General features: G+C 44.4%; 3 protein-coding genes across 3 annotated transcripts in view; 1 reads left to right on the top strand and 2 right to left on the bottom strand.

Moving 5' to 3' along the window:
* LOC109744680 (UDP-galactose/UDP-glucose transporter 7) overlaps positions 1-1,263 on the top strand; it is a 3,174-nt gene extending 1,911 nt beyond the window's left edge. Inside the window, exons 5-7 of the mRNA XM_020303834.4 lie at positions 44-202; positions 509-652; positions 740-1,263. Coding sequence (XP_020159423.1) covers positions 44-202; positions 509-652; positions 740-907 — 471 coding nt within the window. The 3' untranslated portion in view covers positions 908-1,263. The remainder of the gene's footprint in view (positions 1-43; positions 203-508; positions 653-739) is intronic.
* Positions 1,264-1,774: 511 nt separating this feature from the next.
* Positions 1,775-7,157, bottom strand: LOC109744678 (cyclic nucleotide-gated ion channel 17). The gene is made up of 7 exons (XM_020303831.4): positions 6,777-7,157; positions 5,725-6,223; positions 4,655-4,867; positions 4,226-4,512; positions 3,888-3,999; positions 2,997-3,233; positions 1,775-2,840 (listed from the first exon to the last, which is right to left on the bottom strand). The coding sequence occupies exons 1-7, from the start codon at positions 6,845-6,847 to the stop codon at positions 2,169-2,171; spliced, it is 2,091 nt and encodes a 696-aa protein (XP_020159420.1). The 5' UTR covers positions 6,848-7,157; the 3' UTR covers positions 1,775-2,168.
* A 39,450-nt stretch (positions 7,158-46,607) lies between these two features.
* On the bottom strand, positions 46,608-50,002 carry LOC109744679 (serine/arginine-rich splicing factor RSZ21A). Its single transcript, XM_020303832.4, has 6 exons — positions 49,749-50,002; positions 49,432-49,538; positions 48,447-48,535; positions 47,895-48,135; positions 46,984-47,091; positions 46,608-46,890 (listed from the first exon to the last, which is right to left on the bottom strand). Exons 2-6 carry the CDS (start codon positions 49,518-49,520, stop codon positions 46,869-46,871), a joined length of 549 nt encoding a protein of 182 aa, XP_020159421.1. The 5' UTR covers positions 49,521-49,538; positions 49,749-50,002; the 3' UTR covers positions 46,608-46,868.
* Positions 50,003-72,089: the final 22,087 nt, after the last annotated feature.

Below are 72,089 nucleotides of genomic sequence, written 5' to 3'. Positions count from 1 at the left end.
ACAAGAATTGGCTATAGTTCCAACTGACATAGTGTGTATGCAGACGATGTATTTGATTCTGGTGGAGAAATCAGGCGCAGATGATGGTCTTTCCTCAATGGAGTTGATGTTCTATAACAGCATATTGTCGATTCCATTTCTGTTTTTCATCATTGTTGCAACAGGAGAATTTCCCCATTCTCTTTCAGTTCTGTCAGAAAAGGTTAGTAAGTAGTATGGGTATAGGTTTATCAAACTTAATTAGCAGATATAAGATGGCAATCTGTTTGTTCTTTGTTCAGACCCCCTTTAGCTCATGACTACATAATAGTTCATACTAGGATTCTAGATCAGATGGACTGGCACTTAAATATTACTCCCTCTGTAAACAATAAGATGTTTTAGATCACTAAGTAGGGAGGTAGTAGTAAACATAATATGCCTTAGATCCTGATCGTTTGTTTCTGCATCAGATGCTTTCTAGTTTGCGCTGTTCCAAGATACTTATCCGTTATCTCTTGAAATGCAGACAGCTTCTGCATCATTCAGTGTTATTCTTCTAATTTCACTGGTGATGGGTATTGTTCTCAATTACACCATGTTCTGGTGCACAATCGTAAACTCTGCCCTGACAACCACGATAGTAGGAGTTCTCAAGGGTGTCGGGTCCACGGTACGTCTATCAGTATATGATGTGCTTTAGCTCTGACCTTGTAGAACTTAAGCATCTCATACCATGTTTGTACCGTTGACCTTTCAGACCCTGGGTTTCGTGGTGCTTGGAGGCGTCAAGGTGCACGCTCTCAACGTCACCGGGCTGGTGATCAACACGTTCGGTGGCGTGTGGTATTCGTACGCAAAGTACACGCAGAAGAAGAAGCTGCCACGAAGGGTCGCACCCGACGAAGAGTCGCATCCACACAAGTAGCAGCAGCGCCCGGGGTCAGCGCTCGATATAACTTATGTAGGCAAACCGCATTCTTAAAAGGAGACAATAAATCTTTTTTTTTCTGGACGCCATCCATCAGCGGCGCTATTTGGCGTGGAGGAAGGTACAAAGTTGTTCCTCTTTTTCTTTTCTTTTTTTAACTTTTACAAATAGCACCGTGTGTTTATCAGCAGCATCATAGTCCATAGGGGAGTGAACTCGGGGAAATCACGTAACTGTAATTTTGGGATGAATCATTACCACACTGTACTGTACTTTTTCCCTATCAGTTGTACTAGCAAGATTTTATCAGTGGGTTTTACCCCGAAAGGTTCACTCATTTGAAGAGAAACAAACCTGTACCTTTTACCCTTTCTTGATAAATCTGCATGCATACATATGAGCTCTGTGGAGTGGATGGGATGAATGATGCTGTCAAAAGGCCAACCGTCCTGCCTGGGCTAAGATAGCAAAGCATATCTTCTCTTTTTACCACACTGATTGCGAGGATATGTTCTCATCATTTATGTCAGCTTCTGGCTTGTGCTTTGTGGTTGTCTCCGATGAGATCGGCGAAACCTTACACTTGATAGCTCACCACGGACGTTGTATCCTGGCCACAAATCAGATTTGTCATGTATCCTGGCCACAAATCAGATTTGTCATGTTCGCGACAACATAATTTGTCATGCTTAAAAATTTGATGTCAGATTTTTAACATTCCTGAAAAGCAAAATTGTTGTGGCTGTTGTGCAAGGAGATTTTAAGATGAAGTTATACGGCGCGCCTGAATAGCAGCTAACCCACCTGATCTCGCTGTTAAACCAACCCCAGCAGTTCAGGGGAAAAAATACATGACCAAGCCAATGAAAAACCAGGCTATAGAAATAATAGAACAAACCAATGCACACACACACACACTCCACTCACAATCTGATCGCCCAGTCAATACAAGCAGCAGTGTGCCCCTTTGAGGTCACAAGAATAACTCAAACATAATTACATCTGGATGTACAATATGAGCATCCTAAAGCTAACCCTACAGCAACTGCTGTCCTACCGAGCCCAAACCCAACCCCAGAAGCAAACCAGTCTACCCTGCCCCAAATCTAGCTTGAGCATTTCCCTGAGATGAGCAGTCAGTCACCAGTGAGCTTGAGCCCCAAACTCAGCTTCATATTTACAGATCATCGCAAAGGACGCCTCAGTCTGCGACCAGCGACCGCCGTCGTGGCAAACAATGATATGGCAACCCTTTCTCCTAGTCGTCGTGCTCCACCGAGAAGTCCGGCTCAGAGGGCTTTCTGAACTTAGGCAGCTCCCTGTGGCTGTCAGACCCTTTCCTGGCCGCGGCCATGATCTTCACCGACCGACCGTGCTCGGCGAAGGAGCCACCGCCATCGCCATCCTCATACGACCTCATGGAGGAGAAGGACTCCCTCATCATGAGGTCCCTGGCCAGCCTCCGCCGCTTGTGGCGGCGCCAGGTGGCTTGGATGAAACAGGCCGCCCAGGTCCTCCAGTGGTGGGAGTAGTACCGGAAGGTGTGCTGTAGCTTCCGGCTGTGGAGCCGCCTGAACTGGCTGGCGACGAACCGGAGATCCTCGGCCTGGAGCGCGAACGCCTCCACCTCGACGAGCGCCTTCACCGTCCTGGTGGAAGATGGCAGGTTGACGGTCGGCCTGGGGACCAGGGCCCATCCGAGCAGCTCTTCGCCGCAGAAGTCGCCGGACTTGAGGATGATGGAGTTGAAGAAGCCCGTACGGCCGCCGTCGGTGGTGGAGCTCTCCAGCTTCCCGCGAATGATGAAGAGCATCTCGGTCACCGGGTCGCCCTCGCGGACCGTGTACGTGCCCTTGGTGCTCAGGGACGAGACGAGGCGCCCACAGATGGCGTCGAGGAGTTGGTCGTCCATCTGTGAGAAGAATGGCACCTGAAACGTAGCGATATGAAAAGTAGTAGTGAGACTCAAGCATCGAGTGATTTGTAATGCCATGAACTCAACCATCAGATGGATGTGAAGTTTACTAAGTCTGTGCAATTGTTCAAACAACAAAAAGAAGTACAGTAGTAGGAAAGTTAATTTTACCCGGCGAACAAGATCCAAGCAAAGGTGACGGTTGATGTCACGGCGAAGATCTGCAGGCAGGGCCTTCAATATAGATGCTTCGTCCACGCCTCGAGTTGCAAGCCACTTGTAGTGAATAAATCTTCTCACCCTTTCCCGCAGTACAGGAGGAAGTTGGCGATGTTTCATCCACTCTTCGGTATCTCTTTGCTTTACTCTCCACTCCTCAACCCTTGCAGTGATAGATTGTAGGTACGTCTGGCAGATAAAATATTGTAATAAGCCCACTGTTTCTTGCAAATAATTGTGTTGACAAGTCTGAAGTTGAAACAAGCACACCTTTTTGGGGTATTACCAGTATGGTGGTTTGTTAATTACTAGAGCAGAGGTAACACGGAAAATACCCAGGCAGAAAGCTGTTTTAATAAGGTTAAGGGCTAAATACTCAACCTAGTGATACTTGTTAGTTTGAAGAACATATTGAAATCCTCAATGCATGTTAACCAAGCATATCACCAGGCACAAGGACTCTAACCTCATGCCTCTGTTCTTAAAGCTATGGACTACTGCCAAAGATTGCACATTTGAGAAGTTGTAAAGTGCAATGAACACCTCATTATTTGCAGACTTCAGCAAATATTGATTGATTGACCAATAATCTTAATGCCTAGTTTCCGAGCTAAGCAAATAACTAAGGATATGAAATGCCCCTAGAATTTTGAGCAAAAATAACCATGACGGCATCATACAAAGATAGACACCGAGGGCTAGACAAGTAGTAAGCCTCAGCATCAGAAAACGGTTGACAAAAGAAGTACATTAGAAAAGGGGGTAATTGCATGTAAGTTATATAATCAAATTAGTTTCATGAGTCACCCATGAAAGTAAGTGTAAATTATATTGTAGAAATACCTGAACATTCCCAATCAGATGGGCAAACAAAACGAGACCAAGCACCGCCAAGAATATGGCATACAATGTCTCACCAATATAGGTACTTACAGTCAAAGTCTGGCCATAGCAACTGTTTCAACAAATAATATAGCACGTTAGCAACCAATAGAATCTTTACACCAGCTATAATTATGGTAACATATCTAAGACTTATCAGGCCAGGAATGTAGCACTACAGAGTTATAGTTTCATATGTAAGAATAAGGTCTCTGGAACTTGCTTTAACAGAGAGTGTAATTCTTAATTATCAGATCACCATTGTTACAAGAAGATGTGTTGTTCAGCTATTGTCATACCTTAGATTTTGTAAGCCCCACCAAAGACAATACAGGTACTTCTTCAGGAACCTATGGCTTGGAGCTTTGTTCGATAACAAAGGCTCAAACATACCATAGTCGAAATTTGGGTTTTTGCTACTAGCAACACAGGTCCTAAAGATAGCAGTACTCTTTGCCCAATCTGGATCTGGCTTTACCTTACAAGACAGGTATTTATTATGGCAATTAGTTTCAGTAGCGCAGTATTTTTGCCAGCATGCAGTCTGGCGATCAACAGACAGCAGGTACCACAATGCTCCTAAAACCTGGAGAGTAGAAATGCATCACGGATGTCAAGCAGTCCCACCACATGCTAGTAAAACAAAATATATGCAACAACAACAGGAAAGGAAATATACTAGAGAAAGACTGGATACAAAAACTCATATAACTAAATAAGTAACATACATGGCTAGCAGTCATATATAATAGCAGATTGGACACAGCACCCTGCCAGGCAGTCTTCGAAAAAGCTCCAGTAACTTTAAGAATTTTGCTATTCAAGGAAGATATGAGATATAATCTCAGAATGTACTGAAAAAGAGCAGCCAGGAACAGTATGTCATTATTATGCCCAGACCAAGTATACTTAATAGCTGGTATCACGGACCAAGTAATAATCTGCAACAACAGAAAGGAAAAACTGTTAGATAACAGAAAGGTGTATATTGTAGTTTCCTTAACCTCACGGAAACTCATGTATATAAACTCACGATTATAGACATAAAGTTTTAGGAAGTTGAGATCCACCACTTTCATGTTCGATAAAGGAATAATCATGCCATCAAAGGAAGCATGTCAAGAGCCACAGAAAATTGACAAATATTGACCAATATATTAGGACGAATTATGTTTTGGTATCCAGTTCAACAGATAGCAAAAGCGCATAGTACAAATGCAGCATATCATTAATTTACAGCAGCGTTCAGAAGTTTACAAGTTTCTGCTTATGTAATAAATAAAACGGAGCACACCTTTTTTAATGTTAAAAAAACAAGTTTGTTATTTATTTGCACCTACATTAGTACCTGACCGCTACTTGCATGAAGAATTCAACTAAACAATATTTTAGAAATGGTCAAGTTGGTTGGTTCAATAGGTGGAGGGCCTCCAAGAAAGGGGAAATAAATAAAATTCACAAACAATTCAAAAGAGGACCTATAAATTTCATTTTTGATAATCATGAACTATGGGGGCTAATGTTTTATTTATAATTCATTTCAGATAAGAGTAGTATTTTCTTTGTTATGGTGTGGCCTGTGAAGAGATCGAAATACACACTGTCCTTATGCCACATAAAATAGATTATTTCATCTGGAAGAGAAACAGCCCCTCAACTCGACCTTACCACCTTCAACAATTTTAGCAGTTCACGGACATCTAGGTAAGTATGAACGAATCAGTGTGCAAACATCAGTGCAAGCAAATGTTTCCCAACCCGTAATGACAAGTAATGGATCAGAAAGGATTAAAAATACCTGTGGTACAGGAATTGAAGCCACTAGATCAACCGCAAAGTCAGATCTGAGATACTTCTTTGCGATTTCATTAGGGTCTGTAACCAGCTCTCCTCTGCCGAAAACCCCGGACTTGGAGCTCGGATTAATATAAGCAGTCATGAACTTTATCACAATTTGGATGACGTAAAAGAGATCTGCAACCGATCGGAAGACGGTAATGGTGATAGCCAGGTGTCTATCTTTCCCGACGCATGAAGTGTCTGTGCCATATTGGATTTTAGGCACGTAGAAGTAGAGAGGGTCCATGAACAGAGCGACGAAGCAAGAGACTCGGAACACGTAGTTCCATAGCAAGATGAAATCGCTCGTTGGGTCGATGATCCTCTTGTGGGGAACGTCTTGTCCTGCTACGAAGATCCTGTTCTTCCCCCAGTTCCCCACGCCGAGCTTGCGAGCAGCTGGACCAGCCTGCTTCTGGTGAATGGGCATCGTTGCCTTTGCCCTCTCGTCGCGGAATCTGGCAATGAAAAACAGAATTGGCACTCCATTTGAATATGCTAAAACAATTCTGAAGTTAGACACGGTCATTTCAGCTCATAAGCAGTCAGATTATTATTTTTCCTACTTCATCCTCATTTATGAATCTAATCTTACACTGCTCATGGAGGTTGAAGCAGCCCATCTCTATCACAGATGCACAGCTATCAAACAACTTGTAGAGGACTCGCTACCAGATTACTGTTGTGCTACGGAACCAAAGTGAAGCATTTAAGCCAGACAAGAACCATATGTGGAGCAGTCAGCCTAAGAACACAGCAACAGCCATCTTCTAACAGCAACCACCATTCCACCAACCCAGGCCAATCCGAACCGAATATTCCTCCTGTGCTCCTCCTCGAATCCCCGTCGGAGCAGGAAAATCGGCAGCAAAGCCGCGCCCATCTCATCCACGCCCCCGATTAACCTCCCCAAGCCAAGCTAGCTAGAGACGGCAGCCAATCTCCATGCTCCCGAGCAAAGAGGCCAGCAAGCAAGCAAGAGCAAAGCGGGAGTAGCAGGCCGTTGCTCACCTGACGGTCCGCTGGCGCCTGAACCCCGTGTCGTCGTCGACCCGCCTGGACCCGAACATGGCGTACTCCATCCGGCCGCAAGGACCATGAACCCCTCCACGGCTTGCTCACCGCCGCCGCCCGCCAGACAATCGGGTGCTGGAAGGCGGAGGCCGCCGCCGAGCTAGCTAGGCTCCCTCCGCTCGCCCGGCGGGCGGGGCGCGCCGGAGGAGGCGGGAGGGGAGCCGCGGCGGCCGGGTCGGGATCGTGGCGCGCGGAGCTGGAGGGAGGAGGGGGGAGCGGAATGAAACTACCTGGATGGAGGGAAGGGGAGGGAGGGAGGAGCGGATGAGTGTTTTTTGCTCGGGGCTGGTTGATAATGATCGGTGTCAAATCGATTTCGACGGGGTTTTTTTTTGGGTGGGTCAGAAAAAACATTCGGTTTCGTGCTGACTTTGGATGGGGATCCAAAGTGGTAGTTATATTTTTTTATTTCCTTTGCTTTTGGTGCGCTTGTTTTGTTAGGACAAGGACGAAATGTCAAATGGATGGAGTAGCAGCAGCAGCAGCATGTGGGTAGGTGGCCCGGCGAGGAGACTCGGTCAGTGTGGCCGATCATGCGTCCGTCCTTGTGTTGTTCAAGAAAAAGACTCGCTGGCCGGATCTGATGATGCATTTGGAGAAATTGCTCAAATGCCACCGAATTCTACTCTACAAACTGGGCATGATCACTAGGGCTGTAAACAAGTCGAGTCCGAGCGAGTTGGACTAGGCTCAGCTCAGATTATACTACAATTTAAGCAAACTCAAACTTAAGGTCGAGCCGTAGAAAGCGGCTCGTGCTCATCTTGTATTGATTTCGAGTCGATCTCGAGCTACTTTCGAGCTAAATAAGATGATTTTATTAATAATCTAAGACAATTTTTCAAACATGATAGGCCACAACACAACATAGGATACCATTATAAAATCTGACTTATTCTCTCTCAACTGAGGACTAACCCTTAATAACTAGGGATCGTGGATGAATTAGAAAGATAGAAAAATAAAGGTGCGTCTGCTCTTAAACTTTGACTGAGAATAGTAGGATATTTAACACACGGCTGATCATGTACCATATTGAGGCTAAATTTTCTCTGTGCTTAATTAGGCTTCCATGTTTGCTATTAGGTAAAACTGAGAAAAACCGTACACAACATATATATGGCAATAAAATTATCCTATTTTATTTTAATATATATCAAGATCTTTTAATATAATCATATGACATCGAGCTATCGAGTTAAAATCGAGTGAGCCAGTGTTGGCTCAAGATTAGCTCATTTCTCTATCGAGCTACATAAAGTGTTCACACTCAGCTTATTTCTTTTCGAGTCGATCTCGAGTCGAGCCAATCTCAAGCTAATGAGCCGCGAGCTTTTCTTGCAGCCCTAATGATCACCCATTTGTTTAAAATCCAAAACTTGGCGAACAGCCTCACTTTCATCCTTCACAATCATGTTGTGTGTGATCATACAAGCTGTTATGACCTCCCGTAAAGTCTTTGGATCCCATTGTTTAACAGGTCCGCGAACAATTGCAAAATCAGACTTGAGGCACTTCAAATGCCCTCTTTGCATCCTTTCTAGCACCTTTTGCATCCTTTCTAGCACCTTTTGTCTTGCCGCAAAAATGGATTTTTTGTTACTTGATGGATCGGAGATGGTTTTGACAAAGGTCACCCACAAAAGATCGATGTCATCGCAAGGATTGAGTGTATGCCCATTGATTATATAGTTGCATGCAGTAGCTTTGTCTGTACATAACCTTGCAAACAATTGGGAGTGATGTAGCACGTTGATGTCATTGTGATGCAACTGCTTCAAGAATGATGGTGCACTTTTGACGACGGCTCAGGTACTGCCTTTGTTGAGCGTATAGGCAGTTCTTTCATTTCCAGTGAATGCAATCCAAGGATCCAAGCATACCTGGGAAGCCTACTGATTCTCCAAGTGCCATGAGTATTGTTGTGTCTTTGGCATTCGGTCCTGTCAAGTACTCTGGTCCAAACACTTTGACCACTGCAGCAGCTAATTGACCATGGATACGAGGCATGTGCTCTCAGATATCCAAAGGTAGTCATGCCACTCGTTTGCGAAACAGTGCCATACGCAAGCACCCTCATAGCAGTGTGCACTTATGGAGACCAGAGAACCCAATGTGGCCAACAACATCCATTTGCAGTTTGAAGTAATCATCACAGGCCCTGGCACCTTCCATGATGCTCAAGTACAATAGTCGTTGCATCTGATATCGACATCGTAAGTAGCGGCCGAATAGCACACTAGGGCAAAGTAGTCCTTGTAGAGATCAACATGCTCTCATGCTCAACGCCGATTCAACACTCGATGTCCCTTTGGTGAACCCTTGAAGTTGAGAACATGCTCCTCTGCATGCTCTGTTTCTTCAAGAATTGTCATCATCTTCGTCGTTTCATCCTCAACTTGTCAACTTGTTCATCGTCTGATGAAGATAAATCCATGAACTTGGCATAGAAGTACTCCTCATCTAAATCGATAGTGTTTGCTTCATAGTGAACAACGAGAACGTCAAAAATTGTGATATGACATTCACCGAACACTACCCAAGCATGGTGTATGCCATGCACGACGTCGGCAGGGCGGAGGGTACTTGTGCAGTGTCAGGGGGGGCGGGGAGTACGGCGGTGCCGTAGGCCTAGGCGGGGAGGCGGGTGGGTGGATCGGCGAAGGTCCAACAAGACCTGGGTGACATTCGGGGGGTAGGCGGCGTCGGTCTCCCAAAGCGTAGATATAGTTCGGAAGAGGAGGGCCGTATTTGCGAAAACGTGCTCCGAATGGAGTTTTGGGTGAGACGGGGGTGTCGAAATCCAACGTGGCGGAATCCCAAACTTCCCCATAGCTCTTTCTGGTTTGGGTCCGGACTAGGGAATTCGGACATCAGCACCAGTCTACCCCAAAATAGTTGTCCACGTTGGAGGTTCAGACCGTCTGTTCTTGGCATACAAAGAAGATTTGGTGAGCCGTGTTGGAGATGCCCGGATTGACTGATAGATGGCACGTCCGGCATTTCATTTCGGTCACCTTTTTTATGTTTCTGAACTGGATTTCATCCAGCTGACGGTAAGCTAAAAGCTCCACCACATGTTCCCTTGTGTGTCCCCCGTTTAAATACTGCCAGTCACGGGTAGTACGGAGGGGAAAGAACTGCATCTGCTGTGTCCAGTCTTCCTGTTGGAGATGGTAACGACGAGTCGGAGAGCCTGGTCACACGTGAAGGCGGTCCTAGGTTAGCACTAGTAGACAGCAGTTGACAGTGGACAGAGAGAGGGTGGATGGCGATCACGTGATCAAGCTCTTTACGATGGTTGTGAGATGGCAACAGCACCATGGCCATCCACCATTCAAAGAGAAAAATGAGTGGGAGAGAAAGAGGGATGGTGAACGAGACATGGAATCTCCACGTGAACCTCTCGTTAGAGCGTCTACATCCGGACTTGACAAACTCGAGCACCTAAATGTATGCGAATGCGTCATGACGCGATCCAAGACTACATTGAACGACCCCACATATGTCTTGCCGGACAGCCACACTCCTAGCATCAAAACCCTTAAATTCACACAAATCCATGTACATCGATCATACTGTTCGCACACGAACACGTCACCGTGTATCCTCGACGCCGGGGGTGATGCACCGCAGCTCACGTCTAAGGAGACCCGGCCGGTAGCGCGGTACGCAAGCAATCCGGCGGGTGCTTTTTAGGACCCGAAACCCAACACGCCCGGGAGGGACCCCGTCAGGGCGTGCGGCGGCTATGGGTTGCCCTAGGTCGACCTGATCGCCCCTAGGGCCTCATGGATCGCCGCCCTGCAACTAGAAAAACGAGGAAGAAGAAGAACAAGGGAGAGAGATCAAGGTAACGGTAAAAGGTGATATATTGATAGATCGATTGTGTGTTGTTCAATCGGCCGTCACTCCTTAGGTATATAAGAGGCAGCTGGACTTCCCGTGCAAGGAAAAGGCTCGGATTCACGTCCAAAACCCTAGTCAAATTCGGATTGGTTTTGTTCGAACTTTCCAAAACTGTTCGGTTTAAACTGGCTGGACCTTGCGGGTAATTTTTGAGGTGGTAAACGACATCGGATGGAAACAAGCCTAAAAGCAATCTTGACCGCTTCGACGAGAGGAACAACTTTCATGTTGAACGTTTTTTGATCAGAGGTCGTCTTGAGGGTCAAATCGCTCTCGCAAAACGGGCTATTATTCGCGCTACCCATTAGGCAGGGTGTGGTGAGGCGCGCCACTTTTGGCCCGTGATAGGGCTGTATTCGGATGACTCTAATTTTTGCATACGAACTCGGATTAGGATGACTTTTATATCAAAATCGACCTTTTCGACGCGACGAAGACAATTCATGTAGAAACTTTTCTTATATGAGGCCGTCTTGGGGTTGTAATCAGCCGAATAGTGTTCTGGATACAAAATCACAGTACTTCGAACACAATTTCGGCCTTAGAGATGAGACCGGATGGCTATGGCCCAAATATCAAAGTTTCTCCTTTTGAGGATACGGAACTTCCTCACTTTAAGCACTTTTTTATTTGAGGCCTTCTTAATTATGTTTTCGACCATGCCAAAATCTGATGTCAACACATGCCCCCCTGTTTTCGGCAAAACTTGTGTGCTGAAAAATAGCTTGCACAAAGTTTGTTTTAAGCGCGATATCAACACTCCATCGGCCATTTATATGCTTAGGGCAATAATTATATATCGGCCATTATCATTTTTGAATGCTTGATACAAACTTGGGCAAAACCTTCTCAGCTTCATTAACAATCTGATGATAAAGTTTCGTGGATATGTATCTCAAGGTCATCCTCCGAACCATATTGTTCACCCTTTTGCTAGGATTTTTTAGATAATCAACAATAATTTTCTCCAATCCTTACTTCCGCCTGCATAAAAATTTCATTAGTGGCCGAAGCTGTGGACTTCGGTTCGGCCTTACCTATGTTGACAAGATGAAGCATCGGCTATTGAGAGAAATGCAATACACCATGATTAACATAGTAGCCGGATGCTTGCTGTGCCAACTCTTTCAAATTGTCATGTCTAAATATATGAACAATTTAAAAGCAACTCAAGGTAAATTTTGCATCTAGACATACCCCAATATAAACTACAAGTGATTCGTCAAAACATTGATAACCCTTGGATATTTGTTGCACTACTCATAACGAATCACCGAAAGCCTCAAAATATATAGCACCTATAGCAAGTAAAAGATCCAATCCGAATAACGATGCATATTCGTCTTGGATTAATCATGCATAAAAATATTCTAAGAGGCATGAGGCTTCACAAATAGTACCATAAGGAGATATATAAACAACACCAACACTTTGGCCATTGCTACGAATTGAACCATCAAAACATAATCTCTGTAGTACTATAAAGACAAGGCTAATATCAACATTATGCATGTCATTAATCGAATGTTCAGTAATAAAATCAGCTATGATTTGGCCTCTTATAGATCTCAAAGATGCATAAGCCAAATCATATCCAAACAAAGTATAAGCCCACTAGCCAATTCTGCAACTATGAATTGGCCTATGCAGCATATATTCAATGACATCGGTCATGATGTCTCAACTCCATTCAATCATAATATAGGCATACATATAAATTTCCATGAGCACGTACCTTATCTCGCTCTCCAATCGAACTAAGGACGATGTTAGAGTACTACGCCGGCTATGCGTTGACATAATCTTAGGACGATAGATAAATATCGGCCATTACCATGTAAACTTCATTCAAAGCACATATAGCCGAAATAAACAAATGAAATGACAAATCAAGTATTTCGGCCCTTTGGATGAGCAACAAACTTGTAGCTAATCAAATGTATAGTGACTTGGTAATACCCTTTCAAGATGTAAGAAATTATATTGCATCCATGGATTAAAATAAGCCCATTGTGGGTTACCAATCATACCGGATGACGAATTCCATGGCATAGGCGTTAATGGCATAGTTGAAGAATATGGACAATGTGTAAACCGAAGATGCTGAAATCTTGGTCCTTCATAGTTTTCACTCTTTTCCTTCTTCACCTTTGCCGCACTTGTTGTAATGGAAGCTTGCACGTAATTCTTATTTTGAGCACTTCCTTTGGGAACCCATGCCATGTTCCTTTCTTCAAGTTCTTGTGCACTAAGTTTTTGTAATTCCCTCTTTTGCCAATACGATAAGCCGAGTGGGCATCTCGGCTGTGATTCTGTTTTGACCAATGGCAATTCCTTTTTGGCCTTGTGCACTCTCAACTTCTTTTCTTCAGATTTGGCACTTTGATTCTCAATAATTGGTCGCTTCATCTCATTGCCTTTAGTAGCCAATGTTAATACTTTAATTGGCTCTTTTTCATTTGAGATCAAATCTGAAGTTGCACTCTTACGACCATCTCTTTTAACACGGTAAACTTGCTTGACCACCTCTTCCTTCTTCCTTGAGTTCTGGACCGATTCCTTATGATTGAAACGGTCTTTAACATGTGATTGTTCAAATGTTGATCTTCTCGGAGCTGCATAATATTGGTGAGATGATCTAAAATAAGATGGAGAATGTGCCCTTGTATCATACCTGTCGTGGAATTGTCACGGCAGATGTCCTAGTGTGAGGACTTAGTTGTGAGGCCAACGCATCTATGTGGTAGCTTGAGAGGGGTTGATCGGGATGAGAGACGCGATGCGGATTAACACACAAGACAAGGGTTTAGACAGCTTCGGGCCCCGGGAAACATCATCCGGTAACAACCCTACATGTTGTTTGTGGATCGATCTCATTATCATCACGAGGGAGTCACCGTATATCCGGCTCTCCTAGTTGTGTCTAGCCTTAAAGATTATTCTCCCCCCTCTTGGGGTGCCCCGCCCCTCCTTATATAAGTTGAAGGGGCGGGTTACATGTAGAGTCCAACTAGGATTAGGACTTAACCTATTCTGACGTCTCACCATGGGCTTCTTAACGTCTTGGGCTTCTTAACTCCAGACGACTCATTTTCATGGCTAAGTACCTGCCGGCTCATAACTGTCTGCCGGCTTACAATCTGGCTTATAACTGTCTGTCGGCTTACAATCTAGCTTATAATCTGTCTTCCGGCTTACAATCTGGCATATAATCTGCCAGGTCACCAACAAGACACCAGGCTCGGGTGGTCCTCCAATGAAACACCAAGTCCTAGCCGAGTCATACTTCCGGCCGGGTCATACCGCGGGGTATATCCCCAACATTAGCCCCCAGTTTAATTTGGATTTATCCATGTTAAACTGATCCTGTAAACAAAACACAAGAACAAATTTGACAGATTGCGGGTTAAAAAATTCTTGTAAACCGGCACCTGAACATCCTTAAGTCCTTGTCATTTCCTTCTTCTAGAAAGTCAAGGTCAATAGGCCAGCCTAATAATCAATTTGCTGACGTTGGTCTCTCCCAGAAAAATATTGTGAAGAAATAATTCATTTGATTCAGCTCACAATGCTTAACAAAAATATTGGTCTTGAAATACTCATCTGATTTTCAGCCGGCTTAAAGATGTAGAACTTGTCGGTTTATCATTGCCAAAATATCCGGTTTGTAAATATTGATAGCACCGGGTCATAATTGTTGCTAACATCAAGCTTGAAAAATGTACCTCTCTTATATGCATATCACTTGTAGCCCCCAAGTCTTAAGAAGGGAGCGTAGTAACAGCTTAAGACTTGCTTCAATATAAATGCTTTAATTTGAAGAAATCCAGGTTGTTCATCTCAATCACTAGTCAAAACTGAATATTCCACATATGTAGCCCCCAAGTGTCGGGTTGTCATGCTTGCAACAACCTGGGACTTGTAACTGCCTTATACTCATGAAAACTTTCAACCAGTGTAGCCCCCAAGGGTCGGGTTATTATGCAATAATGAGCAGGGACTTTGTAGATATGATCATGTAGACTTGAGCAGCAACGTGTAGCCCCCAAGGGCCGGCTCAGTAAGGTAATATTGAGCTGGGACTTTATATATATACTTCATTGAAAATAACATCATATGATGTGACCCCCACCATGGGGCTCGGACCCACGTCCACAAGGTTAAGAGCTTTGTACTCTACCAACTGAGCAGTGGACCCTTCAATATAATGGATTAAAACTTGTGTACCTTGAATTTTTGACAGGAGCAATTGGTAGCCCCCAAGGGCCGGCTCATTACGATGTGATGAGTCGGGTTTTCAATAAGGCAAGTAAAAAATGACCTTGCATTAGCCCCCAAGTGTCATGGTGCATGCTTACAGCGACATGGGACTTCCATATTTGATATAATCATGATTTTAATAATGTAGCCCCCAAGTGCCGGGTCGTAAGCCTGCAGTGACTCGGGACTATTCCTTCCATTGTAGAATAAATTATATCCATTGATAAAGAAATAATAACCATTGCACTGAAGCGTCTTTTAAAACCTCAATCATAATACTGGTTATTGATAACCATAATAAAAATCCAGCCATGTTGGCTATTCAAGATTTGAATAATATAATCCGGTATGAAACCCTCAATCATTCAATATCATCATGAAAATCCAGCCAAGTTTGGCTATTAAAGATTTGAATACCTTATTGGTTGACAAGTAAATCCGGAGTTTAAATACTCAGTGACTCTTGGCCGATGGTGACTTAATGCGCATCCATTGTAATCCGGGATTTTTGTAACCCGGCGGCTTATAGCCTTTGTGAAAATCAATAATTGATAACCCTTTTGAAACACCAATTTCAATTTTTGATGATGGGCTTGAACTTAATCATTTATGTAAGTCATAGCTCTGCAAATCCTGCACAAAGTTTAAACAATATATACCCTGGCGACTTAACGTCAAAAGCCAGGGCGGGTAACAACCCAAACATAATATAGTCTTATGCAATTATGGAAAAAGACTAACATTAAGGCCATTCAAGCCTAAACATACTGGCAACTTAAAGTTAAAAGCCAGGGTGGGTTATCAAACCTTAGATAACAAAAATAAATATCATACCTGTGATACTTATGAACATTGCCGGCTTATCATGCCAGTAAGGGTAATAACCCTGAAGATATAGAGCACAACGCCCTGTTCACTTTAGTCATGCCGCCGGCTTATCACGCCATATGCAGCAAGGGGTAATATCCCAAAACTTGGAGCACAGCACTTCCAAGTATATAAGATCATCATACACTGGCGACTTATAGTCCAGAGCCAGACCCGGTTAATAAACACCGGGTAATTTCATATATGAACCATAAAGCATCATAGCCCTCATCGGTTTTCCACCATGTATTAATATGTCACAAGAGAGGAAACCTCAAAAAATGTTCAAATCAAATAACAAAAAATCAAGGCTTTCATAGGCGGCCAGGCCCAAAAATCAAGTACTTTCAAGGGCCGCACAGCCACTGAGTTAAACCTTCATGCAAACCTTATAAGCCGGACCTGACATGACCAATCGTCGTTTTAACTTTGACAAGTTCAAGGTCTGTATAAAATTGACTTGTCAAAAGTACGGTGGGTCATTCCAGGATTACCTGGGCGGAGTGGCAGACTTAAAAAGACAGGATAACCCGGGTTTTTAGGTGAATACACCTGGCTTCCAAGCCTGGCTTTTAAGCCTATTACAAGGGTCATAAAAACTCTTGTCCGTTGAACAAAAAGCCCCCAAGTAACATTTTATTCCAGGCATATAAGCCGGATCAACAAGGGTTGTCATAGCTATGCTCAACGAGCAGGAAGCCCCCAAGTGATATATTTCTCCGAGCTGTGCTTGCCGGGTACTTATGTTTGAGTTGTGCTATGCAACAAACTCTCTTTGGTCCCTGTAACTCGGCATCAAGCCTTTAAGTGATCATAATAAGATAAGCCATAAGGCAGGATACCCATGTTTGAACCGCGCATCATGGCAGCAAGTTCTCTTTGGCAACCTTTAATTTTTCTGAGAACTTGAACTTGCGAGAGATGAATTCTTTTTGAACCAGAATTTCAAACCGGATATTGAGAGCTTTAAAGCTTGTGAGAAACAGTTTTCCCTTGAGCCAGATTTTAAACCGGAATCCTCAATCTTAAGCCGGAAATTTTCTGACGGCCTTTAAATTGTCACCAATATGGCAGTAGCCTCCGGGGCCAGGTTATTTTTCCCTCCAATGACCCGGAGTTCTTGAATCTACTTTAAACTGGAAATCATTCACTAAATCATATCATCGTAGCCCCCGAGTCTTAAGACGACTCGAAGAGTTGGCTTGAGATTCTTCATATTTTGACCATAGCATAAGATATGTATTATTATCGTTGATAACGCGATGTGAATCCATAGAAAGTTGAGGTGACTGCAGCGGGTTATAAATGATCCCGTATGAGCTGTGTCAGCAACTCGGCCAATGGTTCATCCCAACTGGCTATTTTGAAGTTAACCACACTGTAGTGGCGGTGACTTGTGCGCCTGCTCATTGAGCCATCCAGTGCAGACGATGGCTGATAATATATGATAATTGGCCTTCAAATTGTTGGAAGAAAAACCGGGCTATCCGAGTAGTGACTTGCTTGCACTCAACAAGTGGCTTATACAGACGGGGTGCAGCTCCAATGTGTTGATATACACCGAACCGCAGAGGCGGATGATAAAAACAACCGCAGCATTAGAGGCAGTATAGCGAATCGCTACCGCTCTTGCAGTGAATAATTGTCCTGCATAAACAATATTACAAACCAGAGTAATTGTTCTTAAAAGAAAAAGTTAATATGTGCTATTTAAAATAGTCTAGACGGATATCACCTGATGTTTTTGTCGGGTATTTATATGACGGACGGTGCATGAACCAGTCAGCTAGGTGCAGCAGTCAACCTTGCACAACGCAACCGCGGGATTTTTTTTGCAAGAGTTGCCATCTTTAGCACTGAACAAGTCATCGAAAACGCAGCTCCTCAGCACACCTTTTTTAATCTCCGGGTTAATCTCTTCATCAAAATCCAAATTTGCTGCCAAGCAAAAACCATGAGTAGCACCTTCCCTTTCTTTTTAACTTTGACCTTGTTGTCCCTCAAACCGGCCCCTCACTTGTGTTTCCTGAAGCACCTGAAGTAGGGCCGGCTTAGAACAGTGGTCTGACAGCCAGCGGTTTGTCCCGCGGCGGTAGAGGAAGAGCCAAGCGAATAGAAGGCCGGCTCAAGGTGCGATGGGTTGACGAGGTGGAGGCACAGGCGGCTCTCAGAAACCGGCCATGGCGACGTCGGCAGTGACATTGGCGAGGGCAACTTTACGCATCTGGGCGTTCAGTACCGCGGAACAGGGGCCTGCCCTTGGCGAGCGGCGGCTCAAGGCCGCGGACGGGCAGCTCAGCGGGGTAGAGTAGGACAGTGACTCGCGGCCGAGGGCCGCGGCGGCTTGAAGCCACTCGAGTGAGGCGGTTTAGAGGCGCACCGGTGGCTGGCGGAGTGAAGCCGACTCATAGCAGAGGTGAATGGTGAGGCGGCGAATATTTGAAGAGGTGACCGAGGCGGAGCCATGGGGAATGCGGTGGGCACAGCAGAGGACCGATACAGGCGGATGACAGCTCACGGGCAAGAGAGCCATGGCAGAGGCAGATTCCAACGGCTCGTCATGCAGCAGCAGAAGCGGTAAGCCGACTTGTGTGCAAATCCGCGACGGTGAGAGCCCGTGATGCGAGAGTCGGCCGGCGCGCGATGGCGACTTGTCGTGAAGCGGGCGTGTGGCCGTGTGAGTCAGCAGGCGCTGGCGGCTCACAGACCTGATAGAGGTAAGGCGAGGTTGGACAGGCAGTGGCGGTTTGGCAACGGCCAAGGTGGAACGCGGCCGGCGGCTCGAGTTTGGCCAAGTCGCATGGCGGTTCGGTAGGAGCGGCGGTGTAGTCCGCAACAAATGAAGGCGGCGATTAGAGGCCGCGGAGATGAGGTCGCACGGGTGGAGTCACGCGGAGGCGGAGCCCGGCGACTCGAGGACGAGGTTGCGATGGATATGCATCTATATGAGCATAGGGAGGCATCCACGGCATTGGCATTGGCGGCACAAAATAAGGATATAAATATGTTGCATTAAAATTCTCACTTTGCCATTACCGATCCTCATATTTGCGCCTTGGGGGTGATCTTGGTTTCTTTGCATGATTGGGCCGATAAGCATTCTTCTCTTCACTCTTCTTTTGATATTTATCCAATAGTTCAGCGAAGGTGATTTTTGATCTCTTACACTTGCGCTTATTTCGGCCTTTGTTTTCTTTTGGTTTGCTTTCATCGATCATAGGATTTGCTTGCTGCCCCCCAGTCCTTGGCGTCTCCATTGTAGCTTCGATGGAGTTCTCGCCCTCAAGATTATGTTCATTATGCTCTTCAACAACTTCTTTATTGAAAGCTTAATCCCATCACCTGCTGTTTTTACCTTCTCTTTAAATGGATTGGCTTGAAGCAGCCGATGCAAAAACTTTCTGCCATCGGGACCAATCAGAATAGACTGGTCATCTTTTGGTGTCTCAACAAATTTCAATCGTCCTTTATCAATGGCCGATTTAACTATTTGACGAAACATATTGCAATCCTCAAAACTATGCTTGAACGAATCATGCAACTTACAATACACTCGTCCTTGAATTGATGGCTTGACATGGTGATCAAGAATTCTTATGTAATTATTTTTCAGCAACAAATCAAATATTTGATCACACATGCTTGAATTGAAGGTAAACTTTTTATTTTCTAGCCGATCTTGCTGTGAGAACGGCTTTGGAGTTCAGCAAACAAATGGTTCAGATTTTGTATCACCCCATTTGGCTATGAATTTTATTTTACATTCTCTTACCAATGTCATTGGATAAGATATTATACAAGCATCGGTTTTCTGAAAAGAATCTAACCTTGGCTTTAAGTTTCTGAAACAAAAATAGTTAGAACATGCATGCCTCAATTGAGACCAAGAGTAAGCCAAGTATGAAACAAGCAAATCTACCCATGTAGATACAAACTTTAAATAAAGCAACGGGGAAAGCTTTGGCTGCAACAATAAGTCATTATCGGTCTTTATAAATGGCGCAATGGGTTGACCGATATGTTCTATAACGATTTTATTGCTAACAAGTAAATTACCCTTCTTCATTGGTCTTTCAAAATTACTTAAGATGATTTTTCTAATAGGTGCATCAACAATAAAGTTTTGACCAAATCTAAAAATAGGTAAATTACTTGCTAAACATATCTCTTTAAATATATTGGGAGAGCATGATGGTGGTGTGACTTGAACAATATCGTGCTCTGCCTTTGGATGGCTCCCCAATGCCTCTTCATCATCCTTTTCTTGATTCTGTGCATCGTTACACTGAAGACCTTCGTCGGCCGAACTTTGTTCGGCTACTTGTTCTTGTCTTTGAAGCTTGTCAATTTCTACGGCAAGGAACTCATAGGGCAGGAAGTATGTTCCATTAACTTCAGAAAAATCAAGCACCGTTGTTTTCCTATGCTTACCATGCCCTTTCTCATTAATGCTTGCGTTGTTGAATTTGATGGATTCAGAATATATACTACTTGATTCGGCTTTTTCAACTGAAGCACTTTCATGTTCCGAATCATCCTTCTTTTCATTGATACTACCAATTGGCAATGCTTCTTTTATCTGAGACAATTCTTTTTCAATTTGTTTCTGGCGGCGAGCGGCAAAATTGGCTTTAAGCTTTTTCTCAACTTCAGCCACTCCAGATATGATTGGCCCTCAATGCTTTTAGATTCTTTCGGCAATGACACATGGGTGTTGCCGAAATTTTGCAATTGTGTAGGGGGTGCATAATATGATGTAGTACTAGGTGAAGGCATAAGCATTGTTGTAAAACCATATCTTTGCTCGCCAGTTTTATCAATTGGCAAAGATTCATCTTCCGGCAAAACTCTAGCTTTTATTGCGGCATAATCAGGAAATAGCCCATTTTCATGTTGTTCAAGGCAAAGAGCACTAATCCTCTTATTTTGGGCTAAATTCTTCAATGCAGCCACTACTACCTCATCTTCTACAATATTGGGCACAACCGCTCCTGTAAAATTTACATTTATTCGGCTTTGATCAGGAAGGTGTGAAGCCAAATTATGAACATCTACAGTTGTGTATGGTGCTGAAAAATTACTGGCATGAGGTGTAGCATATGACGGTTGAGAATAACTGGCCGAATAACTAGTAGTAGCATGGCCAATTCTCCCATTCATCGGCATGATTGGATTAGTATATTGCACATTACTTGCCGATGAATAGAAGGGTGAAACACTTTCTTGCATCGCATTGGAAATTCTAACATGAGGTGTTTCAAATTTATTAACCGAACTCACCATGTTGTTCATCGGCATAACGATTTATGGGGTTACCGATGCATGAGAGTTGTGATACATATGGTGCATGCTACTAGTATCATAAGAAGTTGAAGCATGTAAATTACATTGAATCGGCCTATGCACGTAATTAGATGCATGATTGAACAAACTAGGGTTGGCCGATAGAGCATACTCATTGGACGATCTAGTAACACCATATGAATTATTTGCATCTACAGTAGGGAATTGGGTATTCATATTACCTTTGTAGATTGCAAACCCTAGATGACGATCTCTTCGTAGCAAGAACAGGCTGGAGACCGTTCAAAGCTTCGTCCCCAGCGGAGTCGCCAAAAATTGTGTTCGCATACGAACACGTCACCATGTACCCTCGACGCCGGGGGTGATGCACTGCAGCTCACGTCGAAGGAGACCCGGCCGGTAGCGCGGTACGCAAGCAATCTGGCGGGTGCTTTTCAGGACCCGAAACCCAACACGCCCGGGAGGGACCCCGTCAGGGCGCGCGGCGGCTATGGGTTGCCCTAGATCGACCTGATCGCCCCTAGGGCCTCGTGGATCGCCGCCCTGCAACTAGAAGAATGAACGAAGAATGAGGAAGAAGAAGAACAAGGGAGAGAGATAAAGGTAAAGGTAAAAGGTGATATATTGATAGATCGATTGTGTGTTGTTCAATCGGCCGTCACCCCTTAAGTATATAAGAGGCGGCTGGACTTCCCGTGCAAGGAAAAGGCTTGGATTCACGTCCAAAACCCTAGTCAAATTCGGATTGGTTTTGTCCGAACTTTCCAAAACTGTTCGGTTTAAACTGGCTAGACCTTGCGGGTAATTTTTGAGGTGGTAAACGACCTCGAATGGAAACGAGCCTAAAAGCAATCTTGACCACTTCGACGAGACGAACAACTTTCATGTTGAATGTTTTTTAATCAGAGGTCATATTGAGGGTCAAATCGCTCTCGCAAAACAGGCTATTATTCGCGCTACCCATCAATCAGGGTGTGTGGTGAGGCGCGCCACTTTTGGCTCGTGATAGGGCTGTATTCGGATGACTCTAACTTTTGCATACAAACTCGGATTGGGACAACTTTTATATCAAAATCAACCGTTTCGACGAGACGAAGACAATTCGCGTAGAAACGTTTCTCATATGTGGCCATCTTGGGTGTGTAATCAGCCGAATAGTGTTCTGGATACAAAATCACAGTACTTCGAATATAATTTCGGTCTTAGAGATGAGACCGGATGGCTATGGCCCAAATATCAAAGTTTCTCCTTTTGACGATACGGAACTTCCTCACTTTGAGCACTTTTTCATTTGAGGCCTTCTTAATTATGTTTTCGACCATGTCAAAATCTGGTGTCAACACATACACATAAATATGACATGTAATTAATCTTTGTTTGTAGCATAGATAGATAGTTTAAACATAAAACTTATTTGTAGTGCACAATTCAAACATTAAACTCATTGGTTCTTATTATGGGTCCATGTATGCTCCACGAGATCATTGAGTGGTTGCACGTGATCTTGAAGATTCTGATGCATCTGCAGAAAATTCAGAATCTGATTTGTGTCTTGTTCCGAGATGTGGACTTGTTCTCCAGCCTTCTCGAGTTTGGGGTGCCCCTTCACCCTCGTCCTCGACAATCATATTGTGCAAAATGACACAACATGTCATCAGCTGCCACAAATTCTTTGATTCTCACATTATTGCAAGTTCCATGAACAATACCCCAACGAGTTCGGAGCACTCTGAATGCTCTCTCCACATCCTTCATAGCTGCATCTTGCATTATTGCAAAGTGGTTTTGTTTTTTGCCATAGGGATTGGATATGGTCTTCACAAACGACACCCACTGAGGATAGATACCATCAGCGAGGTAGTAGTCCCTGTTGTAGTCGTGCCCATTGACAGTGTAGTTGCACGTCCACGCTTCGCTATTACAAAGTCTCATGAGCAATGGTCTTCAAGCATGTGGTCTCTCCATCTGGACCATCTTGTTAGAAATAGGTTATTTTGTCCATAGCGCCATACGGACGCCCGTGTCCGTAGGGTCGCATCCCTTCCCCTTTACGAACGCCTGAGTCCAATACAGGCGCCTCTTCCTTCGTCGGTGCTCTCTCGGGGCACCCCTCTACTTGTATATATACCCAATTGATCAATGGAAAGAATAGACTCATTCATTCAATCAATCACTTATCGTTTTTACACTAACACGTTATCAGTACTTTGCTCTCCGAAGAGCGAGAAGGCCAAGCAACTCGCGGCGCTCTGCGCCTCCGCCCGCGGCCGCACCATGGCCTCCGCACCGCCGTCCGCCCGGCCGCTGCCTTGCGCTCAGCCGCGCCGCGCCCGTGGCATCTTCCGGAGCCCCGTCCTCCCAGTTGCCAAACTCTTCGCCGGTACGGGTCCTCACGACGTCCGACGCCACGAGTGCAGAGGAGACGTCGGCCCCGACGCTGCTCCTCTCGAGACGGCACTGCGCCCGTTCGGCCGGCCGCCCGCGGCCGCGCCTCGGCCCCTGCGCCGTCGGCCGTGCCCCTCGCCCGGCCTCAGCGCCGCACCCCCATCCTCAACCTCAACACCTCCATGAGCGTGCCGATCGAGGACGAGGCGTCGTCCTCCGAGTCACCGCGCCCCCCGGCCCCAACGCCACCGCGCCTCCCGGCCCCGCTTCGCCGCCGCCTCCGCCAACAGCAAGCCCGCTGCCTCCACCGCCTTCTGCTCAGGCGCCTAGGGCCCAGCCGGCCTCAACCTCCCCGGCTACACTGCGGAGGAGGACGGCCCCTCCTAGAGCTCGCCGGCGCCGGGCTCGGGCGGCCACTGTCGTCAGGATCAGGTGGGGAGTGGAGAGGCGGAGAGGCAGGGATGCGGTCAAACACGACCGCGCCCCCTCCACTCGCTCTCTTATCCATCCGCTAGATTAAGCGGCGGCCGGCCTGGGCCTGGGCCGAAAGACCAAGTGGGCTGCATCCCACTTCAGAAAAAACACGGGCATAGGCTAATTTGCAAAAAAAAATGCATTAGCCCAACTATCTATACTATTTAGTATTTATCAAGTTTTAGCCCTGTATATTTGTAATTTTATAATATAGATCCAACTACTGGTGCTGTAATAAGTACTTGTCATGTTTAGATTCTATATTTATGCTTTTGAAGTTGTACCCGATTGTATTGTATATTGATCTTTTAGACAATGATATATATGAATTATATGTTCAATGTGTTTGCACTTTGCAATCCCTACAACATATACACATGGTACAACATATTATTTTGCAATGGAGATCCTTATTAATTCATCTTAATTAAGTCTGAAATGCCTTTAAAAGGCACTAAATCAACTTGATTCGAGCAGAATTATCATGCAAAATAAAATATCAATTCACCGTCAATTAAGTCCAAAAAAGCTTGAAAATCACAAAATTTGACTTAATTCGTTGAATTGATATGCAAAAAGAACATTGCGAAGTTACCTTCTCAAATTTATATATGGGATCACAAGGTAATGTGGCATCTACTGCGCAATATGCAGATTATCCACAATTACTATAAGGTCTACATTTTGTCAAAATTGACATTATGACTACCTTCATAGTGCTCTTCCATATATTTTAATCATATAATAACATAAGGTACTAAGACCAAGACATCTACTGACTATAGTCAGATTATGTTTCTTAGTACTGCGAGATATACCTGATAATAGATGTAATTATCTCCAAAGTGTTATCATAGATGATTTGAGATCTACATTCAAGTCTTCATTTGAACTCACAACTTTGCAAAATTTAATTACAACATTACCATGATGACTTCTAATTTACTGAAAAGTAGATAAAATAAAAAGTCTATGGTTTGAACCCCATGTAAGCCAAGATGACCATAATTCGATGAGCGAACTCTCAACAGTCACAACATGGAATTATAGCGGCACGTCAACCACCCCATGGTGCATGCCCCGCTAGCAAATCAAAATTATGAGTCAACATGTGGCAAGTTATCAATAAGGTATGAACATCATGAGGCAATCATCTTGCCTAAAGCAAATCATGATTGAACACATCTTCGACTCCAAGGTTTAAATCCGTAGGAGAATACCATCATGAGGTTCATAAAATTTGCTTCAGCTTGCAATTTGCAAAAACAACCAACATTATGGTGAAAATAGAAGACGTTGTCTACTATCTTTCTCGTTAATAGGATCTTAACTATAGCAACAATATCGTGCAAAAGATGCCTAGTTTATCTCTGGTCTTCTGCATTTACTACTCTAGAAGGAGAAAAGTAATGAAATCCTTAGGAATCATCATTACAACCATGTCAGTGTTTCTCCTCAACATGTTGTATATGCACATTTTCGGGATATCAAGTTTGATGGCTCTCCTAGAAGTCAATCAACAAACCGCAAAGGGAAATGCAAATGCAACAAGAAGCACAAGCCACATGCATCGGATCGTGGGAAAGGCACTACAAAGACGAAGTTTCTTAAGAACTAATCTTTGTCAAAAATGTGTATGCTACCAGCATCCCGCAAAATGTCATACCCTATGAAATATGATCAATTTGTTCAAACAATCCATGACACAACCGATCCGCTGAAGGGTAAAGATATGAAGCACACTGCAATCTTCAATCTGACTGTATCAAGGAAGCTATTGTTCACATCATGTGACAACAAAGCACTCCAACAGTCATGAAATTCCATCAACAAGGTGAACATGGTCATCAAATATGCTTTGCATGACATGTTTTTGAGATTTCACTAGTCTCCCAACTCCTTATTATCATCCATTTATTGTTGTAATAAATACATTGTTGTCGTTGTCATTATATATTGTTCATCACAATATAATGTATCAGCACTTTGATACAAATTCATTTGTATGTATTCTATATATCTAATAAAGATTTTTGTATTGAGAATCTTAGAAACTATATATAGATTTCTACGGGAGTCAATCTGATGAAAGAGTATAAGTGCCTTGTGGACATATGCACCACGAACTTTATACTTAGGGCAGTAAAAAAACATTTACACTCTTTCTAAGAGAGAAAGAGATATTTTAACAATGGGTAAACGCGATGATGTAATTATTGGTTCCATTCGAATCATATTACTGTCCCTATGGATACTCAAGAACCATCAAGGATTTCTTTATTGAGTCCAGGTTCAACTCGTATCCCACTAAATTATACAGATATCTATCAAAATAGTTTCTATATAGAAACTCATGATGACAACAAAGAGAAATATATTCTCTTAAACATATGCAACAGATATAAAAGCACATTCTCTGTGTATCATCAGAATTGCACTATACATACTACAAAACCCGTAGCACATGTTGCATACAAGATAGTTTCCAGAATGTTATTTACATGACAAACTTGGCACACTCGCCTTGGTCATTCTGACATTGACTTGAAATGATAACTATCAGCAATTCCATTAATCATGCCTAAAATGATGCTAAGTTCTAGCAATATTTGGATTTTATGTGCACCACATGTGACAAGGAAAGCTAATTTTAAGGTCCAGGCACCTTAAAGTGTTTAACCACTCAGATTCCTTGAACGCATCAAGCCAAGGTAAGTGGTACTTCTCAACCATTGATTGGACTATTAAGTTTGTTCCATGGTTCTAAAAGGCACATCTACATGATGGTCTTCTGTGTGCATCTACCCACATGAACCATTGACTCATTATCCTGAAGATCAATTTCAATGAAATTCGAATGGACAATGTTGCAAATCTCTTTGCGTGCCATGAACATGGCCCTGTGATATAAATTAAGGACTTTGTCCCATATGTCCAGTTTCAAAATGGTTTGATAACATCCTATATCCAAATAATTAAGCTCGTTGCATGATCTTTACTTCGGAATTGTAGCTTACCAACTTGACGTTGGAGTCATGCGGTTTTACACACCGCTGACTTAATTCAACTGTAACATACTACATATCGTAGTACACCCCCTCTAAAACTAGTACGTGCAAACCAAAAGTATTTCCCATCTGCGATAATTCGGTTCCATACCGATATCACCACCATAGCATACATCAGTGGCCCTTCACAAAAAAATTGGGATCTATGTGAGGAATAACTGTATTTCCGTCAACTATAAATACCTTAAGCCCCTCTCATGGGGAGTTATTCATGGCTAGTATGCTCAGTGAGGTACATTTCCAGGCATTAGGGGGAGATTTTAAGTACCAAAAAGAATGTCGGGAAATCACTTGGAATGTTCAACACATTTCTACCTCAAATCCACGTACTCAAAGATCTAAACTCAATGTTTAGAATATTTGCAACACATTGCAAATAACCTGCCAATCCCATTTACCGAATATAATGGTGTCACACAATCCTATAATCCTACAAAAATGTGCCCAAGAGAGTGGAGGTACCAACAAAAACCACTCAACTCCCCATTCAAAACAAGAAGGGGAGAAGTACGGCCACAATACATCAGGATTCAGCTTTCCGCAAACAACAAAGGATATTGAGGCCTCTGACTCGGTAAATGCAAGTCAACTTCACGTTGATAGACACCTAATGGGTACTGTACACCCAATGAGAGGGAAACCTCCATAACCCAGCTCAACAGTGCACACAATGACTGGGACATCGGAAACCTAGACTCAACCGTATTGGGAAACACGAAGAGTCATCAAGGGTAACAAGATTTCACCAAAAATTTATACATTCTGGAGAATCATATAAATGAAAGCCTACAACTGTCGACATAAATTTCTCATGATTCCAAACAACCTTTATAATGGTCCGGATCCAAAGACCATGGTCATGGCAGAGTTTAAATAATACTCGCTCGGACTGGACTCAAACAAAGGATGCAATCCAAGAAGAAATAGCCTCGCTCAACAAAAGGAAGGTATTCACAAAAGTAATACATACACTAGTTTTCATCCTAAAGTGGAATAAGAACATAAATGTGGTGAATAGCAAGGCTTGTAGCATAAGGGTTCACACAGATACCCAAATCGATTCTCCATACACAAGTGAAATCAATTTCTGATAACTTATCTCAATGGCAGTACAAATCATCTATTTATACAGTTGATAGATGTAGTGACCACATATATTAATGTGTCACTTGATTCAGACATATAAGTTCCTCATGGGAATCCCAATTCTGAATCCAAAATAAAAGTGCAACATGTTTTGTGAAAACTCAATAAGTCACTACACGACTTATAATAGTCGAAATAAATTTGGTACAATCAACTTAGTGAGTTCATTATGCAAAAGGATACTCCAATAGTGATGATTTCCCATGCGTGTTCATCAACAAATCCTCATTAGGATTCCACTATCAGTGCATGGTAATGATTATAACATCATTGACAACACACAAGATATTGATGAAGAACGTAATCATCCATAGATGGAATTTGAGATGAAGGATGTAAGTAAAAACAAACTTTGCTTCAGCTACAATTCGAGCCCCTTCACTCATATATTATGATACATCATGTTGTCTATATCCAGAATATATTGGACATGAACAAGTCTTATCCATCTATAAATTTCATGGTTGTTCAATCTCTAAACGTAGAGAAAGATCCATTTTAAACCATGAGAAGATGGAAATAAGATATTGGGACCCAAGGTTCCATACTCTAGTGCCACTAGATCCACCAAACGCAATTGGTCTAGACTCGAGAATATCTTTCGATGTCTCCAAGGCATCGAACACCTTGTTCTAATTTTCCAGTTAAATATGGACACCAATATCATCGGATACATCGATCAGATCCCCACTATGTCAGATCGTAGACACACGCGTGTACTCACTTGATGTGATAGCCATCCTATGGAAGTCTTTAAAATAGACCTTAGTGGCTAGATCTACCAATCATTCTGAAAGACATGACCTCATATTAATATATGTTGCTTTACAGAATGATAAACCACATACAACATTCATGTGGAATTGGTTCTATCGAAACACCAACTATTATCTACAACGATAATAATACTTGTGTTGCTTAGATGCAAACGGGTTATATAATAAGCAATATCACTAAGCGTATTGCCCCAAATTGCATGGAACAGGGGGAGTCCCTTCCTGAAATATAACCTATCCAAACATTGTATTATACTCTTTTTCCCTTTATGAGTTTACTCTCAAGGTTCTCATCAAGGTTTTTAATGAGGTAATACCAACACAAGAATATATGTCATACCTCCTATTTTTTCCCCACCGGGGTTTTTAACGGATGTATACAAGGCATATTAATTGTCCTCTAAAATTACTAATTGAGTTTTGTCCTTTCAAGGTTTTCTCATATAAGTTATCAAAGAGACAATTACCATCATATGTCATATCATTTTCTCCTTATATTTTTCCCACTGGGTTTTAAAGGAGTTTTCAATGACATATCAGATCACACTCTTTTTCCTTATGAGCTTTCTCTCGAAGTCTCTCATAAAAGGTTTTAATGAGGTGATATATGCAATACTTTCAACATTCCCCAATAGTGATTTTAAATGAAAGTATATCAAGCATATATATATATTGTTCTCCAAACTCATCAACGAGTTTTTCTCCTTCTTCAAAGGTTTTTCTCATATGAGTTATCAAGGAGACAATAATCATTATATGTTGCAACATTTTCTCCTTATTTTTCCCACTGGGTTTAAAGGAGTTTTAGCAACATATCTGCACTATTCTCCTCATATTTTTCCCACAGGGTTTTCGGAGGAGTTATTAAACACTGGACTTTCCGAAGATTGATGATTACTAATACAAGACGGCGTTGTACAAGGGGGGGGGGGTGTTAGAAATAGGTTATTTTGTCCATAGCGCCGTACGGACGCCTGTGTCCGTAGGGTCGCATCCCTTCCCCTGTACGGACACTTGTGTCTGATACAGGCGCCTCTTCCTTCGTCGGTGCTCTCTCGAGGCACCCCTCTACTTGTATATATACCCAATTGATCAATGGAAAGAATAGACTGATTCATTCAATCAATCACTTCTCGTTTTTACACTAACACATCTCACCAACAACATCGGTGGCGGTACCTAATGCAAGCACCCCAAGAGCAATCGTGCATTTCTGCTTAGGAGAGAATGAGAGTTGTCCACAATAATCCCTGTTGAGCCTGAAGTACGGATTATGTGCCTCCACTACCTCCACCACGCGCAAAAACAAGGGTCTGCTCATACGGAAGCGTCGACAAAAAAAGTCTGTCGGAGCATGTTGCTCCGGGCTTAAAGTAGTCATTGTAGAGCAGTCGTCCTCCATGGACCCTATCTCGGTTGAAAACTCTTCTCCCTTTGATCAAACCCTTGAAATTCATTATGTGCTCCACCTGTCCATTTTCTCTTGGATGCTCATGATCATCATCATCTCGGCATCTTCGTTTGACTCCGATGAATCGACGAACTCCTTTTGCATTAATTCTTCAAGCTCCTTGTTTCCATACTCCACATCGGACGAACCCTCCAAATTCATTGTTTTTCCTACAAAGGAATGAGAAAAACCTCCTCGGACATTTTGTTGAATATATAGAGCAAGCTGCATTCCGAGAATAGCCGGACGTACCGCGGCCGCTTCCGGGGCGGCGAGGATTATGTGGCGGTGTTGACGGCGGTAAGTGGTCTGGACAGCGGAGCTAGGGAAGGGCCAACACGGACACGAAAGAGTAAGGAGAGAAGAAAGGTTGGTCCAAAAGATATGGGAGATTTGATGGAATTTATGATGGGTTATGTCTGTCTGGTCTGACGTGACGGACACGTCCGGACCTTCCCATATCCGCCCGAGCTATGAGCTAGATATGAAGGGGGAAGGGGGGTCTGTCAGTCCAAACATGTAGGCTTCTTTGAGAAGCCCGGCTTGGCGATGGTTTTATAACTGGTCACTGACGGTGCCGTCTAAGGCAGACGTACAAAGAGCGTTTGAGGAGTGTTAGGATTTAATTAATCCTATTAATTCCTACTTTTTTTAAAGGAGGCGGTTGCCTCGTGTCCCTTGGGAGACACCCCTTCGGGGACTATATATATATATGTGTACCCTGTTGTGATTAATCATCACAGTTCGAATCATTTGTTCCCTTGTCTCTCTCGATACAATTCTATTCATCACACGTTATCAGCACGCTCGAACCAGCGAGTTCGGCCAAGATCATGGAATGAGATCGGATGACAGGAGAATACGAAGGAAGGTAATGGAATCATGCCGATTCTCACCGGTGCCTTCCTCTCCAGAAGGCCGGCCGTCTCCACGTGCACGGCGCCTTTGGGCGCTCAGACTAGAGAGTCCCCGGCGATGGAGCGCTTGGCAACCCTTGGCCCGCTGATGGCCCCGACGAGGCCCCTCGCACGCGCGGCGCTCGCGCCCGTTGGCTGACAGCGGCCAACAACCATGGCCACCTACAGCGTGGCGCGGTGCCCGACCCGCGGTGACTCCTTGTGCGTGGCGCGGCTCCACGCGACCACCCATGGCGGAAGCAGCCCTGGTCGGGGCCTCCCTCTGGAGTGCGCGATGCGGCTCTCGCTGGAAGAGGCGCGCGTGGCGATCAGCACACCCATGGACACGGCCACTGCGACGCAGGATGCGCCTCCCGTGGTGCTCACCACGCCCTTGGGGACGGCTTTGCCGCCGCTGGATGTGCACAGCCGGTGAGCATGGGGTTCGACCCCTGGCTTGTGGCCAGCCCCTGGGCTCCGCCTCCATCCCTCAGGCGTCGTCCGTCTTGGGGCAGAGATGGAGATTGCTGACTCCACTGGTCCGTCGCGGCCGGTGATGGCTGCGGGATCGAGCAGCCGCTCAGGTTTGCGCTTCGGCCGCCCCTTGGTCGCGCCATCGCCGCCCCGGCCGCCGCCCTGGAGCGCTGGCTCCGGCAAGCCTCGGCCCTCATCTGCCTCCACCAGAGTGTAGGCTCCATTGTCGTCGTCTCCTCTTCTGACGAGGAGGGTTCGTCGGGGAACGCCGGTGATCGCCGGAGACGCGTGGGGGTGCCGCAGCCAAGACCACTGCCGGCGGCGCCGATGCAAGATGTGGATCGGGTTTGGTTGGGATCGATCGATCCCCAACCCTAACCGCCTCCTTTTACTCGGTGCGGCGGCTGTTGGGCCGCCAAAGGCTGTGGAGGCCCAGGCGCCTGGGGCAACCTCCGACTGCCCCTTCCCCTCCACTCGGCTGTGGGCCGGATGGCCATGGGCCGTTCTTTTTTTCTTCTTCTCTGTTTATATTAATTTAGTACTATTTATTAGTATTCGCATGTTTTAGACTCTGTTATTTCTAGTATTTGTCTTAAATACTGATTTCTGTAGAGTACCTTGTATTCCAGAACGTGATGTAATATATTTCCATGTTTCTTACATGTTGAGATTCATTACATCTATTATTTGCAATTGAGATTTGTTTTTATCTCTTGCAAAGATAAATTTAGTACCTCTAGAGTACTGGTTTGCGATTGAGAATTTTCTTCTTCGCAAAACAATCTCATTACGATTGAGATTAATTTTCTTTCGCAAAATATTAATTCACTTTGCTGAATTATCTTGCATCTTGATACAACATCATCTCATTTATTTTGAGGTCTATACAATTCAAGTTCTCACTTGAACATCAAGTTTACAACATCATTACTATTCATTACAATAGTAGTGTATTTCCGTTGAGTATGATGTATTCCGGAATATATGTATCTTCATGTTCGCTACATGTCGAGATTAATACGTCTATTTGCAATTGAGATTTTTAATTTCTTGCAAATACATATGCAAAATTCAAGGTGTCATCCTTAGCAATTTGAGATTCACACTAATGATTTCGAGCCACCTTCTTGAAATCTATTAATTTTGCAACATTAAGATGTATTTATATTACGCAATCTGTAATATAAATAAATTACCGGTTTTTCACCGGGATGATATGTTATATGTGTTTAAAACATTGACATTCTTCATGAACATGTCACAGCGGTCGAGATTGATTTCTCCCGCACAACAAACCTGTAAATTTTTGACAATAACATCTCCCTCATTATATTAGGAAAACACAAGGTAATGAGTTGGATTTACTGCCCATGTGCAGACTATCTCTATTACTATGAGATCTGTATGATCTTCAATGTGTTATGTTCCCACGATTGAGGTTGAGCATTTTCAAGTTATACAATTGAGTCAATTTTTTGCATTCTTATTACAAAACAATGATGGTTTTTAATTTACTTCTTGTAAATTAATTATCTCTGGCTTGCCCCTATAAGTAATCGATGGCTAACAATTTGAGGCACTTGCCCTCAATGACCACAACTTACTTAAGCGGGTCATGGACATCAAGATCAGTCTTGCATCCCATGGGATAGCGCGTGCAATCCAAGCCACGCCACCGGGGCGCAAAGGACCTCAAGGGTAATGGTTTGAAACTCACTTCAAACCCTCAACCTGACACCATCAAGTTGTCACGAGACCCTATGAGCATGGAGAGCATGATGGTTGAATATGCATCAACTGACATGTTTGGAGACTATACATTTAGTCCCTTAGTCTCCTTAGTGATCTATTTATTTATGTCCATTTATGATGTTCTAATAAGAACATGATTATTGTTGTCATCATATATTGTATCAGCACTTTGGTACAAATACATTTGTATGTATTCTATATATCTGACAGTGATCTTCATATTGAGAATCTTCATGTCTATATATAGATTTCTACGGGAGTCAATCCGATGAAAAATGATATATGCCTTGTGGACATATGCACCACAAACTCTATACTCAGGGAAGTCCAATGTTTCCACTCTCTTTGAGAGAAAGGAGATATTTTAAAATCGCTAGATGCGATGAGGTATTTATTGGCTCAACTCGAGTCATATTTACTATCCCTGTGGGTACTCGAGTAACGTCGGGATGTTTTATTGCTTCCCAGGTTTAACTCGTACCCTAGTAAACTATGGAGGTATCAGTCAAAATAGTTTCCATAGCGAAACTTATGATGTCAACAAAGAGAAATAACTTCTCTTTACCATATGCAACGGATATGGCAAGCACATTCTCTATGTATCATCTGGATTGTACTACACATACAACACAACCCATAGCACATGTTGCGTATGATATAGTTTTCCAGAGTGTCTTGTACATGACAAACTTGGCATTCTCGCCTTGGCCATCGAGACATTGGGTTGAAACTGAAACTATCAGCAATTCCAATAGTTTATGATTATTATGATGCTAAATTCTAACAACATTTGGATTTTATGTGCACTACAAGTGACACAAGGAAGTTAATTTTAAGGCTCGCACACCTTAAAGTCTACGCTGAACCACTCAGACTCCTTTAATGCATCAACTTGACCTAAGTGGCTCTTCCCATCCATTGACTAGACTATTCAGGTATTCCATGGTTCTAAAAGACATATCTACATCATGGTCTTAAGTGTGTGCTTTATTCACACGAAACCGTTGGCTCATTATCCTGACATCGATTTCAAGCAAATCAAATGGATAACATTGCAGAATTCTCCTTGAGTGCCTTCTCTATGGCCCTTGGATTGAAGTTTAGCAATTTGTCCTAATGTCTAGACTCAAAATGGTTTGGTAGAATCCTATCCAAAGAGTTAAGCTCATTGCATTATCTTTACTTTGGAATTGCAACTTGCCAACTTTACGTTGGAGTCATGCAGTTTTACACGCTCATGACAGAACTGCATAATATTATTCCCCTCTATCTTTGATATGTGGATATCTACCAAGTATTTCCTATCTGCGGTAATTCGGTTGCATACCGATATCACCACCTGGCATACATCATTGGCCCCTCAACATATAGTTGGGATCTATGTGAGGAATAACTGTATTTTCGTCAATACCTCAAGCCCCTTGTGTGGGGAGTTATTCAAGGCCAGTATGCTAATTCAATGAGGAACATTTCCAGGCATTAGGGGGAGATTTCAAGTACCATAAAGAATGCCATTAGTGGAATGTTCAACACATTTCTTCCTCAAATCCACATACTCAAAGATCTGAACAAAGCGTTCAGAAGATTTGCAACACATTGCAAATAACCTGCCAGATTCATTTACTGACTATAAAGGTGTCATACAATCCTACAATCCTGCAAAAATATGTCGGAAAGAGTGGAGGTACCAACTAAAACCTCTCAACTCCCCGTTCAAAGCAACAGGGGGAGAAGTACGGCAATAGTACATCAGGATTCAGCTGCTCGCAAGGAAGGATATCAAGGACTGTGAATCAGTAAATGCAAGTCAATTTCACGTTGACAGACACCTGATGGGTAGTATACACCCAGTGGACGTGAAACCTCCACTAACCTAGGTCATAGTGCACACAATGACCGGGACATCGGAATACCCGACTCAGCCGCATTGGGAAATCGCGAGCAGTCACCATGGGTAACGATATTTCCATCAACTATATATTGATATATAGATTCTGGAGAATCATATAACCGGAAGTCTACAATTGTCGACATACATTTCTCAACTAGATTGCAAAAACCTTTCAAATGATTCAGATCCAAAGACCATGGCCATGGCAAAGTGTAAACAACACTCGGACTGAACTCAAGCAAAGGGTATAATCTAGGCAGAAATGATCTTGCTCAATAATAGGAAGGTATTCATAAGCAATACCTACACCAGTTTTCTTCTGGGAATAGAATTGAGAACAATGAGGTGGTGAAACAAAGAGCAAGTATTGTAGCACAAGGGTTCACGCAGATACCCAACTATTCTCCAGAGGTGGAATCTCTTTCCAATAACTTATATCATTGGCAGTTCAAAATCATCTATCTCTGCAGTTGATAGATGTAGTGATTACATATCCATGTAAATCACTAGATTCACATATAGATGGTTCCCGGCGGAACCTCAATTCTGAATCGAAATACAAAATGCAACATACATCGTGTAAAATCAATACGTCACCATATGACTTATTATTATCGTTGGTACATTTGGTACAACCGACGCAGCGAGTTCCTTATTAACAAGGATTAGTTCTACAGTGATGATTATCCATGTTTGTGTGTCTGCAATGACGACACATGTAATCATCTAAATGCCGAAGTTTAAAATGAAGGATTTGAATGTACAAAATACATCTCGTTACTACAACTTGAGCACCTTCATTCATACATTATGGTATACTATGTTGTCTATATCCATAATATGTTGGAGAAATTCATTGTGGACAAATCTTATCCATCCATAACTCTCATAATAGTTCATTCTCTAGACATAGAGAAAGATCTATTTAGACCAAGAGATGATGGAAATGAGATATTGGGACTTAACGTTTCATAATGCCATTGGATCCACCAAACACAATTGGTTGGTACTCAAGAATATCTTTCGATATCTCCAAGGCATCAAACATTTTGTCCTAATCTTTCAGTTTCAGAGAAATCTGGAAACCAATATCATTGGATACATCGATCAGATCCCTACTATGTCAGATCGTAGACAAGCTTTGTGTTCCTGTTAGGTGTGGTAGTCATCCCATGAGAGTCTTCGAAACAGACCTCGTGGCTACATCCACCAACCATTATCTCAAAGATAATATTGCTTGTGTTGCCTGGATGCAAACAGGTTACATAATAAGCAATATCACTATATTGCATATCTTGCAAGTCAAATCATGTGACTGATTTCCTCACGAAGTCTCTACCAACTTCTACGTTCCACAAATATGTTCATGGAATTGGTATGTGACGGCTTCTAATTTTGCAAGAATCAGGGGGAGTATCTTCCTGAATTGTTCATGTTCAATGCATCATATTATACTCTTTTTCCCTTTATGAGTTTACTATACAGGTTCTCATAAAGGTTTTTAATGAGGTAATATCAACACAAGATTATATATCATACTTTCCGTTTTCCCCACCGGGGTTTTTAGGAGAGTATACACGACATATTATTGTTCTCCAAACTCTATGGTTCTATCATATTGAGTTAAACGAGACAATAACTATTATATGTTGCAATATTTTCTCCTTATTTTCCCACTGGGTTTGTAGGAGTTTTGACAACATATCAAACACTATACTCCTCACATTTTTCCCACTGGGTTTTTAGAGAAGACTCTTTACAATATATAATGCTACTTGGACAAGCGTAGATTAGGGAGAGTGTTGTGATTAATCATCACATGATTAATTAAGGGAATCTCCCCTTATCCAAACCGCCACACCGTTTGCATCCCGCAACCTACACAAGGCAGCAACTGCCTCTTGACAGTTCTCTCCCGAATCGGCGCCTCTCCAAACCGATGCCTGAAGGCGTCTCCCCATGTCATATATATATTGTAAACATGATCAATAAAGGATACAATTCGAATCATTTGTTCCCTTGTCTCTCTCGATACAATTCTATTCATCACATAACCCATCATCAATGAGAACAATGATTCACTTTTACGTCTCTGTTTTTGTCTCTCATTCCTCTCTCGATCTCAATTCTAAATACGTTATCAGCACGTAGTCTACCGACAGAGCAATTGGTCCTCCCGAAAGACAGAGCAGCGTCGGCGCAAGATCGACAACTGCCGGTGAAGGCGCGCCCGGACAGCGGTTTCACGTGCGGCTCCATACGGCGAAGATCTGCCAGGCTGACGCGCTGAGTGGCCTGAAAAACGGCGACGGCTACCGCGCACGACCCGCCCTGGGCGAGACTCTCGCAGCCGCGGGCTGCGCGCGCATGGCTGCTTCCCCCACGACTGGGATCGCCACGGTGTCGTGGGTGCTGCGGCCTGCTGCTAAGCGTGGTATCGCGGCGGCTATGCACCATGCCGAGAAGACGAGCATGCATGGCAATGCCGGCATCCACACAACAAACCGATCCAGGAGAATGCTAATTTCTTGGACAGAAGGAGAAGAAGAAACAATCTGTGTCGCTGGTAAGATGCCTCACTTCATTACCATCGTCGTTGGACTGGTGGCGGCGCTCGTCGCCCGCGCGACCGCGGCGATGCCCAGCGCACACGCCCATGGCGCGACTTCTTCCAGTGAAGTACGCGGCTCCCAGCACGGAGCATGCAGTGGCCCTCGGCCCGACGGTGCTCCTCTCGGCGTGCCGTGGCCATCGGCCCCGCCGTTGTGCTTGGCTACACGCCTTCCCACTGCGCAAGTCGCAGACGGCAGCCTCGGCGCCCATGAGGACGGCCTCCAACCGCGATGTGGCGCAGAAGACCGAGGCCGGAGACGCTCCCCGGCGAACGATGCGGCCCTTGGCTCGCATCGCGGAGATCGGCGGCGCTCGAGGTAACGACCCACTACTGGTCCGTTGTAGCGTGGCCCTTCGGCACGCGTGCGGTGACCACCGGAGACCGATGGGATGCGGCGGCGGCCACTCCCTCCGCCGGTAACGCCGTGTTGGAGGAGGTGATTGAGCGGCGGTGCGGGCGTCGGATTATCCGACCCGTATCCGTAACCACCCTCTCCCCCCTGTCGCGGCGGGTAGGCCGGCCAAAGGCCGTGCAGGCCCAGGCCCAGGCGCCTGGTGCGACCTCCGGCTGCCCCTTGCACCTCTGCTCGGCTGTGGGCCGAATGGCCGCCTAGGCCGGGATTCGATTTTTTTTCCTCTGTTTTTACTATTTATTAGTATTCATTTTTTTAACCCATGTTATTTCCAGTATTTGTCTTAAATACCGCGTTTCTGTAGAGTACCTTGTATTCCGGAACATATGTGTGATGTGATATATTTCCATGTCCTACATGTTGAAATCATACATCCACAATTTGCAATTGAGATTTTTTTTTATCTCTTGCAAAGATAAATTCAGTACCTCAATACTGTTTCTTCGTTGAATACGAGGTATTTCGGAATATTTCTATGATGTATCTATTTTCATGTTAACCACATGTCGAGATTAATACGTCTATTTGCAATTGAGATTTTCAATTTCTTGCAAATACATATGCAAATTTTTTTTCAATATGACATCCTTAGCAATTTGAGATTCACACTAATGATTTCGAGTCACCTTTCTTGAAATCTATTAATTTTGCAACATTAAGATGTATTTATATTACACAATCTGTAATATAAATAAATTACCAGTTTTTCACCGGAGATGATATGTTCTATGTGTTTACCATATTGCCATTCTTCATGAACATGTCAGAGCGGTCGAGATTGATTTCTCCCGCACAACAAACTTGTAAATTTTTGACAATAACATCTTCCTCATTATATTTGGAAAACACAAGGTAATGAGTTGGATCTACTGCCCATGTGCAGACAATCTCTATTACTGTGAGATCTGTATGATCTTCAATGTGTTATATTCCCACAATTGAGGTTGAGCATTTTCAAGTTGTACACTTGAGTCAAATTTTTGCATTCTTATTACAAAACCATAATGGTTTTTAATTTACTTCTTGTAAATTAATTATCTCTGGCTTGCCTCTATAAGTAATCATTGGCTAACAATTTGAGGCTCTTGCCCTCAATGGTCACAACTTAGTTAAGCGGGTCGTGGACATTAAGATCAGTCTTGCATCCCATGAGATAGTGCGTACAATGAAAGCCACGCCACCGGGACACAATGGACCTCAAGGGTAATGGTTTGAAACTCACTTCAAAACCCTCAACTTGACACCATCAAGCTGTCACGTGACCCTATGAGCATGGAGAGCATGATGGTTGAATATGCATCAACCGACATGTTTGGAGACTATACATTTAGTCCCCTAGTCTCCTTAGTGGTCTATTTATTTATGTCCATTTATGATGTTCTAATAAGAACATGATTATTATTGTCATCATATATTGTATATCACAATATACTGTATCAGCACTTTCATATTGACAGTGATTTTCATATAGAGAATCTTCATGTCTATATATAGATTTCTACGGGGGTCAGTCCGATGAAAAATGATATGTGCCTTGTGGACATATGCACCACAAACTTTATACCCAGAGGAGTCCAATGTTTCCACACTCATTGACAGAAAGGAGATATTTAAATCGCTAGACGCGATGTGGTATTTGTTGGCTCAACTTGAGTCATATTTACTATCCCTGTGGGTACTCGAGTAACGTCGGGATGCTTTATTGCTTCTTAGGTTTAACTCGTACCCTACTAAACTATGGAGGTATCTGTCAAAATAGTTTCCATATCGAAACTTATGATGACAACAAAGAGAAATAACTTCTCTTTACCATATGCAACGGATATGGCAAGCATATTATATGTGTATCATCTGGATTGTACTACACATACGACACAACCCGTAGCACATGTTGTGTACGAGATAGTTTTCTAGAGTGTCTTGTACATGACAAACTTGGCATACTCGCCTTGGTCACCGAGACATTGGGTTGAAATAGAAACTATCAGCAATTCCAATAGTTTATGATTATTATGATGCTAAATTCCAATAACATTTGGATTTTATGTGCACTACAAGTGACACAGGGAAGCTAATTTTAAGGCACGCACACCTTAAAATGTATGCTGAACCACTCAGACTCCTTGAATGCATCAAGTCAAGGTAAGTGGCTCTTCCCAACCATTGAGTGGACTATTCAGGTATTTCATGGTTCTAAAAGACATATCTACATGATGGTCTTAACTATGTGCTTTATTCACACGAAACCATTGGCTCATTATCCTGACACCGATTTCAACCAAATCGGATGGATAGCATTGCAGAATTCTCCTTGAGTGCCTTGTCTATGGCTCTCAGATTGAAGTTTAGCAATTTGTCCTAATGTCTAGACTCAAAATGGCTTGGTAGAATCCCATCCAAAGAATTAAGCTCATTGCATGATCTTTACTTTGAATTGCAACTTACCAACTTTACGTTGGAGTCATGTAGTTTTAGACGCTCATGACCAAACTGCGTAATATTATTCCCCTCTGTCTTTGATACGTGGAAATCTACCAAGTATTTCCTATCTGCGGTAATTCGGTTGCATAACGATATCACCACCCGGCATACATCATTGGCCCCTCAACATATAGTTGGGATCTATGTGAGGAATAACTGTATTTCCGTCAATACCTCAAACCCCTCGCATGGGGCGTTATTCAAGGCCAATATGCTGATTCAGTGAGGAACATTTCCAGGCATTAGGGGAAGATATCAAGTACCTAAAAATGCCAGGAAATTAGTGGAATGTTCAACACATTTCTGCCTCAAATCCACGTACTCAAAAATCTGAACCATGCGTTCAGAAGATTTGCAACACATTGCAAATAATCTGCCAGATTCATTTACTGACCATAAAGGTGTCACACAATCCTACAATCCTGCAAAAGTACGCCTGAAAGAGTGGAGGTCCCAGCAAAATCCACTCCACTCCTCGTTCAAAGCAACAGGGGGAGATGTATGGCAGAAGTACATCAGGATTCAGCTTCTCGCAAGCAAGGATATCAAGGCCCGTGAATCAGTAAATGCAAGTCAACTTCACATTGGCAAACACCTAATGGGTAGTATACACCCAGTGGACAGGAAACCTCTACCAACCCAGGTCATAGTGCACACAATGATTGGGACATTGGAATACCCAACTCAATCGCATTGGGAAATCGCGAGAAGTCACTATGGCTAACGATATTTTTATCAACTATATATTGATATATAGATTTTGGAGAATCATATAACTGGAAGTCTACAATTGTCGACATACATTTCTCAACTAGATTGCAAAACCTTACAAATGATTTAGATCCAAAGACCATTGCCATGGCAAAGTGTGATCAACACTCGGACTGAACTCAAGCAAAGGGTATAATCTAGGTAGAAATGATCTTGCTCAATAATGGGAAGGTATTCATAAGCAATACCTACACCAGTTTTCTTCTGGAAACAGAATTGAGAACAACGAGGTGGTGAAACAAAGAGCAAGTATGGTAGCACAAGGGTTCACAGATACCCAACTATTCTCCAGAGGTGGAATCTCATTCCGATAACTTATATCATTGGCAGTTCAAAATCATCTATCTCTGCAGTTGATAGATGTAGTGATCATATATCCATGTGGATCACTAGATTCAGAAATATATGATTGATTTCCGATGGAATCTCAAATCTGAATCGAAATGCAAAATGCAACATACATTGTGTAAAATCGGTAAGCCACCATACGGCTTATTGTTGTCGATACACATGGTACAACCGACGTGGTGAGATCCTTATACACAAGGATTACTCCTACAGTGATGATTATCCATGTGTTGTGTGTCTGCAATGACGACACATGCAATCATCTAAGTGACGGACTTTAAAATGAAGGATTTGGGTAAACCAAAATACCGCTCGTTACTACAACTTGAGCACCTTCATTCCTACATTATGATATACTATGTTGTCTATATCCAAAATATATTGGAGAAATTCATTATGGACAAATCTTATCTATCCATAACTCTCATGGTAGTTCATTCTCTAGACGTAGAGAAAGATCTATTAGACCAAGAGATGATGGAAATGAGATAATGGGACTCAATGTTCCATAATGCCATTGGATCCACCAACAATTGGTTGGTACTCAAGAATATCTTTCGATATCTCCAAGGCACAAAACATCTTGTCCTGGTTTTTCAGTTTCGGAGAAATCTGAACACCAATATCATTGGATACATCGATCAGATCCCCACAATCAGATCGTAGACAAGTTTAGTGTTCCTACTAGGTGTGGTAGCCCTCTCATAAAGAGTCTTCAAATCATACCTCATGGCTACATTCACCAACCATTATCTCAACGATAATGTTTCTTGTGTTGCCCGGATGCAAACAGGTTACATAATAAGCAATATCACTATATTGCATATATTGCAAGTCAAATCATGCGACTGATTTGTTCAGCGGGTCTCTACCAACTTCTATGTTTTGGTATGTGACGACTTCAAATTTTTGCAAGAATCAGGGGGAGTATCTTTCTGAATTGTTCTTGTTCAATGCATCATATTATACTCTTTTTCCCTTCATGAGTTTACTTTACAGGTTCTCATAAAGGTTTTAATGAGGTAATATCAACATGAGATCATATGTCATACTTTCTGTTTTCCTCACCGGGGTTTTTAGCAAAGTATATACGACATATTTATTGTCCTCTAAACTCTATGGGTTTTCTCGTATTGAGTTAAAAGAGACAATAACCGTTATATGTTGCATCATTTTCTCCTTTTTTTTCCCACTGGATTTGAAGGAGTTTTAGCAACATATGGAACACCTATCTCCTCATATTTTTTCCACAGGATTTTTTGAGGAGCTTCTCAAGATGATGATACTTACACTAACAAGCATGGTGTCGGTGTACAAAAGTAGGGGCTCTCCTTTTGACCCCTTTACTTGTGCACGGGCAGTCAGAGCCACGCGCCACGGCCATACTTAGCAGGGCAGAGGAGGGAAGCCGGAGAGAAGCCAAAGCACAAGACAAATCAAGACAACGCCAAGAACACAAAGAGCAGAGGGGCGCAGCAGGTTCCCCCGGCAAGGCCCTTGCCTGGGCGGCCTCAGCAGCCCCGGCAAGAGCCTTGCCGGGGCAGCTCGCCCAACACCAGCGGAGTGCACCACCCTGAAGCCCACGGCTTCCAACGTAGTCAACCACGTTGGGACAAAGGCTCGGGAGGCACCTCCATGATGGCATGCAGATCTTTGTCAAGATCATAGATGCACAAGATCAGATGAGGATTAGAAGGCAACGACCCTCGGCAAGGATCTCAGATGAGGATTAGAAGGCAACGACCCTCGGCAAGATCCTTGCCGAGGGAATCCTCAAGACCCCCGTCAAGATCCTTGCAGGGGACGACTACAACGCCGCGGCAAAGCCCTTGCCGGGGCCCCGGCAAGACCCTTGCCGAGGACATCAGCGGGGCCACAGCCAGGCCCGCGCCTACCAAGACCCCACCGTCGTCCCCATGCAGCTACCAGCTCAACCTGCTGGACAAACGCCTGCGTGGCAACGTGCGGCTTCTGAGCCAACTCAGCAAGCACCTACGTGGTGGCATGCAGATCTTCGTGAAGATCCTCCCACCGCACCACCTCAGCTGCCTGCCAGCCTACATGGCACAACACGCATCGCTGGACTAGGCGCGTGTCGAAGCAAGGCGGGCGGCGACGGACGGGACGGGCCTCGTTCCCATCCCCGATAAATCTAATTGACATCTAAGTAGCGCATTTAATGCGTTTTGTCCCCTAATGCCAAGCGATAAGCTTGCGCACTGTACGCCTTTCCACCTCCAGTGTGCCACTGTGGCAGCCCTCTTTCGACTATAAAAGGAGGTCCGAGGTATATTGGAGAAGGATTCGGCTCTTTGGAACCACGCAGCTCCATAGCTAGTTCGAGAGCCCAATAACTCTCTCAAATACACACCAAAGCAGGACTAGGGTATTACTCATCCTCGTGGCCCAAACCTGGGTAAACGAACTGTGTTCTGACTTCTAAACCTGCTCTTCTCACAACCCCGCGCCCCGCAACCGTAGTAAGGATACCTGTGATCCCATAGGTGTCGTTCCCCCGACATATGAATTAAGGGGAGTGTTAGAATTTAATTAATTATATTAATCCCTACTTTTTCTAAAGGAGGCGGTTGCCTCGTGTCTCTTCGGAGACACCCTTCGGGGGCTATATATATGTATAACCCATCATCAATGAGAACAACGATTCACTTTTATGTCTCTGTTTTTGTCACTCCTTCCTCTCTCGATCTCAATTCTAAATAAGGAGCCCGGTAGATGCTTTCGTCCCGTGGAAAAGTTGACGGGCGGATAAAGTAGAAGGAGCAGCGGGCGTCGCGCTCGTGTAGCACTCGCATCTTGACAGGAGAAATAAGGCCTGGCCGCCGGCATCTCCTAGCTGTTTTTTTCTGGTTGAATTCGCCATCCATACTGTCTTAATTTGGTGCCGGTGCCAACCGCCGCATGCGTCTGCTCCCCGAACCCAACTGCCCAATTCAATCCTAGCGATCTTCCCCGTTATTATAGTACGATGAACAGCTAAACGCCACCGATCAGCAGCGGATTTTTGTTGTGTGGCCGGAAAGCCGCGGCCCGCGGGTAGTGTAACTTGGACAGGCCGACCTACGCTACGCCACTCGTTCCCGGCGGCGTGGTCGCTCCGACAGCTCAGGCAGAGGGAGGCGGCCAAAGGTAACGAGACGATGCTCGCCCAGAAGCGTCCGCATCATCATGTCCATACCAGCTTTGTGAAAAGCAAAAGCGCACTCAAGGGTCAGAGGTTTCCCGCATAACATAACATGCAGCAGCCATTGATCAGACATAATTATCAATCCACAAGCATCTTGCACCCAATGTAAATCAAATGGGGCGATGGGCGGTGGCCACCCAGTGTGCCGTTGATCAGTTGACACATGAAGAGCGAAAGTGGCATGGCATGTTGAGACTCAAGTGTAAGAACAAACTAGGTTCCGAAACGTCAAGTTTACAAGTGCAAAATCAATTACTGGATGTTAAACCTATCGTCTTATTCTGACAGATGTGACATATTTGGCTCGGATGCTACCGACGATAGCGGAGAAAGCAGAATCCGGAGAAGGGGCTCTTTGTTCATCTTCTAGCAACGAACTTACGACACAGATTTAGTCTCTCCTAATGAGAGTTTGACAGTTCAAGCCAGCCAACCTACGCCACTCGTTTTTCATCTTTTGCACCCAAAAAAGTCCACATCCTTAGGGACTTATTTCATGCTGCAAGGAGGCCACCAAAGCATACCGACCAATATAGCCAAGGGAACATTCGCACAAATTGAAAAAAGAAAGCAGATCAAGGTCAAATAACATGTCTTGACACTTCAATGTCAGAACAATCTAGGATCTGAAAATTCAGGTTCACAAATGCAGGCTCAACCAAATTATTAGAATAAACCTATTGACCAATATGTTGCATCCAACAGCAGAGGAATGTGACTGGAAGATATAAGCTACCAAGGAGCTCAATCGTAGGCGCAGTGAAGAAAGCAGAATGTGGAGAAGATCAGCAGGCAGCATGTCAGGGATAAGTTGAGAACGAAGAGCATGAAGAACGACGCCAACTGCCAAACTCAGCACCGCAGTCTAGACAGGCTTACACCTCCTGCAATACTTACCCAGCTATAATTGCCCCTCAGATGACCTCATCACCTGGCATGGGGCACGGAGGTAAGGGTGCAGGCCATTCAACTAAATACCTTGCCGTCAGTCCCAGAGAAGCAAGCAGATGCAGCTTCTGGAGACTCATCCTACAAAGAAATTTGCGCTTCTAATACTTCCAGAAGCTGCATTTATCAGCACAATCAAACCTTACCAATTTGCAAAAGAAGAAATGTCGTTACTGCTTTTTGACGAGCAGCATCTTCAACGAAGTACACGCGACGCAGAGGGGTCGCCTGCAGGAACTAATACGCAGTTTGCATGGAGCAGGCGAGGGCGAGGGATGAACGAAGAGTGAAGAGCAAAACCATGTAGACATAACTCAAAGCCGAAGACGGCCGACGCTTTTAAGCAGTGCAGGACGATGCCTTTTTAACACACAAAAGAGAAGACAGCTGGTCTTAGTTAATGATACACCCAATCCATAAGTTTATCTAGAGATAAAATCAAACACAACCATAATAGGGCGGTAAAAGTTATGGGGAACTTAACCAAACTCAAGCAGTCGATGGCGGATGTTTCAAATGGGGGACAGGACACTGTTCATAGCTGACGGGTATAGAGCAATATTTGCAACAGAACACTCTCCAGACAGAACATACAGCTCTAGCTCCTGCTGCGGCGATACCTGGAACCATAAGAGTAACGATGCATTACATACAGTAGAAATCATTCAAGGTAAATCAGTACCTGCCAAAAAAATTACTGAGATATGCATTACCCGTTGCCATAGGCGGGAGATTCATCACGTCCACGGACTGGTGACCTGCTCACACTGCGCCCACGAGCCGGTGACACACTACGACGCCTTGGAGAGCGGCTGTAGCTTCTGTTTACAGAGCATATCTTTATTTATCAGATCTATTGTTCTTCATGTAATAATATAATATAGCTACAGATTTAGCATAAGAAGCAAATGTGACAAACAATAACAACAGATTTGGTATATAGGGCATTCTTTTTATGCGCTAAAACCTTCCAACTTTGACTACTCAAAAAAGCGAAAGTAGATGTAGATAAATGTCAATGTCAAACATAAGAAAATTGAGGAGCTTAATGTAGCCACAAGCTCAAGTAGTTCTGCACCAAAAATAGCAATCCCAAATTGTTCATACCTTCTCCAATGTAAATCTAGCAGTTGCACAATTGGCATCATTGAGCATACTTCACAAAGTACAAGAAAAACAAGAGAGCAAAGATAACCCAATTGCTATTCTTCCATGCAATTACAAACACCTTTTCCACGTCTACTACTCAACCATGAAGCGAGAAACGATACAGGAGGATTAACATCTAACAGGTAGAAATCAGAAGACAATGTCTGGAACTGCATGTAGCCTGTACCATAGCCACCCCCACAGCATATTTACACAACAATAACTAATGTCGCAATATAATTTTGAAACAAATCAGGGAACACTACGAGAAGTAGATTGCTCATCATGTCATCAAAGGGATCAAAATTGCAGAACAATAATATTGCTGCTAGTCACTAATCCTTTGCATGATCATGTGTGATAGTAATGAATCTACATATCAGCAAAGTATAACAGGAACTTTTTTTAAGTATATATGTTCGTAACATTAACAACTATTGTCTCAAAAGAAAAACATTAACAACTATTTGATTACCTTCTGCTATAGCTTGGACTCCTGCGGTATCTAGGGCTCCGACTGCGGCTACGGCTTCGACTCCTGCTGCGACGCCTTCCACTGCCTAGGCCCCCAGAACCAATCCTCAGACGGCATTCACGGGCAAAGTGACCAGACTCACCACACTCATAACACTTCATCTCAGATCCACCAGATCGATCACGACCACCACGGCCACTGCTGGCATTACGAGACAACTCAACTCTCCAACCATTCTTGCCTGCAGATGTAGAAGACAGGGTCATGAATATGCAAATGTGTCATTATGGCATAACAGAGCCAAAAGGAGTCATCAAATCCTAAGAAGTAAAAATAATATCATTGCAAAACTTGGAACAAGCTCAGTGAACAAAATCAAATGTCACAAAGACCCATGTGATATGATGGACATCTCTGTTAACTGAATAAAACAGCCTATGATCTAAAACTAACAAACGATGTTACAATATACCACAGAATAAGGAAGATTTCCATGTACATCTTTAATTGTATCTGATGGAGCACGTTCACACAAAAGCACCGGTCACATACCATCTAAATCTTTAATTGCATCCTGAGCATCCCTCCTGTCATCAAAATCAACAAATGCAAAACCAGGTGGCTTCCTTGCAACCCATACACTGCCACCACAAAATAAAATTAAGCAAACTGTATCAGCATCCAGCAAATTGTATCAGCACAGGCAGAAAGTAACAAATTTATTAATGCAAAACCAGGTGGCTTCCTTGCAACCCATACACTGCTACCACAAAATAAAAATAAGCAAACTGTATCAGCATCCAGCAAATTGTATCAGCACCCAGCAAATTGTATCAGCACAGGCAGAAAGTAACAAATTTATTAATGCAAAAGGTACACAACCATGCTTAGGTGATGTGTTTATCAAAAGCACGTCAAGAAAATAAGCAATTCTTGAAGTACTTCAGGGCTTGTCCCAGTGGGCTGGAATAGAAAATTCAGGTTCGGTAAATTGGCCACATATTTTGCTGTATAGTATAGTGCTTTAGCAAGACTATTAAAATATTTTGCACATGTATCCACCTCCAGTATATGCAGCTGATGACCAGATTACACAAGGTAGAGTTCACCGAGGGATGACCAGCCGTGCTAGAATACACCCATAGATTTATTTATTATGATAAACAAAATTGCATCCACAGATGGATACCAGAATTATAGAGCCATGTTACACGAACTGTGGCATGACAACAAAAATCTCCATCACAAAAATAATACTAGAAGATGGCCAAATCATGGATATAAGCAGCTATAATTCTAGAACCTGCATAATCCAAGCACCATTTGCTACCTGAAAACTCGATTGTAATTAAAGAAAAACATGCCAGTGCGCAAACTCATCTATCGGCGAAGCATTATATCGTCCCCTGAAAACTGTCGGCCGTTCCGCCATAGGTTATGGCTCATCCTCCACCCATGATTCTCACCGCGTAAACGTGCAATTCAAGCGGAGGCAGTGATAATCGCGGAGAATCCAGAACAAAGGCGGATGACTAACCTCCGGAGAACCCCGAACACGCGGAACTCGTCCTCGAGCTCCCGGGCCGTCACAGCAGGGTCCAGGCTCCCGACGTACACGCGCGCCATCGCAGCGGACCCCCCTGCCTGAAAACAACACCGAGAGCCATTAGATTTCACCGAAGCAGGCGAAAAATCGAACAGACCGTCGCAGCAATCGAGCAGAAAGCGGCAGATCTGGAGCTCGCGGCCGAGCCCGGGTTTGGGTGTCGACGCCGCGGGGACGAGCGAGCGGGGGAGATTAGATCTAGGGTTTGTGGGAGCTCGAGAGGGGCGGGAGCGGGGTCGGTCGCTCACCTTCTCCGGTCTGCCTGCAGGGACGCGACGCCGGCGGACGGCGGCCGCGGCGACGAGTGGTTGAGGAGGAGGAGGCGGACGGCGACGCGGCGAGTGGACGGGGAAGAAGCACGGCGACGCACGGGGTGATCGGGAGGGGAGGTGGGGGTGCGCGAGACGAAAGGGATATATTGCTGTTCGGGTTTGGGCGCTGGGCTCGCCTGCGCCGGATTCCTTCTGGAAACCACGGGCGCTTTCGTGCCACTGGGCTTGCCCTGGATTGGGCTATGAGCGGGAGGAGCAGAGAAGCTCCGCCAGAAAAGCCTCACCCGAATGGACCGGCCAATTCTACGGCCCGTTGACCCTGTTAAAAATGCTCATCTATTTCAAAATAAAAAATTCTCAAAAAATATATTTCAACATAAAAAAACGTGTCTATTATAAAATGACATATTTCAAAGAAGATGTCCATGCATGGAAATAGATGGTTGTGGCTTCCGAAAAGGTATTCGTATATCTCAAAAAGAAGTTCATTATTAATCAAACAAATGAAAGAAAATAGAAAATATGGGAAGTGGTGAAATAAAACAAGGGATTGAAAAAAGTGAGGATATAAAGGAAAATATCATAAAAATAAAGGGTGCAAAATGAAAAAGACATAAAACCTCCCACGTTTACTTGGTTGGGTCCATGCCGCTAGAGGCATACGAAGTGTCTTTGTATTTCCTGCAATAGGATTTGCAGCCTATGAACACGTGTGTTCTTATTAATAGAAAGTTACCATGGCAACTTCTATTGATATCAAGTAACACTTACACCGCTCACAAGGTTACTTGCAAGAAAATAGGGGGTCATAAAGGACCAAATATGTTTATGTTGGAAATATGCCCTAGAGGCAATAATAAATAGTTATTATTATATTTCTTTGTTCATGGTAATTGTCTATTATTCATGCTATAATTGTATTGTCCGGAAATCGTAATACATGTGTGAATACATAGACCACAACGTGTCCCTAGTAAGCCTCTAGTTGACTAGCTCGTTGATCAACAGATAGTCATGGTTTCCTGACTATGGACATTGGATGTCATTGATAACGGGATCACATCATTAGGAGAATGATGTGATAGACAAGACCCAATCCTAAGCATAGCATAAAAGATCGTGTAGTTTCGTTTGCTAGAGCTTTTCCAATGTCAAGTATCTTTTCCTTAGACCATGAGATCGTGCAACTCCCGGATACCGTAGGAGTGCTTTGGGTGTGCCAAACGTCACAACGTAACTGGGTGACTATAAAGGTGCACTACGGGTATCTCCGAAAGTGTCTGTTGGGTTGGCACGGATCGAGACTGGGATTTGTCACTCCGTGTGACGGAGAGGTATCTCTGGGTCCACTCGGTAATGCATCATCATAATGAGCTCTATGTGACTAAGGCGTTAGTCACGGGATCATGCATTGCGGTACGAGTAAAGAGACTTGCCGGTAACGAGATTGAACAAGGTATTGGGATACCGACGATCGAATCTCGGGCAAGTAACATACCGATTGATAAAGGGAATTGCATACGGGATTGATTGAATCCTCGACACCGTGGTTCATCCGATGAGATCGTCGTGGAACATGTGGGAGCCAACATGGGTATCCAGATCCCGCTGTTGGTTATTGACCGGAGAGGCGTCTCGGTCATGTCTGCATGTCTCCCGAACCCGTAGGGTCTACACACTTAAGGTTCGGTGATGCTAGGGTTGTAGAGATATGTGTATGCGGAAACCCGAAAGTTGTTCGGAGTCCCGGGTGAGATCCCGGATGTCACGAGAGGTTCCGGAATGGTCCGGAGGTGAAGAATTATATATAGGAAGTCAAGTTTCGGCCACCGGGAAAGTTTCGGGGGTTACCGGTATTGTACCGGGACCACCGGAAGGGTCCCGGGGGTCCACCGGGTGGGGCCACCTATCCCGGAGGGCCCCGTGGGCTGAAGTGGGAAGGGAACCAGCCCCTAGTGGGCTGGGCGCCCCCCATGGGCCTCCCCCCATGCGCCTAGGGTTGAGAACCCTAGGGTGGGGGGCTTCCCACTTGCCTTGGGGGGCAAGGCACCCCCCTTGGCCGCCGCCCCCCACCCTAGATGGGTTTGGCCGGCGCCCCCCCTCCCAAGGGGGCCTATATAAAGGGGGGGAGGGAGGGCAGCAACATCACAGCCTTGGGCGCCTCCCTCCTCCCCTGCTACACCTCTCCGTCTCGCAGAAGCTCGGCGAAGCCCTGCCGAGACCCGCTACATCCACCACCACGCCGTCGTGCTGCTGGATCTCCATCAACCTCTCCTTCCCCCTTGCTGGATCAAGAAGGAGGAGACGTCGCTGCACCGTACGTGTGTTGAACGCGGAGGTGCCGTCCGTTCGGCACTCGGTCATCGGTGATTTGGATCACGGCGAGTACGACTCCGTCATCCACGTTCATTGGAACGCTTCCGCTCGCGATCTACAAGGGTATGTAGATGCACTCCTTTCCCCTCGTTGCTAGTATACTCCATAGATGCATCTTGGTGAGCGTAGGAAAATTTTAAAATTATGCTACGATTCCCAACAGTGGCATCATGAGCCAGGCCTATGCGTAGTTACTATGCACGAGTAGAACACAAAGCAGTTGTGGGCGTTGAGTTTGCCAATTCTTCTTGCCGCTACTAGTCTTTTCTTGTTTCGGCGGCATTGTAGGATGAAGCGGCCCGGACCGACCTTACACGTACGCTTACGTGAGACAGGTTCCACCGATTGACATGCACTAGTTGCATAAGGTGGCTAGCGGGTGTCTGTCTCTCCTACTTTAATCGGAACGGATTCGATGAAAAGGGTCCTTATGAAGGGTAAATAGAAATTGGCAAATCACGTTGTGGTCATACGTAGGTAAGAAAACGTTCTTGCTAGAAACCTACAAACCACGTAAAAACTTGCAACAACAATTAGAGGACGTCTAACTTGTTTTTGCAGCAAGTGTTATGTGATGTGATATGGCCAGAAGATGTGATGAATGATATATGTGATGTATGAGATTGATCATATTCTTGTAATAGGAATCACGACTTGCATGTCGATGAGTATGACAACCGGCAGGAGCCATAGGAGTTGTCTTTATTATTTTGTATGACCTGCGTGCCATTGAATAACGCCATGTAAATTACTTTACTTTGTTGCTAAACGCGTTAGCCATAGAAGTAGAAGTAATCGTTGGCGTGACGACTTCATGAAGACACAATGATGGAGATCATGATGATGGAGATCATGGTGTCATGCCGGTGACGAAGATGATCATGGTGCCCCGAAGATGGAGATCAAAGGAGCATAATGATATTGGCCATATCATGTCACTATTTGATTGCATGTGATGTTTATCATGTTTTTGCATCTTATTTGCTTAGAACGACGGTAGTAAGTAAGATGATCCCTTATAATAATTTCAAGAAAGTGTTCACCCTAACTGTGCACCGTTGCGAAGGTTCGTTATTTCGAAGCACCACGTGATGATCGGGTGTGATAGATTCTAACGTTCGAATACAACGGGTGTTGACGAGCCTAGCATGTACAGACATGGCCTCGGAACGCACGCAATACACTTAGGTTGACTTGACGAGCCTAGCATGTACAGACATGGCCTCGGAACACGGAGGACCGAAAGGTCGAGCATGAGTCGTATAGAAGATACGATCAACATGGAGATGTTCACCGATCTTGACTAGTCCGTCTCACGTGATGATCGGACACGGCCTAGTTAAATTCGGATCATGTATCACTTAGATGACTAGAGGGATGTCTATCTGAGTGGGAGTTCATTAAATAATTTGATTAGATGAACTTAATTATCATGAACTTAGTCTAAAATCTTTACACTATGTCTTGTAGATCAAATGGCCAACGTTGTCCTCAATTTCAACGCGTTCCTAGAGAAAACCAAGCTGAAAGATGATGGCAGCAACTATACGGACTGGGTCCGGAACCTGAGGATCATCCTCATAGTAGCCAAGAAAGATTATGTCCTAGAAGCACCGCTAGGTGAAGCACCAATCCCACAAAACCAAGACGTTATGAACGCTTGGCAGCAGCGTGCTGATGATTACTCCCTCGTTCAGTGCGGCATGCTTTACAGCTTAGAACCGGGTCTCCAAAAGCGTTTTGAGAAACATGGAGCATATGAGATGTTCGAGGAGCTGAAATTGGTTTTCCAAGCTCATGCCCGGGTCGAGAGATATGATGTCTCCGACAAGTTCTTCAGCTGTAAAATGGAGGAGAATAGTTCTGTTAGTGAGCACATACTCAGAATGTCTGGGTTGCACAACTGCTTGACTCAGCTGGGAGTTAATCTCCCGGATGACGCGGTCATTGACAGAATCCTTCAGTCGCTTCCACCAAGCTTCAAGAGCTTTGTGATGAACTACAATATGCAGGGGATGGAAAAGACCATTCCTGAGGTATATTCAATGCTGAAATCAGCAGAGGTGGAGATCAGAAAAGAACATCAAGTGTTGATGGTGAATAAAACCACTAAGTTCAAGAAGGGCAAGGGTAAGAAGAACTTCAAGAAGGACGGCAAGGGAGTTGCCGCGCCCGGTAAACCAGTTACTGGGAAGAAGTCAAAGAATGGACCCAAGCCTGAAACTGAGTGCTTTTATTGCAAGGGAAGTGGTCACTGGAAGCGGAACTGCCCCAAATACTTAGCGGAAAAGAAGGCCGGCAACACCAAAGGTATATGTGATATACATGTAATTGATGTGTACCTTACCAGTACTCGTAGTAGCTCCTGGGTATTTGATACCGGTGCGGTTGCTCATATTTGTAACTCAAAACAGGAACTACGGAATAAACGGAGACTGGCGAAGGACGAGGTGACGATGCGCGTCGGGAATGGTTCCAAGGTCGACGTGATCGCCGTCGGCGCGCTACCTCTGCATCTACCTACGGGATTAGTTTTAAACCTTAATAATTGTTATTTAGTGCCAGCTTTGAGCATGAACATTGTATCTGGATCTCGTTTAATTCGAGATGGCTACTCATTTAAATCCGAGAATAATGGTTGTTCTATTTATTTGAGAGATATGTTTTATGGTCATGCCCCGCTGGTCAATGGTTTATTTTTGATGAATCTCGAACGTGATGTCACACATGTTCATAGTGTGAATACCAAAAGATGTAAAGTTGATAACGATAGTCCCACATACTTGTGGCACTGCCGCCTTGGTCACATTGGTGTCAAGCGCATGAAGAAGCTCCATGCAGATGGACTTTTGGAGTCTCTTGATTACGAATCATTTGACACGTGCGAACCATGCCTCATGGGTAAGATGACCAAGACTCCGTTCTCCGGAACAATGGAGCGAGCAACCAACTTATTGGAAATCATACATACCGATGTGTGCGGTCCAATGAGTGTTGAGGCTCGCGGAGGATATCGTTATGTTCTCACTCTCACTGATGACTTAAGTAGATATGGGTATGTCTACCTAATGAAACACAAGTCTGAAACCTTTGAAAAGTTCAAGGAATTTCAGAGTGAGGTTGAGAATCAACGTGACAGGAGAATAAAATTCTTACGATCAGATCGTGGTGGAGAATATTTAAGTCATGAGTTTGGTGCACACTTAAGGAAATGTGGAATAGTTTCACAACTCACGCCGCCTGGAACACCTCAGAGAAATGGTGTGTCCGAACGTCGTAATCGCACTCTATTGGATATGGTGCGATCTATGATGTCTCTTACCGATTTACCGCTCTCATTTTGGGGTTATGCTTTAGAGACTGCCGCATTCACTTTAAATAGGGCTCCGTCGAAATCCGTTGAGACGACACCGTATGAATTATGGTTTGGGAAGAAACCTAAGCTGTCGTTTCTAAAAGTTTGGGGATGCGATGCTTATGTCAAGAAACTTCAACCTGAAAAGCTCGAATCCAAGTCGGAAAAATGCGTCTTCATAGGATACCCTAAGGAAACTATTGGGTATACCTTCTACCTCAGATCCGAAGGCAAGATCTTCGTTGCAAAGAACGGGTCCTTTCTGGAGAAGGAGTTTCTCTCGAAAGAATTGAGTGGGAGGAAAGTGGAACTTGATGAGGTGATAGTCACCCCTTCCGAACCGAAAAGTAGCGCAGCGCGGGAAAATGTTCCTGTGGTGCCTACACCGACTGGGGAGGAAGTTAATGATGATGATCATGAAGCTTCAGATCAAGTTACTGAACTTCGTAGGTCCACAAGGACACGTTCCACACCAGAGTGGTACGGCAACCCTGTCCTGGAAATCATGTTGTTAGACAACGGTGAACCTTCGAACTATGAAGAAGCGATGGGGGGCCCGGATTCCGACAAATGGCTAGAAGCCATGAAATCCGAGATAGGATCCATGTATGAAAACGAAGTATGGACTTTGACTGACTTGCCCGATGATCGGCGAGCCATAGAAAACAAATGGATCTTTAAGAAGAAGACAAACGTGGATGGTAATGTGACCATCTATAAGGCTCGACTTGTCGCTAAGGGTTATCGACAAGTTCAAGGCGTTGACTACGATGAGACTTTCTCACCCGTAGCGAAGCTGAAGTCCGTCCGAATCATGTTAGCAATTGCCGCATACTATGATTATGAGATATGGCAGATGGATGTCAAAACGGCATTCCTTAGCGGCTTCCTTAAGGAAGAGTTGTATATGATGCAGCCGGAAGGTTTTGTCGATCCTAAGAATGCTAACAAAGTATGCAAGCTCCAACGCTCAATCTATGGGCTGGTGCAAGCATCTCGGAGTTGGAACATTCGCTTTGATGAGATGATCAAAGCGTTTGGGTTTACACAGACTTATGGAGAATCCTGTGTTTACAAGAAAGTGAGTGGGAGCTCTGTAGCATTTCTCATATTATATGTGGATGACATATTATTGATGGGAAATGATATAGAATTCTTGGAAAGTATAAAGGCCTATTTGAATAAGTGTTTTTCAATGAAGGACCTTGGAGAAGCTGCTTATATATTAGGCATCAAGATCTATAGAGATAGATCAAGACGCCTCATTGGTCTTTCACAAAGTACATACCTTGACAAGATATTGAAGAAGTTCAATATGGATCAGTCCAAGAAGGGGTTCTTGCCTGTATTGCAAGGTGTGCAATTGAGCACAGCTCAATGCCCGACCACGGCAGAAGATAGAGAAAAGATGAGTGTCATCCCCTATGCCTCGGCCATAGGGTCTATTATGTATGCCATGCTGTGTACCAGACCTGATGTAAACCTTGCCGTGAGTTTGGTAGGAAGGTACCAAAGTAATCCCGGCATGGAACACTGGACAGCGGTCAAGAATATCCTGAAGTACCTGAAAAGGACTAAGGATATGTTTCTCGTTTATGGAGGTGACGAAGAGCTCGTCGTAAAGGGTTACGTCGACGCTAGCTTCGACACAGATCGGGATGACTCGAAGTCACAAACCGGATACGTGTATATTTTGAATGGAGGAGCAGTAAGCTGGTGCAGTTGCAAGCAAAGCGTGGTGGCGGGATCTACATGTGAAGCGGAGTACATGGCAGCCTCGGAGGCAGCACAGGAAGCAGTCTGGATGAAGGAGTTCATTGCCGACCTAGGGATGATTCCCAATGCGTCGGGCCCGATGACTCTCTTCTGTGACAACACTGGAGCCATTGCCCTTGCGAAGGAGCCCAGGTTTCACAGGAAGACCAGGCATATCAAGCGTCGCTTCAACTCCATTCGTGAAAGTGTTCAAAATGGAGACATAGATATTTGTAAAGTACATACGGACCTGAATGTAGCAGATCTGTTGACTAAACCTCTCCCTAGAGCAAAACATGATCAACACCAGGACGCAATGGGTGTTCGATTCATCACAATGTAACTAGATTATTGACTCTAGTGCAAGTGGGAGACTGTTGGAAATATGCCCTAGAGGCAATAATAAATAGTTATTATTATATTTCTTTGTTCATGGTAATTGTCTATTATTCATGCTATAATTGTATTGTCTGGAAATCGTAATACATGTGTGAATACATAGACCACAACGTGTCCCTAGTAAGCCTCTAGTTGACTAGCTCGTTGATCAACAGATAGTCATGGTTTCCTGACTATGGACATTGGATGTCATTGATAACGGGATCACATCATTAGGAGAATGATGTGATGGACAAGACCCAATCCTAAGCATAGCATAAAAGATCGTGTAGTTTCGTTTGCTAGAGCTTTTCCAATGTCAAGTATCTTTTCCTTCGACCATGAGATCGTGCAACTCCCGGATACCGTAGGAGTGCTTTGGGTGTGCCAAACGTCACAACGTAACTGGGTGACTATAAAGGTGCACTACGGGTATCTCCGAAAGTGTCTGTTGGGTTGGCACGGATCGAGACTGGGATTTGTCACTCCGTGTGACGGAGAGGTATCTCTGGGCCCACTCGGTAATGCATCATCATAATGAGCTCTATGTGACTAAGGCGTTAGTCACGGGATCATGCATTGCGGTACGAGTAAAGAGACTTGCCGGTAACGAGATTGAACAAGGTATTGGGATACCGACGATCGAATCTCGGGCAAGTAACATACCGATTGATAAAGGGAATTGCATACGGGATTGATTGAATCCTCGACACCGTGGTTCATCCGATGAGATCGTCGTGGAACATGTGGGAGCCAACATGGGTATCCAGATCCCGCTGTTGGTTATTGACCGGAGAGGCGTCTCGGTCATGTCTGCATGTCTCCCGAACCCGTAGGGTCTACACACTTAAGGTTCGGTGATGCTAGGGTTGTAGAGATATGTGTATGCGGAAACCCGAAAGTTGTTCGGAGTCCCGGGTGAGATCCCGGATGTCACGAGAGGTTCCGGAATGGTCCGGAGGTGAAGAATTATATATAGGAAGTCAAGTTTCGGCCACCGGGAAAGTTTCGGGGGTTACCGGTATTGTACCGGGACCACCGGAAGGGTCCCGGGGGTCCACCGGGTGGGGCCACCTATCCTGGAGGGCCCCGTGGGCTGAAGTGGGAAGGGAACCAGCCCCTAGTGGGCTGGGCGCCCCCCCATGGGCCTCCCCCCATGCGCCTAGGGTTGAGAACCCTAGGGTGGGGGGCTTCCCACTTGCCTTGGGGGGCAAGGCACCCCCCTTGGCCGCCGCCCCCCACCCTAGATGGGTTTGGCCGGCGCCCCCCCTCCCAAGGGGGCCTATATAAAGGGGGGGAGGGAGGGCAGCAACATCACAGCCTTGGGCGCCTCCCTCCTCCCCTGCTACACCTCTCCGTCTCGCAGAAGCTCGGCGAAGCCCTGCCGAGACCCGCTACATCCACCACCACGCCGTCGTGCTGCTGGATCTCCATCAACCTCTCCTTCCCCCTTGCTGGATCAAGAAGGAGGAGACGTCGCTGCATCGTATGTGTGTTGAACGCGGAGGTGCCGTCCGTTCGGCACTCGGTCATCGGTGATTTGGATCACGGCGAGTACGACTCCGTCATCCACGTTCATTGGAACGCTTCCGCTCGCGATCTACAAGGGTATGTAGATGCACTCCTTTCCCCTCGTTGCTAGTATACTCCATAGATGCATCTTGGTGAGCGTAGGAAAATTTTAAAATTATGCTACGATTCCCAACAGTTTACAATAGGGTTGAATAGGCAACTACACATTTTTACCTTTCTTGGTTGATTTTGGTGATCATGGGATTGTGGTTCTCTTAAACACGCAACAAGTGGATCACCTTTTATGACAAGATAAACAAGGTATCTAGCAAGAAGCATGGGAACATGATAACTACAAAGTCAGAGACAAACGTATGTCCCCAAGTTCGCGCTCTTGAAACGGGTGCTAATCTCTTTTAGAGAGGCGGGAGCCTAACAAAGCACTTCATGACACAAAAGGATTGTCTTCTTTTTGTTGATCTCAGCCAAAAAATGCTCGAGCTCAGTCACTAAGTGGTAGACTTTAAGGAAGCCTTTGAATCTTCACAAAGTAACCCGGATAACGATGCCCAAATTTGGAAGCTGTCGGGCAACACCATTCAGCATGTTAAATCCCCAAGAGTAACATGCAATGTGATGACCTCAAAGGGGATTCAAAATTAGCTTCGTTGAATCATTGATTGGGGTTCTCTTTCTTTTCTTTCAATGGCACAAATGATTTGGGGCATGGGGGGGAGTTTCTCAAGCTTTTGTGGGTCAATAATAGTTGAGTCTGCATGTGTGTATGTGTGTTTCACCGCCTCAACCCGTACCCCTTTGTGAAGGAAGGGGTGGCTTATATGTGGCCCACTCAAAAATTTGCATGCTATATTTCATGTGACATGCTTCGGAGCCTCCGAGATGTTGCCACACAAACCTCTAGGCAAGTCCATAGTATACTGGACCCATCAGAGTCCCACCCCGAACTGCCATTTGGAGACCCAGGCCTCTCAGAGTTCTAGACCTCCAAGTGAGTCCACTAGCTCTTGTACTCATGTGAAGCTCCATCCGGGGCCTCTGCTTGTGTCCTTTGGGTCACATAAAGAAACTTAACGTACTTGGGATTCTCATCTATTTTCCTTAAAGGGTTTTTATCTTCATCAGGGGCGTCTTCCACATTTTATCTATTTTCCCTAAAGACTTGGAGCATCCATATCCACATCAGCCATCTGGACCTGTTGGTTTCTGCTCTCCACTCTTTTATAAGCATATTTTGCGATTGCCTCCAACATCGCCTATATGTATGTGTGTGCTAAGGGCTATTTTTATTCAATTAGTGATATAAAATTGTCAACAAACTATTTCAATTACACTAGCAATAGATTTTAAGGGCCTACTACATTAAAAGGATTTTCGTATAAATCTTGAAGAACTGGAATCATTAGAAATTTTCCTATTTGTTTTTAGCAAAAATGAGTTCTTTGATTTGTGTGACCGCATCCCATAATTTTTCCCCTATGAATTCTTTGGCACTACATTTTATATGAATGTTTTCATTCGCTCAAACCACCTGGAAACAATCCTCCCGTTCCGCTTGTGATGTAGTTAAATAAACCAAAATCTTAAAATATTCAAAATGATTTCCCCTTTTAGAAGGATTTCACATTATTCCTAACTCTAGTTTTTAGAATCTTACAAATCAAAGTGACGCAGTGTCTTTGCCATCAGTATCAGTGCTAGTCCAACTACCTCATCCGTGTTTATGAGTGATGCACCGAAAGTCCAAATATATAAAGGTATTTGAGAGCTGCAAGGTTGTCCTACGACTACAGGAATGCATATTTAAACACTGGAAATATGTTAATCGAGTCACCAGAGGCTTTATCCGTACAACACAAGCTTTGATCCACACATGTGCCCTATTGGTTTACCACCGCAACTTTGGTAATATGTTTGCAAAATACCTCCTCAAAAAGCATGTCTTCTAATTTCATGGCTCTTCCATTGTCGCTACATTGGTTGATATTATGCTTCGATTTACTAAAAAAAATATGTCTCCCTTAGCACACCCACAAAATTAATGGCGACGAGTATAACATGAATACGCAGAGCATGCAAGAGTGGGTGAATAGCGAGGGAGCATGAGTTGTCGGATATGTAAGACTGGAACCCTATAAAAGACCGGGTACGAGGCGAGGCGAGGGGTAGGAAAGGGAGAGGGTGCGGCTGCCTGACAATGCATATGGATCGAGGGAGTGCATAGTTTTTGCTCGAACGAGAATGAGGGACACATCCGCATATTTCAGACGGGTTTTTCGGTTGGCTTTTTTGTGCGCTGTCTGCGGGGTCGTGAGAGGTTGAGGCGAGGAAAGCCTTGGAAAAACGAAAGCGGGAGGTGGGTTAGGTTCAAGGAATATCGACGGAGGGGGGAGGCTAATCGACCCAGAGGTGGGAGGACAGGGATCAGGTGACATGCACCTTTGCATGTCACCGTGTGCCTTGCGGTCCGAATTCAAATTTAAACATTGCGAAAAAATCTGAAAAATATCATGCATGTTCACAACACATATTAAGATAACCCCTAAAAAATTCAGATCAAAATTCGAAACATACATCGAGAAGCAAAAAAAAAAGAAACTCAGATGTGAATAGTATACAGAGAACCATTCGCAACTATTCATGACAGATTTCTCTTTTTTGCTTCTCGATATATGTTTCGAATTTTGATCTGAATTTTTTAGGGGTTATCTTAATATGTGCTGTGAACATGCATAATTTTTTTCAGATTTTTTCGTAATGTTTAAATTTGAATTCGGGCCGCAAGGCACACGGTGACATGCAAAGATGCATGTCACCTGATCTCTGTCCGAGGTGGGATGACAGGACGAAACGACGTACGTATACACCTTTAATAATAGAGTTTTTTTGCATGGCTTCAATAATAGAGATAGATAGGTATATAGTGTATATCTCTAACACACCTTAAAATGGAGTATTTTGTACTTATATGTGACACCCCGATTCAATCGTACACAAATCATACACGCAAACGTGTATGATCAAGATCAGGGACTCACAGGAAGATATCACAACACAACTCTAAAAATAAATAAGTCATACACGCATCATAATACAAGCCAGGGGCCTCGAGGGCTCGACTACAAGTGCTCGATCATAGATGAGTCAGAGGAAGCAACAATATCTGAGTACAGACATAAGTTAAACAAGTTTGCCTTAAGAAGGCTAGCACAAAAGTAACAACGATCGAAAAGGCAAGGCCTCCTACCTGGGACCTGCTAACTACTCCTCGAAGCCAAACTCCACGTAGAAACATCCTCGGGATCCTCTGGCTCCTGGACTCCATCATCTAGTTGCGAAATCCGAGAAAAATGGAAAAGGGGGAAAAGAGGGAGCAAAGCAACCGTGAGTACTCTCCAAAGTACTCGCAAGCAAGGATCTACATTACATATGCATGGGTGTCTGTGTAAAGGGGCAATATCGGTGGACTGAACTACAGAATGCCAGAATAAGAGGGGGATAGCTAGTCCCGTCGAAGACTACGCTTCTGGCAGCCTCCATCTTGCAGCATGTAGAAGAGAGTAGATGGTAAGTTCACCAAGTATAATCGCATAGCATAAACCTACCCGGCGATCCTCCCCTCGTCGCCCTGTGTGAGAGCGATCACCGGGTTATATCTGGCACTTGGAAGGGTGTGTTTTATTAAGTATCCGGTTCTAGTTGTCATAAGGTCAAGGTACAACTCCAGATCGTCCTGTTACCGAGGATCACGGCTATTCGAATAGAAAAACTTCCCTACAGGGGTGCACCACATTACCCAACACGCTCGATCCCTTTGGCCGGACACACTTTCCTGGGTCATGCCCGGCCTCGGAAGATCAACACGTCGCAGCCCCACCTAGGCACAACAGAGAGGTTAGCACGCCGGTCTAAATCCTGTGCGCGCAGGGGTCTGGGCCCATCGCCCATTGCCCACCTGCACGTTGCGAGGGCGGCCGGAAGCAGACCTAGCCTCCCTAATACAAGAGCAGGCGTTCCAGTACAATCCGGCACGCGCCGCTCAGTCGCTGACGTCAAGAAGGCTTCGGCTGATACCACGACGTCGAGTGCCCATAACTGTTCCCGCGTAGTTGGTTAGTGCGTATAGGCCAGTGGCCAGACTCAGATCAAATACCAAGATCTCGTTAAACGTGTTATTTTGAAGTAACCGCGGACGTCGACCATGGCCAGGCCCACCTCTCACCTAGGTGGTCTCAACCTGCCCTGACGGTCCGCCACAAAGTAACAGTTGGGGGCCGTCGGGAACTCAGGCCCACCACTATCTGGATGGAGCCACCTGTCCTTTCAGCCCCCACAACGGAATCACTTGCGGGTACTCTACGAGCCGACCCGACTTTAGTCACCACCATGTATCATATATAGTATGTATGTAAGTACATACCCGTGATCACCTCCCGAGTGATCACGGCCCGATAGTATAGCATGGCAGACGGACAAGAATGTAGGGCCACTGATGATAAACTAGCATCCTATACTCAGCATTTAGGATTGCAGGTAAGGGTAACAAGTGTAGCAACAATGACAGGCTATGCAGCAGAATAGGATTAACCGAAAGCAGTAACATGCTACACTACTCTAATGCAAGCAATACAGAGAAGGAATAGGCAAAATCTGGTGATCAAGGGGGGGGGGGCTTGCCTGGTTGCTCTGGCAAGAAGGAGGGGTCGTCGTCGATGTAGTCGATCAAGGGGGTATCGGCGGCGGTCTCGAGGTCTACCGGAAAGAAGTAACGGAGGGGGAACACAAATAAATAATAGGGCAATCAAAGCAACACAAAGCATAACATGGCAATACGCGGTGCTAGGGGTGATCTAACGCAGTAGTAGGCAATACCGGCGAAGGGGGGAAACATCCGAGAAAGTATTCCCGGTATTAGGCATTTTTGGACAGACGGACCGGAGGGGGGACGGTTGCATGTTCGCTATGCTAGGGACGTGTGGCGGACGAACGGACTGCGTATTCGGATTCGTCTCGTCGTTCTGAGCAATTTTCATGTACAAAGTATTTTCATCCGAGTTATGATTTATTTTATATTAATTTTCAAAGTTTTAACAATATTCTGGAATTATTTAATTCGAAAATTTAAATAGAAAATCTTTTGTCACAAGGGGCTCTACTAGACTGTGTGTATGGTAGTGGGGCCACTGGTCAACAGAGGGTTTGTAGCCCACATGTAATAGGAACATTAGTAACTAGGTATTAAAGTAACAGGGTCCTACATGTCATTGATTGGCCTTTTAACTAAAAGGGTTTTAGTGCATGAGACGACCTGTCATGGACAGGTTAGGCTGAACTAAAACCTAACTAAGCTAATTAGCACTAAGCAATTTGGATAGGGTCGGCCACATCTCCAGAGAGCTAGTCAGCCTTTTTGGCTGGGCTGCACGCTTACACAGGAGGGCGCCGGTGGCCTTGTGTAGCAGCAGCAACAGGTAGCAGGGGCATCAACCAGCAGCAGCGCAACAGGGGAACATGGGCTGCCAAGGCAGTGGAGCAGAGAGCATCGGCAACACATAGTAGCAGCAGTAGTAAGCAGAGCAGCAATAGCAGGAGCTGCAGCGGCAAGCAGAAGCAGTGCAGCAGCAACGGCGGTAGGCAGAGCAGGGGCCGTGGGCGGCTGCGGGGGCGCGCCTTGGACGCAGCCAGGGCGAGCGACGGCGAGCGCCGGAGGCGGCGGACGCGCGCAGAAGGGCGTGGTGCAGCGGCAAGGTGCGACGGATGCAGGGCTGTGGTGGCGCCAGGGGCTCGCGAGCACAAAGCGCTGGATGCGGCGACGACGAACACGGGTTTGATCGGGCGCGACGCTATAGCTCAAAATCGAGCGAACCTAGAGGCTAGTCTGCATCTACATGGGCACGGGAGCACTCCCGTGTGCCTAGCTGGCTCTGGGACGGCCTGTAGCTGATGTCTACTACGCAACCTTCTTCTTGTAGACGTTGTTGGGCCTCCGAGTGCAGAGGTTTGTAGGACAGTAGCAAATTTCCCTCAAGTGGATGACCTAAGGTTTATCAATCCGTGGGAGGCGTAGGATGAGTCTCTCTCAAACAACCCTGCAACCAAATAACAAAGAGTCTCTTGTGTCCCCAACACACCCAATACAATGGTAAATTGTATAGGTGCACTACTTCGGCGAAGAGATGGTGATACAAGTGCAATATGGATGGTAGATATATGTTTTTGTAATCTGAAAATATAAAAACAACAAGGTAACTAATGATAAAAGTGAGCACAAACGGTATTGCAATGCTAGGAAACAAGGCTTAGGGTTCATACTTTCACTAGTGCAAGTTCTCTCAACAATAATAACATAATTGGATCATATAAATATCCCTCAACATGCAACAAAGAGTCACTCCAAAGTCACTAATAGCGGAGAACAAACGAAGAGATTATTGTAGGGTACAAAACCACCTCAAAGTTATTCTTTCTGATCGATTTATTCAAGAGTCCGTAGTAAAATAACACGAAGCTATTCTTTCCGTTCGATCTATCATAGAGTTTGTACTAGAATAACACCTTAAGACACAAATCAACTAAAACCCTAATGTCACCTAGATACTCCAATGTCACCTCAAGTATCCGTGGGTATGATTATACGATATGCATCACACAATCTCAGATTCATCTATTCAACCAACACAAAGAACTTCAAAGAGTGCCCCAAAGTTTCTACCGGTGAGTCAAGACGAAAACGTGTGCCAACCCCTATGCATAGATTCCCAAGGTCACGGAACCCGCAAGTTGATCACCAAAACATACATCAAGTGAATCACGTGATATCCCATTGTCACCACAGATAAGCACATGCAAGACATAATCAAGTGTTCTCAAATCCTTAAAGACTCAATCCGATAAGATAACTTCAAAGGGAAAACTCAATCCATTCACTACAAAAAAATACACTTCCGTGATGATACGTGTTTGTCACAGTAGGTCGCGTTTTTTGTCATGCACGTACATCCATGACAAATTTATGATAGAATCAAGATAGTCATACCTGTGCTGTCGTAGAAGTGTTCCATGACATTACCAAAATTATCATCACGGAAGTGTCCACTTCCATGACGATAAATCGCGCGTTACAGAAGTGCTTTCGTCAAGGGTGACCGACACGTGGCATCCACCGTAACGGAACGCCGTTAAGCTATCGGGTCGGGTTTTGGATTCGATAACCCGTTAACAGCCCCGACCAATGGGGATTTTCCACGTGTAAAATCATCATTGGCTGGAGGAAACACGTGTCGGCTCATCGTTGGGACAGATGTCATCCACTCATTGGACAGAAGGCGCCTATGATACATCGGCACGTGGCACGGCCCAACAGAGGCCCATTCCTGTGAAAAGGCCGGCCCGTTTGACTTGGTCAAAAGGTGGCGGTCCGGCCCATGGAAAGCTTGTTAACGGCCTGTTCGCATATAGCCCAGTTACAGCCCGCTAACCCAAGGCCCGTTACGCCCTATCTGAATTAGGCCCAGTAGCGTCATCTGGGCCATCCAATATGATTCCAGCCCGTTTTCACTTCTGGCCCATGTATGGCCCATGACGTCTTTCGGCCCATATGAGGCCCTATGTAACTCTTGGCCTATTAACGGCCCGTGGTGAAACTGGCCCGTAATGAACAGTGTATCACTTTACACCCATTAACGGCCCGTGGTGAAACTGGCCCGTAATGAACAGTGTATCACTTTATACCCATTAACGGCTCGTTATTCCGTTGGGCCGTTTCCAGCCCATGTTATCTTTCGGCCTTCTCAAAGCCCATTTATTCTTGGGCTCATTTCCAGCATTCGTTTACTTACGCCCCGTTACTGTCATTTTCTGCTTGTGGGCCAAATTCAGCCCGTGGTTACAGTCGGCCCGTTTGTGGTCCATTAATACGTTGGGCCGTTTTCATAGCGTCATCAAATACGGCCTATTAACGATGGCCCGTTATGGTCGGCCCATGAACGGACGATTCCAACTCTAGCCCGTTTACGGCCATAATGCGGTCTGTTTGGCCCATGTTTGGCCAATCGATCATATGGCCCGTATAAGGCCCATTGATGATACGACCCGTAGAAGGCCCATTGATGATACGGCCCATAGAAGGCCCATTGTTTCTACGGCCCGTAGAAGGCCCATTGTTTCTACGGCCAGTAGGAGGCCCAGTGTCACTACAGTAAATATTAGCCCATGGTTATTGTGGCCTAGTTTTAAAAAAAATAGGTTATTGCAGCCACTAGCTAACCGCGGAAAAAGAACTTCAATTACTACAAGCAAACAAATAAACAAGACAACAAGGAAATAAATAAGCAAGCAACTAACGCTAGGCTATCACGGCTATTACACATATTACATCCACTGGGCATCAAAGTTTGCCACCAGTGCAAATATAGGGAACAAAGCAGCATATCATATACACTGGTTGTCAAAGTTGGCGACCAGCGCAAATAAACGCCGCAGCAAAACAAATCCAGAACTGAAACCACTTCAGAAGATCTCAAGAAACAATATCCTGGGTACCCATAATGCTGGCAAGATGCTTAGCAAGCTTATTAACTTTCTCTTGTTTGGCGCTTAAATCCTCCAGCGCTTGTTGTTGCACCAGAAAATATGCATCTGAATTCTGCAGGGACTTCCTCAGTCCTTCAGCTTCCTGTCGCAGCACATCTGATCGATGTCTTTCAACTTGAAGTTGAGACTCAAGAAGACGAACTGATTCAGGCAGCGAGTTCGAAGAGCTTGTGCCAGCAGTAGTGGCCAGTAACTCGAACACTACATCAAGATAGGACTTTTGGGTTCCCTCACTATCGTCAAGATAGTTTTTATCATCTTTCTTGGAGACCAACAGGGATGTCTCACTATCTTGAACCTTATCTGCATTACTTCCTTTACCATTGGATAACGCGGTACTGTTCTCCAATATTTTGTCCGCATTCTAAAAGAGAAACAAGCAGACACATCACATGTTTACCATGTTGTATATGAAACTCATTTTGGTAAATGAGTTCAGTAGTAAAGTGGACAGGATAACAGCATGAAACAAACATATATCTATGTACCATGGTCACTTTATGGTCTATATCATTCTAGTTTTTGTTGCCAAATCAAGATAGAGACACAGTTCAAATAATATTTGTTCAAGACAAAGCAGAATAGACAGAATATAAGTGTGGGTAACTATAGAGCAATAACAACACTTGTAATGTGCATGACATGAGAACGTAACTGTTTATTCAATTGAAACTGAAATCAACATAGAGCAGGTTACAACAGCAAACCAGTTAAAGAAACAGGTTTAAAACATACATGTTGCGCCATTGGAGTTTCAATTCCATCCTTCAAATTTGAAAATAGTTGGTATGAGTAAATACAGTAATGCAAGAGCAAATGAGTATGAACCATAGCTACAGAACCTGACCTGAGAACAAATCTTCTTCTCCTTTAAGCGTTGTGTTGGGATTCGGAGTGGTGGTCCTCGTGCTTTGGGCACTGCAGTTCCCTTACTAACTGCTCGTGTTTGGGTGCTCTGTGGTGGAGACGGTGCTGTGTCAACTGGAACTGGGTTACTATCTGCCGGGGTTGGGGTTAGAAGGGGTGTAGCTGGTTCTCTATCCAACTGGGTAGGGGTACAATCTGCGAGAGTATGGGTTATGTGTGGTGGATCTGGTCCTTGGGCAAGTACAACCGTGGTTCTATCTGCATCAACTGGTAGCACTATCTTTTCTGAAGACCGTGTTGTTACTCCCTTAGATACTGCCATCACGCTCTCCAATTCAAATGGCTGATAAACAAGAAAAGTAATTGAAAGTATAGACATTGTATGATAGACAGGTGCAATGGATAGTGGGGAATAAAAGAGGGCATGAAATAATTCGTATTTATGTTGTCTAACCAAACAGGATAGCATGACACAATTTCACATATATGATGGCTAACTAAACAGGATAGCATGACACAATTTCACATTATGATGGCTAACTAAAAAAGATGGAAAGACATAGTTCAAAATATGAGACTATGTAAACAGGATGACATGACATAACTATATAATGTGTTTATTAAATAGGTTGGCATGCCATAATTCACATACATTCACGGATAGAATGCCATAATTCAAAATATGATGACTGTAAACACTAAACAGGATGAGATGATATAACTATATGATGTCTTTATTAAATGGGTTGCCATGCCATAATTCAGATACATGATGTGTATGTACTATGTAAACATGATGGCATGATATAATTCAAATATATGATTTATATAGTAAGCAAGTAAGCAGATGGCAATCCATATATGATGTAAAAACTAAGCAATGCAAGACAACATGCATGACATGGGTAATATAACCCTTCCAAGTTTGAGCATAGACCTCAGGGGGGAAATAGGACTGGTCATCAGTCTCTGAATCCTCCTCTGAGGAGCTCTCTGTAACCAGCAAGATGTCTGCTTCAGCAGGTAGCATTGTCTGCTCTGAATACCTTGTTTTCACTCCAGATACTTCCATCACCGCTTCAAATGGCTGATGCACACGAAGAGTAGTTGAATATACAAACGTTGTCGACAAATGGAACACGTAATACAAAAAAATGATAGCATGATATAATTCACATACATGATGATTGGCTAGACAACATGGCATTGCATAATTCACATATATAATGCCTTTGCAACAAGATAGCATTGTATAATTCACATATATAATGTCTTGCAACAAGATGGCAATGCATAATTCACATATATGGTAATTAGACACTGAACATGTGGCATTCACACAAAGCATGTCTAAACTAATCAAATGACATAGCAATGCGAGACACCATACGCATGATATGAGCAACATAACCCTGCCAAGTTAGAGCATACACCTCGGAGGGGGGGGGGGGGAATAGGACTGGTCATCTGTCTCTGAATCCTCCTCTGAGGAGCTATCCGTAACCAGCGAGATATGCGCTTCGTCAGATAGCATAGTCTGCTCTGAAGACCTTGTTTTCAGTCCAGAATTTGCCATCACCGTGTCAAATGGCTGATGCACACGAAGAGCAGTTGAATGTACTAACATTGTTGACAAATGTAATATGTAACAAAAAAAAGGATGGCCTGATATAATTTACATATAAGATGACTGGCTAAGCAGGATGGCATTGCAAAATTCACATATATGATGCCTGGCTAAACAAGACGGCGTTGCATAATTCACATAAACGATGAATAAACTAAACAGATGGCATTCGCACAAAGGATGTCTAAACTAAGCAGATGACATATTTGATGTATAAAGTAAGCAATGCAAGACACCATATGCATGATATAACCAACATCAGCATGCCAAGTTAGAGCGAAGACTTCAGGGGGGTAAATAGGAGTTGTCTTCTCCTTCTGAATCCCCCTCAGAACAGATATCTTCCTCTCGGTTACAATCCGAAATGCGTGGAGGGGGGGTTGCCTTTGCGCCTACCATGGAGCGACGTCGGCATGAAATTTTATTGCCACGCAAGGCTCGTCTCTTTTGCTCTACATGTTCAGTTCCATTGTTTACAATAACTGTCATGCATAGGAATAAAACATAGTGAGATTATGTAAGGAGTGCATGCAGAAATCCAGAGTGATGGTAGCAACCTGTGGATAGACCCAAAACCAATAATAGCAGGCAGATAATGGCTTCAGTTAAAAAATACAGATAATGGCTTCTTTACTGTTTGTTTCCCACCCAACATGAAACTCATAGTAGACACCGGAGATTAACCAGATAGTAGATAGATACTATTGATGATATGTACCCCACAACCATTTAAAAACTCAAGTTTGACCATTAGTTTGGAGCTGACTCAGAGTCTAATCGGTGAACAGGACGATAAAGTAGCATGTAATATTAAGCGATGCATAACGTAAGCAGACACGAAAGAGTGCGACCTCTCTTGCGGACCCGTGTAGTCCTCGAGGTCATCTGCTCGGTTGATGATGGTAATGCAGTTTTCATGGCTGCCAGCGGCGTGGAAGAAGATCTGAGGCGGCGAAAGACAGTCTGGAGGCCGGATCCCTGCTGTGCTGGACCCTTCTGTCGTTGGAGCAGCTGAGCTGGGGTGGACGACGGCGCAACAGGAGTGGGACAAACCACGCAAGGTTTTCTTTGACAACTATCTGTAAGAGAAGTAATTCTGTAAGGGCTCGTTTGAATTGGAGGATTCCAACAGTGCAGGGATAGGAAATAGACAGGAATAGGATAGGAATGCACGTGCAAAACAGAGAATTTAAAAACACAGGATTTCTGCCAATCTGGGTGTTTGATTCACAACAATTGGAAGATCATAGGATGCAAAGAAGCATGGTGAGATTAAGTCAAACCACAAGAAAATGTACGGCTATAATGCTATTATGCTACTATCTCTTAGTCTTGTGCTTCATGAATAGGAATTTGAAAAGGAGGACAAGTGAAAATTAAAATTCCTACGTTTTTTCTTTCAAGGAGACACTAAAGGAACAAATCCGTGTGCTCAGTGGACAAGATATATAACATGTAGAGTAAAAAAGAGATGCAACAAGTGTACAACCTCTTTGGCGAAGCCATGTCGATCTCAGCGTGCTTGGGTTGGCCGGTGAGGATGCTCCGGCTGACTTTGCTGTCGGAGGAGGGGAAGAAGATCTTAGGCGTCTGGAGATGGAGTCCGAGGTACTACTCGTGATGGAGGGTTTCGTCGTTGGAGCAGCTCCGGTGAGTTGTACGACGCCGAGGCTGAAGCAGGACAAGAGAGACAACGAACAACGTTAACCTGAGTGGAATTCTAATAGCATCTCCAATACATGACGTAAAATACATAACCACAAAGTGCTATATGTAAAATACATCAGCCGCTCATCTCTGAACTTAACTGTCGAAACTGAACTTAACTGTCGAAACT

This window comes from Aegilops tauschii, chromosome 7 (assembly GCF_002575655.3).
Source record: "Aegilops tauschii subsp. strangulata cultivar AL8/78 chromosome 7, Aet v6.0, whole genome shotgun sequence".
Lineage (NCBI taxonomy): Eukaryota > Viridiplantae > Streptophyta > Magnoliopsida > Poales > Poaceae > Aegilops > Aegilops tauschii.
The sequence above is the reverse complement of the archived record's forward strand: the minus strand, read 5'-3'. Positions and strand labels throughout refer to the sequence as shown.

Excerpts from the sequence above, each read along its gene's own strand:
- LOC109744678 (XM_020303831.4), bottom strand. The coding sequence starts at position 6,847 with ATGGAGTACGCCATGTTCGGGTCCAGGCGGGTCGACGACGACACGGGG. Across the intron at positions 4,513-4,654 it reads TATATATGACTGCTAGCCAT|GTTTTAGGAGCATTGTGGTA; the intron begins GTATGTTACTTA and ends TCTACTCTCCAG. Across the intron at positions 2,841-2,996 it reads GCTTGGATCTTGTTCGCCGG|GTGCCATTCTTCTCACAGAT; the intron begins GTAAAATTAACT and ends GCTACGTTTCAG.
- LOC109744679 (XM_020303832.4), bottom strand. The coding sequence starts at position 49,520 with ATGGCGCGCGTGTACGTCGGGAGCCTGGACCCTGCTGTGACGGCCCGG. Across the intron at positions 48,536-49,431 it reads GTGTTCGGGGTTCTCCGGAG|TGTATGGGTTGCAAGGAAGC; the intron begins GTTAGTCATCCG and ends TTGTGGTGGCAG. Across the intron at positions 47,092-47,894 it reads AGTCCAAGCTATAGCAGAAG|AAGCTACAGCCGCTCTCCAA; the intron begins GTAATCAAATAG and ends CTCTGTAAACAG.